The sequence below is a fragment of the Nerophis ophidion genome, linkage group LG18, assembly GCF_033978795.1.
Source record: "Nerophis ophidion isolate RoL-2023_Sa linkage group LG18, RoL_Noph_v1.0, whole genome shotgun sequence".
Classification (NCBI taxonomy): domain Eukaryota; kingdom Metazoa; phylum Chordata; class Actinopteri; order Syngnathiformes; family Syngnathidae; genus Nerophis; species Nerophis ophidion.
Genome location: NC_084628.1, coordinates 19,793,574 through 19,865,662, shown reverse-complemented (window position 1 = coordinate 19,865,662; position 72,089 = coordinate 19,793,574). Strand labels below are relative to the sequence as shown.

The following is a 72,089-nucleotide window of genomic DNA, read 5'->3' as shown; positions in this document are numbered from 1 at the left end:
TGTGAAGGCACCATTAATGCTGAAAGGTACACAGGTTTTGGAGCAACCTGTGTTGCCATCCAAACAACTCTAATATGGACGCCCCTGCTTATTTCAGCAAGACAATGCCAAGCCACGTGTTACAACAGCGTGGCCTCATAATAAAAGAGTGCAGATATTAGACTGGCCTGCCTGTAGTCCAGACTTGTCTCCCAGTGAAAATGTGTCGCACAGTAAGACGCCTTAAATATGTCAACTTTAACAATAACTTAAGCTGTACATCAAGCAAGAATGGGAAAGAATTCCACCTGAAAAGCTTAAAAAATTGGTCTCCTCAGTTCTCAAACGTTTACTGAGTGTTGTTAAAAGGAAAGGCCATATAACACAGTGGTAAAAATGCTCCTGTGCCAACTTTTTCGCAGTGTGGCTGCCATTAAATTCTAAGTTAATGATTATTTGCAAAAAAAAATTACGTTTCTCAGTTCAAACATTAAATATCTTGTCTTTGTAGTCTATTCAATTGAATATGGGTTGAAAAGGATTTGCAATTCATTGTATTCTGTTTTTATTTACGATTTACACACTGTGCCAACTTCACTGGTTTTGGGTTTTGTGGATGCCCATATTTGCAGTACTGATTTACTGTACAAAAGAGAAGTATTGGATATTTCTCTTGTTGCCTTATTTGTATTTGACTTTATTAAATGTTTAAGTGGAATTTTTTAAAAACAAAACTAGTTTTCTTTAAAGTAATATAGACATTCATCATAGCTGTTTATTCATTCTATGGAGGAATGCAGTTAATCATAGAACTAGCACCAAAATATTTGTTTTAAAGTATTGATTTTGAATCGAAAAAATCATTTCAAATTGAGAATCAATTCTTAATCGATTCGTTATTCCCAAAAACAAATCCTGTGGTGCTCAAAGATTCACAGCCCTATAATATACACATTTCGTGAAATTTTATTTTGGGCATGTGAAGCCATTTTTAACATATTTTTCATTAACATGAAAAATATATATAAAAATTAAACTGGTACTAGTTTTTGAACATCCGGACACAATTGCAGATTAAAAATATTGCTTTTTACCATTTTTGTGTTTTCAGGCTATTAAAAAAAGCGACGGTTGGCAAACAAACATGCAAAACGACACATTTGTTGTCTGATTTTAGTCGTAAAAAAGGCCTCAAAGTAACCAGTGAGACTTTCTGAAGAGTGATTCATCGAGCAAAGCGAGTCGGTTGACTTCAGTCATGGTTTGAAGGAAACGCTGTGACTAAATTACAATCTGCCACTGTTTGATGTGGCAGTTTTTTGGGTTTCGCCTCGATGTTTCCCATGGGTGTCGCTTGTCATCTGCAGGGCTGCGAAGAATAAGCCATTCATCACACGGTGGCCCTTTAGCGGGCAGCAAAATCCCCTAAAATAATCTGCAGTAATGAAAACACAACGACAAAGATGACACACATCCACTGAGTCATTCATTGAATGAATGTCGTAAAAGAGCATGTTGTTTCAACGCTGTATTCATGTTGTAGAACACTGGTTGAGAAATGACCAAAACTCAATGGTCAAATCAACATCACAACATGACATTGAATGAATGTCGTCAAAGAACATATTTTTTTAACGCTGTATTCGTGTTGTAAAACACTGGTTCAGAAGTGACCAATATTCAATGGTCAAATCAACGTCACAACATGACATTGAATGAATGTCGTAAAAGAGCATGTTGTTTCAACGCTGTATTCGTGTTGTAGAACATTGGTTGGGAAAAGACCAAAATTTGATGGTCAAATCAACGTCACAACATGACATTGAATGAATGTCATCAATAAGCATGTTGTTTCAATGCTGTATTTGTGTTGTAGAACACTGGTTAGGAAATGACCAAAAATCCAGGGTCAAATCAACGTCACAACATGACATTGAATGAATGTCGTAAAAGAGCATGTTGTTTCAACGCTGTATTCATGTTGTAGAACACTGGTTGAGAAATGACCAAAACTCAATGGTCAAATCAACGTCAGAACATGACATTGAATGAATGTCGTCAAAGAACATATTTTTTTAACGCTGTATTCGTGTTGTAAAACACTGGTTCAGAAATGACCAATATTCAATGGTCAAATCAACGTCACAACATGACATTGAATGAATGTCGTCCAAAAGCATGTTGTTTCAACGCTGTATTCGTGTTGTAGAACATTGGTTGGGAAATGACCAAAAATCAAGGGTCAAATCAACGTCACAACATGACATTGAATAAATGTCGTAAAAGAGCATGTTGTTTCAACGCTGTATTCGTGTTGTAGAACATTGGTTGGGAAAAGACCAAAATTTGATGGTCAAATCAACGTCACAACATGACATTGAATGAATGTCATCAATAAGCATGTTGTTTCAATGCTGTATTTGTGTTGTAGAACACTGGTTGAGAAATGACCAAAACTCAATGGTCAAATCAACGTCAGAACATGACATTGAATGAATGTCGTCAAAGAACATATTTTTTTAACGCTGTATTCGTGTTGTAAAACACTGGTTCAGAAGTGACCAATATTCAATGGTCAAATCAACGTCACAACATGACATTGAATGAATGTCGTAAAAGAGCATGTTGTTTCAACGCTGTATTCGTGTTGTAGGACATTGGTTGGGAAAAGACCAAAATTTGATGGTCAAATCAACGTCACAACATGACATTGAATGAATGTCATCAATAAGCATGTTGTTTCAATGCTGTATTTGTGTTGTAGAACACTGGTTAGGAAATGACCAAAAATCCAGGGTCAAATCAACGTCACAACATGACATTGAATGAATGTCGTAAAAGAGCATGTTGTTTCAACGCTGTATTCATGTTGTAGAACACTGGTTGAGAAATGACCAAAACTCAATGGTCAAATCAACGTCAGAACATGACATTGAATGAATGTCGTCAAGGAACATATTTTTTTAACGCTGTATTCGTGTTGTAAAACACTGGTTCAGAAGTGACCAATATTCAATGGTCAAATCAACGTCACAACATGACATTGAATGAATGTCGTAAAAGAGCATGTTGTTTCAACGCTGTATTCGTGTTGTAGGACATTGGTTGGGAAAAGACCAAAATTTGATGGTCAAATCAACGTCACAACATGACATTGAATGAATGTCATCAATAAGCATGTTGTTTCAATGCTGTATTTGTGTTGTAGAACACTGGTTAGGAAATGACCAAAAATCCAGGGTCAAATCAACGTCACAACATGACATTGAATGAATGTCGTAAAAGAGCATGTTGTTTCAACGCTGTATTCATGTTGTAGAACACTGGTTGAGAAATTACCAAAACTCAATGGTCAAATCAACGTCAGAACATGACATTGAATGAATGTCGTCAAAGAACATATTTTTTTAACGCTGTATTCGTGTTGTAAAACACTGGTTCAGAAATGACCAATATTCAATGGTCAAATCAACGTCACAACATGACATTGAATGAATGTCGTCCAAAAGCATGTTGTTTCAACGCTGTATTCGTGTTGTAGAACATTGGTTGGGAAATGACCAAAAATCAAGGGTCAAATCAACGTCACAACATGACATTGAATAAATGTCGTAAAAGAGCATGTTGTTTCAACGCTGTATTCGTGTTGTAGAACATTGGTTGGGAAAAGACCAAAATTTGATGGTCAAATCAACGTCACAACATGACATTGAATGAATGTCATCAATAAGCATGTTGTTTCAATGCTGTATTTGTGTTGTAGAACACTGGTTGAGAAATGACCAAAACTCAATGGTCAAATCAACGTCAGAACATGACATTGAATGAATGTCGTCAAAGAACATATTTTTTTAACGCTGTATTCGTGTTGTAAAACACTGGTTCAGAAGTGACCAATATTCAATGGTCAAATCAACGTCACAACATGACATTGAATGAATGTCGTAAAAGAGCATGTTGTTTCAACGCTGTATTCGTGTTGTAGGACATTGGTTGGGAAAAGACCAAAATTTGATGGTCAAATCAACGTCACAACATGACATTGAATGAATGTCATCAATAAGCATGTTGTTTCAATGCTGTATTTGTGTTGTAGAACACTGGTTAGGAAATGACCAAAAATCCAGGGTCAAATCAACGTCACAACATGACATTGAATGAATGTCGTAAAAGAGCATGTTGTTTCAACGCTGTATTCATGTTGTAGAACACTGGTTGAGAAATGACCAAAACTCAATGGTCAAATCAACGTCAGAACATGACATTGAATGAATGTCGTCAAGGAACATATTTTTTTAACGCTGTATTCGTGTTGTAAAACACTGGTTCAGAAGTGACCAATATTCAATGGTCAAATCAACGTCACAACATGACATTGAATGAATGTCGTAAAAGAGCATGTTGTTTCAACGCTGTATTCGTGTTGTAGAACATTGGTTGGGAAAAGACCAAAATTTGATGGTCAAATCAACGTCACAACATGACATTGAATGAATGTCATCAATAAGCATGTTGTTTCAATGCTGTATTTGTGTTGTAGAACACTGGTTAGGAAATGACCAAAAATCCAGGGTCAAATCAACGTCACAACATGACATTGAATGAATGTCGTAAAAGAGCATGTTGTTTCAACGCTGTATTCATGTTGTAGAACACTGGTTGAGAAATGACCAAAACTCAATGGTCAAATCAACGTCACAACATGACATTGAATGAATGTCGTCAAAGAACATGTTTGTTTCAACGTTGTATTCGTGTTGTAGAACACTGGTTGGGAATTGACCAAAAATCAAGGGTCAAATCAACGTCCCAACCTGACATTGAATGAATGTCATCAAAGAGCATGTTGTTTCAACGCTGCATTCGTGTTGTAGAACACTGGTTGGGAAATGACCAAAAATCAATGGTCAAATTAACGTCACAATATGACCTTGAATGAATGTCATCAAAGAGCATGTTGTTTCAACATTGTAATTGTGTTGTATAACACTGGTTGAGAAATGACTGAAATTCAATGGTCAAATCAAGAATAAAGAAATAAAGAATGTGCAGCCGCAGTATTCATGGATTTAACAAAAGCATTTGACACAATTAATCATGATATTTTAATACAAAAACTAGAACGATATGGCATCAGAGGTTTGGTATTGAACTGGGTAAGAAGCTATTTAACCAACGGTGGCTGGATTGCTTCTGCAGACAACAGGGATTTACGTTTATTGATAATTGGCCCTCTTTCTGGGGCAAACCTGGCTTGCTGAGGAGAGACGGCCTTCACCCTAACCAGGAAGGCGCTATCCTCTTGTCTCGGAACATAGACTTCGCATTGAGCCACATTTGACTAACTGCACTAGAGCAAGCCCGGTCACAGGCAATTACAGAGCCTGCTAGCCTGGGTATGGAGTCAGTTAAGTTAGAACTAGCCAGCGCCAGGCTGGATGATCCCTGTACACATAGCAATTTTCGTAGAATAATACACTACTCACAAAATGTTTTTTCTACTGTGTCTATGACTACGTCAGAGTTAGACATGCGTTCTACTGAGGTGGCAAATTATGATGCGTTCAGTTTATCGCAGCGCCAAGTAGACAATCTGAAAATTCCCGTCATATCGATTCCTAGATATGGTCGTAATTATTTTAAGTACACTGCGCATAATAAACGCAACATTATTAATATTGCTACTACGGATAATTTTATCAACAACTCCTTAAAACAGCCCACTACCTATAATATGGGCTTTTTAAACATCAGATCTTTGTCTCCCAAAACGTTATTAGTCAATGAGGTCATTAGAGACAACAACCTTAACGTCATCGGTCTTAGCGAAAACTGGCTTAAACCAGACGACTTTTTTGCGATAAATGAGGCATCCCCTCCTAACTATACGAATGCGCATATTGCCCGTCACCTCAAAAGGGGAGGGGGTGTCGCACTAATATACAACGAAAACTTTAACTTTAGTCCTAACTTAAATAATAAATATAAATCGTTTGAGGTGCTTTCTATGAAGTCTGCCACACCTCTGCCTCTGTGCCTGGCCGTTATCTACCGCCCCCCAGGGCCCTATTCGGACTTTATTAGTGAATTCTCAGAGTTTGTTGCTGATCTAGTGACGCACGCCGATAATGTAATTATAATGGGGGACTTTAATATCCATATGAATACCCCATTGGACCCACCGTGCGTGGCGCTCCAGACTATAATTGATAGCTGTGGTCTTACACAAATAATAAATGAACCGACGCATCGCAGCGGTAATACGATAGACCTAGTGCTTGTCAGAGGTATCACCGTCTCCAAAGTTATGATACTCCCGTATACTAAAGTAATGTCCGATCATTACCTTATAAAATTCGAAGTTCAGACTCATGTTCGGCAAGCTAATAATAATAATAACTGCTATAGCAGCCGCAATATTAATGCTGCCACAACGACGACTCCTGCGGACCTACTGCCCTCGGTAATGGCACCGTTCCCAAAGTATGTGGGCTCTATTGATAACCTCACTAACAACTTTAACAACGCCCTGCGCGAAACCATTGATAGTATAGCACCGCTGAAGTTAAAAAAGGCTCCAAAAAGGCGTACGCCATGGTTTACTGAAGAAACTAGAGCTCAGAAATTATTATGTAGAAAGCTGGAACGCAAATGGCGCACGACTAAACTTGAGGTGCACCATCAATCATGGAGTGATAGTTTAATAACTTATAAACGCATGCTTACCTTAGCTAAAACTAATTATTACTCAAATCTCATCCGCATTAATAAAAACGATCCAAAATTTTTGTTTAGTACAGTAGCATCGCTAACCCAACAAGGGACTACTTCCAGTAGCTCCACCCATTCGGCAGATGACTTTATGAAGTTCTTTAATAAGAAAATTGAACTTATTAGAAAGGAGATTAAAGACAATGCGTCCCAGCTACAACGGGGTTATAGTAACACAGATACGATTGTATATACGGCGGATACTGCAAATATCCAAAATAGTTTCTCTCGTTTTGATGAAATAACATTAGAAGGATTGTTACAACGTGTAAATGGAATAAAACAAACAACATGTTTACTTGACCCACTTCCTGGGAAACTTATCAAGGAGCTTTTTGTATTATTAGGTCCATCAGTGCTAAATATTATAAACTTATCACTTTCCTCGGGCACTGTTCCCGTTGCATTCAAAAAAGCGGTTATTCATCCTCTCCTTAAAAGACCTAACCTCGATCCTGACCTCATGGTAAACTACCGACCGGTGTCTCACCTTCCCTTTATTTCGAAAATCCTCGAAAAAATTGTTGCAGAGCAGCTAAATGAGCACTTAGCGTTTAACAATCTATGTGAAACCTTTCAATCCGGTTTCAGGGCAAATCACTCGACTGAGGCAGCCCTCGCAAAATTGACTAATGATCTATTGCTAACGATGGACTCTAATGCGTCATCTATGTTGCTGCTCCTCGATCTTAGCGCTGCTTTCGATACCGTCGATCATAATATTTTATTAGAGCGTATCAAAATACGAATTGGTATGTCAGACTCAGCCCTGTCATGGTTTAACTCTTATCTTACTGATAGGATGCAGTGCGTCTCCTATAACAGTGTGACCTCGGACTATGTTAAGGTAACGTGTGGAGTTCCCCAGGGTTCGGTCCTTGGCCCTGTACTCTTCAGCATCTACATGCTGCCGCTGGGTGACGTCATACGCAAATACGGTATTAGCTTTCACTGTTATGCTGATGACACCCAACTTTACATGCCCCTAAAGCTGACCAACACGCCGGACTGTAGTCAGTTGGAAGCGTGTCTTAATGAAATTAAACAATGGATGTCCGCTAACTTTTTGCAACCTAATGCCAAAAAAACGGAAATGCTGATTATCGGTCCTGCTAGACACCGACCTCTATTTAATAATACAACTTTAACATTTGACAACCAAATAATAAAACAAGGTGACTCTGTAAAAAATCTGGGTATTATCTTCGACCAAACTCTCTCCTTTGAGTCACACATTAAAAGCGTTACTAAAACGGCCTTCTTTCATCTCCGTAATATCGCAAAAATTCGCTCCATTTTGTCCACTAAAGACGCCGAGATCATTATCCATGCGTTTGTTACGTCTCGTCTCGATTACTGTAACGTATTATTTTCGGGTCTCCCCATGTCTAGCATTAAAAGATTACAGTTGGTACAAAATGCGGCTGCTAGACTTTTGACAAGAACAAGAAAGTTTGATCATATTACGCCTGTACTGGCTCACCTGCACTGGCTTCCTGTGCACTTAAGATGTGACTTTAAGGTTTTACTACTTACGTATAAAATACTACACGGTCTAGCTCCAGCCTATCTTGCCGATTGTATTGTACCATATGTCCCGGCAAGAAATCTGCGTTCAAAAGACTCCGGCTTATTAGTGATTCCTAGAGCTCAAAAAACGTTTGCGGGCTATAGAGCGTTTTCCATTTGGGCTCCAGTACTCTGGAATGCCCTCCCGGTAACAGTTCGAGATGCTACCTCAGTAGAAGCATTTAAGTCTCATCTTAAAACTCATCTGTATACTCTAGCCTTTAAATAGACCTCCTTTTTAGACCAGTTGATCTGCCGCTTCTTTTCTTTCTCCTATGTCCCCCCCTCCCTTGTGGAGGGGGTCCGGTCCGATGACCATGGATGAAGTACTGACTGTCCAGAGTCGAGACCCAGGATGGACCGCTCGTCGGGACCCAGGATGGACCGCTCGCCTGTATCGGTTGGGGACATCTCTACGCTGCTGATCCGCTTGAGATGGTTTCCTGTGGACGGGACTCTCGCTGCTGTCTTGGAGCCACTATGGATTGAACTTTCACAGTATCATGTTAGACCCGCTCGACATCCATTGCTTTCGGTCCCCTAGAGGGGGGGGGGTTGCCCACATCTGAGGTCCTCTCCAAGGTTTCTCATAGTCAGCATTGTCACTGGCGTCCCACTGGATGTGAATTCTCCCTGCCCACTGGGTGTGAGTTTTCCTTGCCCTTTTGTGGGTTCTTCCGAGGATGTTGTAGTCGTAATGATTTGTGCAGTCCTTTGAGACATTTGTGATTTGGGGCTATATAAATAAACATTGATTGATTGATTGATTGATATATCATGTGGTGTACCCCAGGGATCAATACTGGGACCAAGATTGTTTAATCTTTATATAAACGACATTTGTAAAGCTACAAAGGACTCGAAGTTAGTTTTATTTGCAGACGACACAACTGCTTTCTGTTCAGGAGAGAAAACACAAAAGATAATACAAATAATAACGGAAGAAATTAACAGACTAGGGCTTCACGATGGCAGAGGGGTTAGTGCGTCTGCCTCACAATACGAAGGTCCTGCAGTCCTGGGTTCAATCCCAGACTCGGGATCTTTCTGTGTGGAGTTTGCATGTTCTCCCCGTGAACGCGTGGGTTCCCTCCGGGTACTCCGGCTTCCTCCCACTTCCAAAGACATGCACCTGGGGATAGGTTGATTGGCAACACTAAATTGGCCCTGGTGTGTGAATGTGAGTGTGAATGTTGTCTGTCTAATTGTGTTGGCCCTGCGATGAGGTGGCTACTTGTCCAGGGTGTACCCCGCCTTCCGCCCGATTGTAGCTGAGATAGGCGCCAACGCCCCCCGCGATCCCAAAAGGGAATAAGCGGTAAAAAATGGATGGATGGATGAACAAACTAAAAAAATGGTTCGATAAAAACAGACTATCTTTGAATCTCAGTAAAACTAAAATAATGCTATTTGGTAACAGTAGAAAAGAGCATCAGACACGAATACAAATAGACAGAGTAGATATTGAAAGGGTAAAAGAAACCAGATTTTTGTGAATATTAATAGATGATAAAATGAACTGGAAATCTCATATACAAAACATACAACATAAGGTGGAAAAACATTTCAATAATGAATAAAGTAAAATACGTCCTGGGCCAAAAATTACTTTATATTCTCTACTGCTCCCTAGTGTTACTATATCTGAGTTATTGTGCAGAAATATGGGGAAACAACTACAAATGTGCGCTGCATTCGTTAACTGTGTTACAAAAAAGATCAATTAGAATAATACATAATGTTGGATATAGAGAACATACGAACCCTTTATTTATTGAGTCAAACATATTAAAGTTTGGTGATTTGGTAAAATTGCAAACAGTTAAATTGATGTACAAAGCAAATTATAACCTGCTACCAAAGACTGTACAACAATTCTTCTCAACTAAAAAGGAGAAATATAAACTTAGAGGAAAATCTAATTTAAAACATTTGTATGCACGTACAACACTTAAAACCTTTAACATATCAGTATGTGGAATTAAATTATGGAATGGATTAAGTAAAGAAGTTAAACATTGTACTGATATGATCCAGTTTAAGAGGCTGTTCAAATAAATAGTGCTTACAAAGTACAAAGAAGAAGAATTATGAGAAACACTTTCAACCTTATTGAAAATAAGATATTCTTCATCTCAGTATGTTAATAATGACTGAATTAATTAATTACATATTACAAAACTGTTGTATTACTCATTCACAGATGTTATTTTATTATAAAGGAGGTCAGTGGATGAGTGTATATAATTGTAGACGCTCTGATGTGGGAAAGGGTTAGGATTCAATAAGCTTTGCTTCTTCCGACTCTTTTTCGGACATGATGTGATGTGAAATGATGTTGAATTGTTTGATGTATTATGTTGTAAGTGTGTTCATGTTCATGTTCGAAATAAATTAAAGAAAGAAAGAAAGAAGGAGAATATTGGTTGGGAAATTACCAAAAATCAAGGATCAAATCAACGTCACAACATGACATTGAATGAATGTCGTCAAAGAGTATGTTGTTTCAACGCTGTATTCGTTTTGTAGAACATTGGTTGGGAAATGACCAAAAATCAAAGGTCAAATTAACGTCACAACATGACATTGAATGAATGTCGTCAAAGAGCATGTTGTTTCAACATTGTATTTGTGTTGTAGAATATTAGTTGGGAAATGACCAAAAATCAATGGTCAAATCAACGTCACAACATGACATTGAATGAATGTCGACAAAGAGCATGTTGTTCCAACGTTGTATTCGTGTTGTAGAACATTGGTTGGGAAATGAGCCAAAATCAAGGGTCAAATCAACGTCAGAACCCAACGTTGATTAAACGTTGTCAAAAAGCACGCTATGTTTGAGATGCTCAACGTCAGGACTTAATCCAACAAGTTCTCGACGTTGTTTTATTGTCGTGTGCCTTGTATCTTGTGTTCGGATCCTTGCAGTACAATGTTAATATGTTAATATATAATTATATTATTACACCATTGCTATTCTGTCCATAAACCCAATTGTTGAAATAATTTTGTTTCTCCAGGAGAAATGTATGTATCCTGGTTGAAAAATAGTAGATACATACTCCCCAATGAGACTCTTAAGAATGGTGATGCTGTTGAGCACCAATAAAACGGTCATAATATTTTTACAAAAATAATGGCGCTGCTTGATTGTCTCTCGTTTTCACAACAATGACTTTATTAGGAACACGTATCCATTAATTATTTGGCAAAACAAAATAAAAGGTTAGGTAAAAGACATCAAGCGTCAAACTAGTGTTCTGTTTAAAATAAAGGTTAGTACTTCTCTCTAGTGGACAAACATCAGACGACACCTAATAGTGCGCATGTGCAGGTTTTAGTCCACGCTGGAAAAAGCATAATGTAAGAAATATAACGTAAAAAAGTGCATTTGAAAACGTATTAATATTAGCATAAATTACCCAATAAGTCGAATGTCATTTTGATGTAGTCCCTCTCTCCCATTAAATGATGCCTGTAGTCCCGGCGAACGTGTCACTCATTGGTGAACAAAAGTGCGTAAATAGCGTCGTGAATTGCAGCCTTGCGCCATCGTAGGTGTTCTTGCGTTGTCACCAGGATGCAGCCTAAACGTCCTCCTGGCCGAGGCGCCATTTGTTTGTCACTTTGTCGATGTTGACGCCGACGTTTCACCACCGAAGACCATCTTAAAAGTGGCGTTGTTTTTTTTTTGCGCATTGTGTTGTGACCGCGGTGTGCTTCCCGGGTGAGGACGAAAAAGACCCCCTTGGACGTCCTGCCTAACTCGGGAGGAGTTTTGAAGACTTCTGACTGCTGATTTGTCAATGAAGCACCTGCCAGGTTGGGGACAGCTGAGTGCACCTGACATTTAGTTTCTTTGTCTTTAGAATTTTCATAAATAGTTGTCCAATTATTATCTTATTATGCAGTCTACCATGAGATATTTTTATAAGACCTCAACTTTGGAACATATTACTATATAACCGTGCTTGTTTTGGCACCCGAACATATTTGAGCGATATGCTTTGTTTTCAATTGAATTATCCATCCATCCATCCATTTCCTACCGCTTATTCCCTTTGGGGTCACGGGGGGCGCTGGTGCCTATCTCAGCTACAATCGGGCGGAAGGCGGTGTACACCCTGGACAAGTCGCCACCTCATCGCAGGGCCAACACAGATAGACAGACAACATGCACACTCACATTCACACACTAGGGCCAATTTAGTGTTGCCAATCAACCTATCCCCAGGTGCATGTCTTTGGAAGTGGGAGGAAAACGGAGTACCCGGAGGGAACCCACGCAGTCACGGGAAGAACATGCAAACTCCACACAGAAAGACTACTCAGGACCTTTGTATTGTGAGGCAGACGCACTAACCCCTCTGCCACTGTGAAGTCCTCAATTGAATTAATTCATGATTATTTTGTTGATTTGATTGTGCCTTCTTATCTCTAAAGCAGCTGAAGTCTCAATTGATTTAAAGTATTCCACCACAAACATGTTAAATTTTTTGTACAACTTCCAACATGTACTAAAAAGTGTTATTAATTCCACATTTCTTAACCAATTCAAATTGTTCCTAAGTCCAAATGCATTTGTTTTATCTTCGCTTATTTTATAGGTATGCAGCTCAGAGTTAAATATTTTTTATTTCTGCATGCTAAATGCTATCTCTTTAAAGTTAGCATTCTATTTCACAGATGTTAACTCGACCGATTGAAATCGTTCTAAAGTCCAAGTACTCCTTGCTAATATTTCGTTTATATTTTAGCTTTTTTCACAGGTACGTAACCTAAAGTTAAATATTTTAATTTACGCATGCTAACCGTTATCATGTTAATGCAACTTTTACTGGTATACGCCTCAGAGTCAAATATTTTGTTATTTTACACAGGGTAACTTGACCGATTCAAATCATTCCGAAGTCAAAATGCTCCTTGTTAAAATGTTATATATTTTTTTTATAGTTTAACCTATTTTAAAAGTATGCACCCTAGTGTCAAATATTTTTGTTTACGCATGCCAACTGTTAGCATACAAAAATTATCACGGTAAAGTTAGCATTTAGCTAATTTTGCTTAATATACAGGTATAGACCTCATAGTTTAATATTCTATTAATCCACGCATTCAAATTGTTCCAAAGTCAAAATGCCCCTTGCTAATGTTTTTTTTATTTTAGCTTATTTTCCAGGTATGCACCTCCAAGTCAAATATTTTAATTTACGCATGTTAAATGCTGTCATGTTAAAGTTAGCATGCTCGCTAATTTAGCTTAATATACAGGTATCGACCTCAGAATCAAATATTATATTATACAGTATATGCCTCCAGAGTCAAATATTTTATTTGACAGATGCTAACTCGACCGATACACTTTGTTTTCAGTTTAATGAATTCATGATTATTTTGTTGATTTGATTAAATGATAAATGGGTAGTACTTGTATAGTGCTTTTCTACCTTTAAGGTACTCAAAGCGCTTTGACACTACTTCCACATTTACCCATTCACACACACATTCACACACTGATGGAGGGAGCTGCCATGCAAGGCGCCAACCAGCACCCATCTTGCCCAGGACACAACGGACGTGACGAGGGTGGTACTAGGTGGGATTTGAACCAGGGACCCTCGGGTCGCGCACGGCCACTCTCCCACTGCGCCACGCCGTCCCTTCTTATCTCTAAAGCAGTTGAATTCTCAATTGATTTAAAGTATTCCACCACAAACATGTTCAAAAATGTTTACAACTGCCAAAATTCACTTTTTTTTTTTCCAGAGTTCCCCACTTTTTTCAGAATATTTATTCTTTACTAAAAGGTGTTACTCCGTCCACATTTCTTAACCGATTCAAATTGTTCCAAAGTCCAAATGCATTTGTTTAATTTTAGCTTATTTTATAGGCATACACCTTAGAGTCAAATACTTTAATTTATGCATGCTAAATGGTATCACTTTAAAGTTAGCATGCTAGCTAATTTAGCCTAATATACAGGTATACACCTCAGAGTCAAATATTTTGTTATTTCACAGATGTTAACTCGACCAATTCAAATCGTTCCAAAGTCCAAATACTCCTTGCTAATATTTTATATTTTATTTATATTTTAGCTTTTTTCCCAAGTACGCAACCTAAAGTTAAATATTTTAATTTACGCATGCTAACCGTTATCATGTTAATGCAACTTTTACTGGTATATATCTCAGAGTCAAATATTTTGTTATTTTACACACGCTACCTCGACCGATTCAAATCATTCCGAAGTCAAAATACTCCTTGCTAGAATTGTATATATATATTTTTTTTATAGTTTAACCTATTTTAAAAGTATGCACCCTAATGTCAAATATTTTAGTTTATGCATGCCAACTGTTAGCATGCAAAAAATTATCGCGTTAAAGTTAGCATCTTAGCTAATTTAGCTTAATATACAGGTATGGACCTCAGAGTTTAATACTCAATTACTTCCCGCATTCAAATTGTTCCAAAGTCCAAATGCATTTGTTTTATTTTAGCTTATTTTGTAGGTATGCACCTCAGAGGCAAATATTTTCAATTTATGCATGCTAAAAGCTATCACTTTAAAGTTAGCATGCTAGCTAATTTAGTCTAATATACAGGTATACACCTCAGAATGAAATATTTTATTTTACACACGCTAAATTGACCGATTCAAATCATTCCAAAGTCAAAATACTCCTATGAATTGTATATATTTTTTTTATAGTTTAACCTATTTTAAAAGTATGCACCCTAGTGTCAAATATTTTAGTTTATGCATCCCAACTGTTAGCATGCAAAAAATTATCGCGTTAAAGTTAGCATCTTAGCTAATTAAGCTTAATATATAGGTATAGACCTCAGAGTTTAATACTCTATTACTTCCCGCATTCAAATTGTTCCAAAGTCCAAATGCATTTGTTTTATTTTAGCTTATTTTGTAGGTATGCACCTCAGTCAAATATTTTTAATTTATGCATGCTAAATGCTATCACTTTAAAGTTAGCATGCTAGCTAATTTAGCCTAATATACAGGTATACACCTCAGAGTCAAATATTTTATTTTACACACGCTAACTCGACCGATTCAAATCATTCCAAAGTCAAAATACTCCTTGCTAGAATTGTATATATATATTTTTTTTATAGTTTAACCTATTTTAAAAGTATTCACCCTAGTGTCAAATATTTTAGTTTATGCATGCAAACTGTTAGCATGCAAATAATTAACGCATTAAAGTTAGCATGTTAGCTAATTTAGCCTAATTTACAGGTATAGACCTCAGAATTTTATACTCTATTAGTTCCCGCATTCAAATTTTTCCAAAGTCCAAATGCCCCTTGCTAATGTTTTTTATTTTAGCTTATTTTGCAGGTATGCACCTCCGAGTCAAATATTTAAATTTACGCATTTTAAATGCTATCACGTTAAATTTAGTATGCTAGCTAATTTAGCTTAATATACAGGTATAGACCTCAGAATCAAATATTCTATTATATAGGTATACGCCTCGCAGTCAAATATTTTGTTATTTCGCTGATGCTAACTCGACCGATTCAAATCGTTCCAAAGTCCAAATGCTCTTTGCTAATGTTTTATATTTTATTTATATTTTAGCTTGTTTTACAGGTACACACACTAAAGTGAAATATTTTAGTTTACGCATGCTAACTTGTTATTTTAATGCAAATTTTACTGGCTATCATGTTAAAGTTAGCATGCTAGCTAAAATAGCTTAATATACAGGTATAGACCTCAGAATCAAATATTCTATTATATAGGTATACGCCTCAGAGTCAAATATTTTGTTATTTCACACACTTTAAGTTGACCGATTCAGAGCGTTCCGAATTCAAAATGCTCCTCGCTAATATTTTATATATTTTTTTTTTATAGTTTAGCCTATTATAAAGGTATGCACCCCAGTGTCAAATATTTTAGTTTACGCATGCCAACTGTTCGCATGCGGAATGTATCGCGTTAAAGTTAGTATTTTAGCTAATTTAGCTTAATGTACAGCAGGGGTCACCAACGTGGTGCCCGCGGTCGCCAGGTTGCCCGTAAGGACCAGTTGAGTAGCCAGCTGACCTGTTCTAAAAATAGCTCAAATAGCAGCACTTACCAGTGAGCATCCTCTATTTTTTAAATTTTATTTATTTTCTAGCAAGCTGGTCTCGCTGTGGTCGACGTTTTTAATTCTATTTGAGTTTGTACTCAAATAGAATTTGAAAATCCAAGAAAATATTTTAAAGACTTGGTCTTCACTTGTTTAAATAAATACATTTATTTTTTTACTTTGCTTCTTATAACTTTCACAAAGACAATTTTAGAGAAAAAATGATTTTAGGATTTTTAAACACATATACCTTTTTACCTTTCAAATTCCTTCCTCTTCTTTCCTGACAATTTAAATCAGTAAATTATTTTTTTTTATTGTAAAGAATAATAAATACATTTAAATTTAATTCTTCATTTTAGCTTTTGTTTTTTTTGACAAAAAATATTTGTGAAATATTTCTTCAAACTTATGATTTAAAATTCAAAAAAATATTCTGGCAAATCTAGAAAATCTGTAGAATCAAATTTAAATCTTATTTCAAAGTGGATTTTAACCCATTCAAAACATGTAATTACATTTTTTTAAATTAATCTTAATCAGGAAAAATTACTAAGGATGTTCCATAAATTATTTTTTTTATTTAAAAAAAAAAAAGATTCGAATTAGCTAGTTTTTGTCTTCATTTTTTTCGGTTGAATTTTGAATTTTAAAGAGTCCAAATTGAAAATAAACTGTTTCAAAATTTTATTTTAATATTTTTCGTGTTTTCTCCCCTTTTAAATCGTTCAATTAAGTGTTTTGTCATCATTTATTCTCTACAAAAAACCTTCCGTAAAAGGAAAAAAAATGTACGACGGAATGACAGACAGAAATACCCATTATATATATATATATATATATATATATATATATATATATATATATATATATATATAGATTGGATATTTCTGGCAATTTATTTAAGTGTGTATCAAACTGGTAGCCCTTCGCATTAATCAGTACCCAAGAAGTAGCTCATGGTTTCAAAAAGGTTGGTGACCCCTGATGTACAGGTTACACCTCAGAGTTGAATATTCTATTACTTCACGCATCCTAACTGTGATCATGGTAATACTAATTTTACATATTTTGGCGTCCGAGTCAAGTTTTTTGTTATTTCACACAGGCTAACTCGACCGATTCAAATTGTTCCAAAGTCAAAATGCTCCTTGCTAATGTTTTATATTTAATGTATATTTGAGCTTATTTTACAGTTATACACCTTGGATTCAAATATTTATCCTTACACGTGCTAATTTTTAGCATGCTAATTTTTATCAAGTTAAAATTAGCATGCTTGCTGATTTAGCTTCATATACAGATATTGACTTCAGAGTCAAATATTCTATTACTTCTCGCATGCTAACTGTTATCATATTAATGCTAATTTTACGGGTACACCTAGAGTCAAATATCTTGTTAATTCACACACGCTAATCCGACCGATTCAAATCATCCCAAAGTCAAAATGCTCTTTGTTAGAATTTAATATTTTTTTATGGTTTAATCTGTTTTAAAAGTATACACCCTAGTGTCAAATATTTTAGTTTACGCATGCCAACTTTTAGCATACAAAAATTATCGCGTTAAAGTTAGCATCTTAGCTAATTTAGCTTAATATACAGGTATAGACCTCAGAGTTTAATATTCTATTAATTCAAGCATTCAAATTGTTCCAAAGTCCAAATGCCCTTTGCTAATGTTTTTTATTTTAGCTTATTTTGCAGGTATTCACCTCCGGGTCAAATATTTTAATTTATGCATGTTAAAGGCTATCATGTTAAAGTTAGCATGCTAGCTAAAATAGCTTAATATACAGGTATAGACCTCAGAATCAAATATTCTATTATATAGGTATACGCCTCAGAGTCAAATATTTTGTTATTTCACAGATGCTAACTCGACTGATTCAAATAGTTCCAAAGTCCAAATACTCTTTGCTAATGTTTTATATTTTATTTATATTTTGGCTTGTTTTACAGGTACACAAACTAGAGTGAAATATGTTAGTTTACACATGCTAACTCTTATCATATTAATGCAAATGTTTCTTGTATACGCCTCACAGTCAAATATTTTGTTATTTCACACAAGTTAACTGCGCCGATTCTGATTTTTCGGAATTCAAAATGCTGCTCTCTAATATTGTATATTTGTTATATAGTTCATATTTTTAAAGGTATGGACCCCAGTGTCAAATATTTTAGTTTACGCATGCCAAGTGTTGGCATGCAAAATTTATCGCGTTAAAGTTAGGATTTTAGCTAATTTTGCTTTATGTACAGGTTTAGACCTCAGAGTTGAATATTTTCTTACTTCACGCATGCTAACTGTTAGCATGTAAATTGTAATTTTACTGGTTTTCGCCTCCGAATTACATTTTTTGTTATTTCACAGACACTAACTTGACAGATTCAAATTGTTCCAAAGTCAAAATGCTCCTTGCCAATGTTTTATATTTCATTTATATTTTGCTTATTTCACAGTTATACACCTTGGAGTCAAATATTTATCCTTACACATGCTAATTGTTAGCATGCTAAATTTTATCAAGTTAAAGTTAGCATGCTAGCTAATTTAGCTTCATATACAGATATTGACTTCAGAGTCAAATATTCTATTACTTCACACACTAACTGTTCTCATGTTAATGCTCATTTTACGGGTATGCACCGCAGAGTCAAATATTTTAGTTTACATATGCTAAATGTTATCACGTTAAAGTTAGCATGCTAGCTAATTTAGCTTTATATCTAGGTAGAGACCTCAGAGTTAAATATTCTACTATTGCATGCATGCGAACTGTTAGCCTTTTAATGCTAATTTTACAGGTATACACCTCAGAGTCAAATATTTAGCTATTTCACACACGCTAAATTGACTGATTAGAATCGTTCCAAAGTCTAACCGCTCATTGCTATTTTTAGTCAATTGCGAGCATGCTAGTAATTGGGGGAGACCTGGGACATTTGTGTGTCTTTTCACTGCCTTTCAAGATGACACAATGCAACAGAAACTTCATTTTAAAGGTTAGCGAGATGAACTATGGCTGCACGAGTTGTAAAGGAATTCATGTCAAAATTTGCATTGTCTCTTCTTTGCTAAGTTTTTTTAGCACAAGTTATCGAGTGATTTTACATTGGCGTTCCCTGGGACCCTTTTTATTCCCCATTGGCTACCTTTTATAATGGCCATTTTTGGACATCAATCAAAGTTTACTTATATAGACCTTAATCACAGATGTCTCAAAGGGCTGCGCAAGCCACAACAACATCCCACATCAGGGCAAGAAAAAACTCAACTCAATGGGAACGATGAGAAACCTTTCAAATTACTGAAATAATTAGGATTTAGTAAGACATAAAAGTACCGAAAATTGGTACAGTTGAGTACCTGTATCGATTCTGATGTACGGGTAATTATTAGCCATCCCTGTTCATTTCACTGTAATGCAATATTCTTTGTTTCTTCGAAGGTGTCAGCGAGCCACTTCCCGATGGAGAAATATGAGAAACTGGCCAAAATCGGAGAAGGTTCTTACGGCGTGGTGTTCAAATGCAGGAACAGAGACACGGACCAGATAGTTGCCATCAAGAAGTTTGTGGAATCTGAAGACGATCCAGTCATTAAGAAAATTGCACTGAGGGAAATACGAATGCTGAAGGTGACCATTGGCAAATGGCTAAAATGGCATTTCCAAACTATAGTAGAACCTATTGCTTTAATAGATACCGCATTTTCCGGACCATAGGACGCACCGGATTATAAGACGCACTGCCGATGAATGGTCTATTTTTGATCTTTTTTCATATATTAGGCGCATTAAAGGAGTCATATTATTATTAGTTTTTTCTAAAATGTAAAACACTTCCTTGTGGTCTACATAACATGTAATGGTGGTTCTTTGGTCAAAGTGTTGCATAGATGATGTTTTACAGATCATCTTCAAGCCGCTTTCTGACAGTCACTTCCGGATGCGCCGTTTTGTGGGTGGTCTTAGTTACGTGGCCCACCTTCGGCAGCGTCTTCTCCCCGTCATCTTTGTTGTAATGATGTAGCGTGCAAGGGCGGGAGGGGAAGAAGTGTCAAAATATGGAGCTAACTGTTTTAATGACATTCAGACTTTACTTAAATCCATAACGGAGGTACCAGAAGGTAAAAAAGGTTGCCTTTGCATAATATTACGAAACAAAACGGCAAAAATTATGTCTTACCTTATACACACACCATAATAATACTCGTATGTACTATGTACCGACAATCCATCAAGCGGTGCGGCTTCATAACTCACCAAAGTTGTACTAAAACATTTTGATAGATTTTTGAGCGCTGTGTGTAATGTTGTATATTTTCGATGGAACATTTAAAATGTTGGTGCTGTTTACTTGAGACCCATCATAGTGCAGCCTACACTTATCTATTATGTTGGACTGCCACCTACTGGTCACTCTTATCATTACACCATTTACCAAATAAAATAGCTTCGAGGTGGGTAAGCTCAACCAAACTTTTTCCTTGCATTAGGCGCACCGGGTTATAAGGCGCGCTGTCGAGTTTTGAGGGAAAAAAAATGATTTTAAGTGGGCCTTGTAGTCCGGAAAATACGGTACTTGGAAATATAAATATAGTTTCCACCTCAATGATGTCAATCATCACCGACATTGTGTCCTCTTGTCCTCCTGCAGCAGCTGAAACACATCAATCTGGTCAACCTGCTGGAGGTCTTTCGCAGGAAACGCCGCCTCCACCTGGTCTTTGAGTTCTGCGAGCAGACGGTCCTCAACGAGCTGGAAAAACACCCACGGGGGTGAGTGCCATGTCACCTGCTGCACTCTCTCTCACCTGTTCCCTGGAGAGACCATTTGGTTGTTTCAGCTCCAATTTAGGAATTTGGTCAAGCATATGACAAAATTATCCAAATTGCCAACAAAGATGAGTTTGTAATATCGTTAAACAGATCTGTATATTCCAGGGGATTCTCTTTATTCCAGGTGTTTTTTCCTCTTATAGATCCATAATGAAAATTCATATTTTGGGGATGTTCTTTCATATTTGAACAGACCAATGAACAGTAGATATGTTAACAAGTTATATAAACATGTAAAGAAAAACAGCCGGCATGTCTGCTTCGTGCTATATGTGACAAATAGTATTAATATTAGTGCTATTAGTATTAACCTTTCAATTTTTCTCATGTTTTTACTCTTATTTCACTTTTTCTGTTGTTTATTAGTCCTATTTTTTAGTTACATTTTTAGAATGTCCCGCAAATGTCAGGGATGGATACCGAATTCTATACATTTACAGGCACAATTCCGTCGGTAGTGCGGGTTATAGATTCACGTAAAATCAATAGGTTCCATATTTCAATACCTTTGTTGCTCATGAAAACGTCCGGTTGCAGACTAAACAGTGGCTCAGACATTTGGCGAGGGGAAAAAAAACCTCAAACAGCACTCAGCGCGGATTCATCAAACTGCCTTTAGTTACTGTTGAAATGGTCAATGCCATCAAAGAAAATATGCATGATAGAAAACCCTCAAATGCTTTTACAAAATGCGCTAGCTTGATGCTAATTTTCATTGGTTTGACTATATACATGCTACTATGCATTTGTGATTTTACATGGCCATTTCCACACCTCCGAAATAGGCAATCACAACCTACAACTAAGGTTTCGTTCAAACTGCAGGTCAAGTTTGATATTTGTATCTGACATTGTTATCCTTGGGCAAAACACTTCACCAACATGGCTGCCAGTGCCACTCACACAGGTGCATGAATGGGAATTCATTTTTGGTAGTGGTCAACGGGCCATAGGCGCAAACTGCAAATGTATCTTGCCACCATAAACGTGGGAATGTAGAGTGTCTAGAAAAGCGGTATACAAAATTAATGTATTATTGTTGTTATTATTCCAATTTTTTTCAATGTCTTTGTGAACAGTGCAATATCGATTTTCTTCAAATCTGACCCAGACCTTTTTTGAATGTGGATATACAGTGAATCAGATATTTATCCAATAGGGGTGTAAAAAAAATCGATTGTTTTATGAATTGCGATTCATATATGTAACGATTGTTAGACGAGTCAAAGAAATTAAAAATAAATAAAATAAAATGTGTGTATATGTATATGTATATGCATATATATATATATATATATATATATATATATATATATAATGTAGTTATATATATATATATATATATATATATATATATATATATATATATACCCCATTTCCATATGAGTTGGGAAATTGTGTTGGATGTAAATATGAACGGAATACAAAGATTTGCAAATCCTTTTCAACCCATATTCAATTGAATGCACTACAAAGACAACACATTTGATGTTCGAACTCATAAATTAATTTTTTTTTTTTTAAATAATAATTAACTTAGAATTTCATGGCTGCAACACATCCCAAAGAAGTTGGGAAAGGGCATGTTCACCACTGTGTTACATCACCTTTTGTTTTAACAACACTCAATAAACTTTTGGGAAATGAGGAAACACATCTTTAAAGCTTTTCAGGTGGAGTTCTTTTCCATTCTTGCTTGTTGTACTGCTTAAGTTGTTCAACAGTCCGGGGTCTTTGTTGTCATATTTTAGGTTTCAAAATTTTCAATGGGAGACAGGTCTGGACTACAGGCAGGCCAGTCTAGTACCCGCACACTTTTACTACGAAGCCACAGTGTTGTAACTTGGGTGTGGCATTGTTTTGCTGTAATAAGCAGGGGCGTCCATGATAACGTTGCTTGAATGGCAGTATATGTTGCTCCAAAACCTGTATGTACTTTTCAGCATTAATGGTGCCTTTGCAGATGTGTAAGTTATCAATGCCTTAGGCACTAATGCACCCTCATACCATCACAGATGCTGGCTTTTGAACTTTGCGCCTATAACAATCCGGATGGTTCTTTTCCTCTTAGTTCCCGAGGACACAAATGTCCACAGTTTCCCAAAAAATTTTGAAATGTGGACTCGCCGGACCACAGAACTTTTTTCCACTTTGCATCAGTCCATCTTAGATGATCTCGGGCCCAGAGAAGCCGGCGGCGTTTCTGAATGTTATTAATAAATGGCTTTCGCTTTGCATAGTAGAGCTTTAACTTGCACTTACAGATGTAGCGACCAACTGTATTTAGTGACAGTGGTTTTCTGAAGTGTTCCTGAGCCCATGTGGTGATATCCTTTAGAGATTAACGTCGGTTTTTGATACATGGGCATCCGAGTGATCGAATGTCACGGTCATTCAATGTTGGTTTCTAGCCATGCCGCTTACGTGGAGTGATTTCTCCAGATTCTCTGAAAATTTTGATGATATTATGGACCGTAGATGTTGAAATCCCTAAATTTCTTGCATATGCACTTTGAGAAACATTGTTCTTAAACTGTTTGATAATTTGCCCATGCAGTTGTGGACAAAGAAGTGTACCTCGCCCCATCCTTTCTGGTGAAAGATTGAGCTTTTTTTGGGAAGCTGTTTTTATACACAATCATGGCACCCACTTGTTCCCAGTTAGTCTGCACACCTGTGGGATGTTCCAAATAAGTGTTTGATGAGAATTCTTCAACTTTATCAGTATTTATTGCCACCTTTCCCAACTTCTTTGTCACGTGTTGCTGGCATCAAATTCTAAAGTTAATGATTATTTGCAAAAAAAACAAAAAATATATTTATCAGTTTGAACATCAAAGATGTTGTCTTTGTAGCATATTCAACTGAATATGGGTTCAAAAGGATTTGCAAATCATTGTATTCCGTTTATATTTACATCTAACACGATTTCCCAACTCATATGGAAACAGGGTTTGTATGTGTGTATATATATATATATATGTGTGTGTGTGTGTATGTATATATGTGTATATATATATATATGTATATATGTGTATATATATATATATGTATATATGTGTATATATATATATATGTATATATGTGTATATATATATATGTATATATGTGTATATATATGTATATATGTGTATATATATATGTATATATGTGTATATATATATATATATATATGTATGTGTATATATCTATATATATATATATATATATGTATGTGTATATATCTGTATGTGTATATATATATGTATGTATGTATATATATATATATATATATATATATATATATATATATATATATATATATATATATATATATATATATATATATATATATATATATGTATGTATATATATATGTGTATGTGTGTATGATGTACAGAATTACTTAACAAAAGAAAAGTGTTGGATACTTCTCTTGGTGCATTATTTGTATTTGAGTTTATTGAATGTTGAAATGTTTCGGTAGAATTTAATTAAACAAAACCAATTTTCTTTTAAGTAATATACAAATGTATTGAGCTGTTTGTATATTTTATGGAGTAATGTAGTTAATCATAGAACTACCTCCCAGTGTTATTTAAAATCGTTTTTAATTGAGAGTCAATTCTGAATCAAATCGTGTGGTGCCTAAAGATTCACAGCCCTATTATCCAATGTGACTGCAGTCTGAATGCTATGGCCGCTTTCATCCCACCAATACCATTTTTACTTCTGTAAACACTGCAGCACATGTGATGTCATGAATTCTTGAGATTGCGTTCACATTAGACGTCGCATTTTTTTAAAAATGTTCATAAAAATGTTGAATTTGATGAAAAAAATCTTATTTGGACATCCTACATTGTAGTGTGAACATAGCACTAGATGTGCATTACAACAAAGCAGCTGTATATTGTACTTATTACACACAATAAGTACAATATTTATAGTATAAATACTTTGTCGGGCGCAGCGTAAGACTAGTTTGGCACATTCAACTTAATGGCACAGACGACTTCCTAGCTAGGCAACACTGCTTATACACCACTGCCAGCTCATGTCTTGGAATAGCAACTGCATGCAAAGTCTACAATATAATACTTGCAAATGATACTCAGAAATGTAATAAGAAAACAGGATACAACAATTAGATAGCACAGGTATCAAAAACGGCTCATTTTTAAATGTTCCATTAAAGATAGTTAGGATGTATTTGCACACACCGAAGTCCCACACATTGGTACTGTATTGGCTCAAATGTGAAAAGTACCCATCCCTACACTTGACCGTACAAGCTCCAAGTGGGATGTTTCGAACTTTTCATCAGTCTTGAATGCAGCATGATACTTTCTAAAGTAGACACTACACACCCTGCTGAGTCATCCTCCTGACTGAAGGTCATGTAGCGTCAGGGAAACTAATGAAAGTGGCACCGTAAGTTGATCATGTTTGCAATCTGCACACCTGTTCTTTTTTTGGCGCTCCGCTCTTGTAAACCAACGTCACAAAAGAGACGGATCAGCTGTTTGAGGCCATGCGACCTTTTTTTCCCCACAAGGCTGTGCAACAGAAACTGTAGCCTCCCCTGGAAACAAAGCCGCTGTTTCCCTGAGAGACAGGACCGAGGGTTACCGGGGCAACATAGTGTGGCACTGCACGTCTTGTTTTTTTTTTTTTTGAAATGCCAACACAAATGGAAAGCCGTGTTTCTCATGAAGTCATAAATGATGTTCCTTGTTTCCTCCGCAGGGTTCCTGAGGCTCAACTTAAGAGCATTGTGTGGCAGACGCTGCAGGCGGTCAACTTTTGCCACAAACACAATGTCAGTACAACTTTGTTTGCGAATACTATACACTCAAATACTTGGTTTATATTTACCACTGTTTTTGTTTTTGTTTTTTTGCACATGCACATAAATATTTAAAGACGGCAAACTGTATTGTCGGTATTTGATTTATTACCTTCACAGTGTTCATTGGGGTTTGCCTGTTTGTTTGTTAGTTATTAATCCCTGAACTCTGGCTGACAGGATCCTGAAGCTTTTCCCCTTACATTAGGAACGTAACTCAGAAAGTTATGGGCGGATTTTAATTAAACTTTCAGGAAATGTCTCAAATGGGAACAAGTGATTACTTTCGGGATTTTGGATTCAGGATTTTCTTTTAAAGGTCTGTGCTCTCCAAGTGCTTTTATGATTATTTATGTGTTTGTTTTTATTAGCCTGCTTACAAAAAAAGCAAAGAAAATAAAAAACATCATTGCTATATATAACCCAATCCCACACACTAGAATAGCTAAATACATGATAATGTACAAGGTGAAAAATCAAGATGGCCCCAAGTTCAAAATGGTTGCTAACCTGTGTATAGTGGCCACCTTTGCTGTTTTCTTTGAGTGGTTGCTATAAGCAGGTTTGACTGTATTTGATTACTTAACAGTTAGAAACTTCTCTTAGAATAAATAATAACGGTTTAATTTATTTAAGTACAGCACATATTTACACAATTTATCCATCCATCCATCCATCTTCTTCCGCTTATCCAAAGTCGAGCTGCGGGGGGTTGCAGCCTAGGTAGAGCAGCCCAGCATTTCTAAAAAGTGGTATACCCACAACCCAATAATCGTAGTTTAATAACGTCCAGTGCTCAACAAATACCAATACTTTTAATTGTTAAAGAAAATAGTGAGGATGGGAAGAAGGTAAGGGAGAGAAATATATTAATCATAAATAAATAAATTAAAAGAAAAAAAATAAAGAAATAAGAAAAAAAAGGAACCCCAGACAGATGTCATCATAAAACCACAGAAGAACTGCATTCCTGAATGGCCTTAGAGATTTATAACAACCAACAAGCACACAAAAGGCTCGTCAACCACCCACATCCCAGTTGTTTCAATCAGGGTTAGTTTGGAGATCAGTCTCTCCTACATATCTCTAAAAGATACCTCAGTACTTTGCAGAAAAATCCGCCCAATCTTGTCAGAATACAGAACATCCTTAATCCAGCGGGTGTGGCAAAGAGGCTCTGTCGCCTTCCAATTTAACACAATGAGCCATCTAGTCTACAAAGTAGTGAATGCTAAAATATTATTTTTGGATTTGCCAAAAGTAGATGACTGGGATGATATTTGAAGTTGGGTTTTTTTTTTAGTAACGCAATAATTATTCCCCCCTATTAAGTCATTAAAGCACAATTCCGTTTGTCATTCCACTACTTTTTTGGCAAAATAACAACTATAATTACTTACTTTTTAGAAGCAATTTTCCAAACAGAGATTTTGCGTAACATGTTTTGTGTGTTGCAGTGCATCCACCGTGACGTCAAGCCTGAGAACATCCTCCTCACAAAAAGCGGCGTCATCAAGTTGTGCGACTTTGGCTTTGCTCGCATACTAAGTAAGTCCTCTATGCATGTGTGTGTGAGAGAGTATTAAGGGGACACCTTTAGTCAAAAATGATTTATGGGGGTCAAAAGTCAATGATTTATGAGGGGTCAAGGTCAAAGTCAAGGGTCAAGTTCAAGGTCAAAGGTCAAGTTCAAGGTCAAGTGGGTGTGGCTTACCCCGGAAGAGGGTGGAGTTAAGACCTGAAGTGGGAGTGGTTTAACCAGGAAGAGGGTGGAGTTTTAACCAGGAAGAGGGTGGAGTTTTAACCAAGAAGCGGGTGGAGTTAACACCTGAAGTGGGAGTGGTTAAACCAGGAAGAGGGTGGAGTTAAGACTTTGAGGGGTGGAGTTTTAACCAGGAAGAGGGTGGAGTTTTAACCAGGAATATGGTGTAGTTTTAACCAGGAAGAGGGTGGGTTTAAGACCCAAAGAGGGAGTGATTTAACCAGGAAGAGGGTGGGTTTAAGACCTGAAGAGGGATTGGTTAAGAGGGAACAAAGGAGGCTTCAGGTTGAGGTCAGTTTTTAAGGAATGTTGTATTGACGGATGGGAGACTTATGTGCGGTCAAATGTGGACAGTTTAAATGTTTACGATCGTTTGAAACAACATCCAGACTTCACGAAAACATATTTAAACGATTGGGAGGAACTAATTAGGTTAAGGTTAACCATTTGTTTGACCCTGCTTCAATGTATTGATGGCTGGGAATGTTACGTGGGAAGATGTGGACACACACGCACACACGCGCACACCGAAGCTTGAGAATGCCATCTGGTCAGGATCTAACCATCCATTTGACAGTTTAAATGTTTACGATCGTTTGAAACAACATCCAGACATCACGAAAACATATTTAAATGGTTGGAGGAACTATCTCAGAGCACAGTGTAACCAAGATTTGCCGAATGAAAGGTAATTTCTTTTTTTTTTCATTCCTTGTAACACGTTTGTTTAATGTTACTATAATAAGTATTTATTCGAACTAAAAACAGTCGAACATCGAGTTGAAATTCACCCACCACCAAGGGATCTCCTAACAGAGTCTCCAATCCTTTTGTGTAAGTACCGATTTTTTTTTTTTACTGTATTCATTTCATTACCTCCGTTTTTACCACGTTATTAGACAATGGTTTAACTCCATTTAAGCATTTAAACGTTAAAAGCATTGCACGTGTACGACGTTGTAATACTTTTTTTTTTACCAGCCGATTACGACGAAGTGAAAGATGAAGAACTTTGTTTGATCGATCTTACAAAGTTGGAAGATGATTATCGAGGTGTGTTTAAACCTTTGAATTATTTAATATTATGTGTATTCATTATTTTGTTTCATAGAGGAATTGCCGTAAGATCCTAAAGCGATCGTTTTAACACAATCGCAGTCTGGTGAGTCAAATGATTCTCATTTTACAAGAAAAAAACATGCGGTATACAATACATATATACATATATTTACTTACAGATTTTCCGTTTACATCTCCGGCTCGTTGGACCCCCTTAACCGAGCAAGCGCCGTCAATGGCCGTCGGAGACAGTCAGCAATTTCAGGCAGAGGAGAAGGCTTGATTCCGCCAAAGAACCCAGACATCGAAACCTTGGTCCGGGACAATATCATCGAAAACAACGGCGAATGTCCGACATGCCCCCGCCGTAAGTTTTTCTTGCTTTCTGTAAGCCTTTTAAGATTCTCCGCGGTTTTAAAGAACTCCTCTCACTCCTCTGTCTTCCGCTCAAATGAATTTCGCGCCTAAGGGGAATGAGCGGGGACTGATTCCGGAGGTGGGCGGTTGTTTCCGGCAAGCAACCTTCTGGTGTGCATTAGCGCCACCTACTGAAATGGAGTGTGGACCAAGATGGATCCCTACTCTATATTCTTTTATTTAACCCAATGTTTTTTAAATACGTGTATTATGCTTTATATCCTATGTGTTGTGAATTCCATCCTACTATATCTTCCAAGGAACCCAAAGAAATGTTACCAAACCTCCCGCTTTATTTATTCTGTAGATTGCCTGAAGTATTTCATAAACTAAATCTTGTCTTGTTTCTGATGCTATGTTTTTTTATGCTCATCAATGCACTGCTGGAGTGCGAGCACACAACTACTTTCCTTGCTTTGTTTTCCTCTATCCAGTTAACTGCTGCATAAATTGCTACCAATTCCCCCGTAAACACAGATAGTTTATCACTGATTATTTTATTTAATACTATGTTTCCTTGTGGGATAACTGCTGCAGCTCCTACCTTACTTTTTATAGTTTTTATTGCATCCGTATATATCATATCTCAACCCATTTTTCTATCTGGTAACTATTTAAATTTCTATTCTTTAGTAATTGCATGTTTACCTTTGGGTTATCATACATCCACGGTGGTATTGCAGGAATTGGTACTGTAGGACTAACTTTAATATTGTCAATTTCAACTTTATTAAATATGTCTCCTATAATCCACCCAAAACTATTTTTTTTTTCTCTTTTTCTTGGCAGTTTGGTAGCACTTGACAAGTCGGATATCCTTGCTTGGATCCTTTTAAAGTTGCCCAATAAACTGCTGAGAGTTGATCTCTCCTCTTGTCCAAAGGTTTTTCATTCATTTTTACTTGTACTACTACCACTAGGGTTGATGTAGTAGCTCCACAACATAACCTTAAAGCCTGTGACTGGATCCAGTCTATTTTCCCCAAGTCATGTTTTTGAAGCAGATTGGTAAATAATGCATCCGTAATCAATAACAGATGGAATTAAAGTGATATATATACATATATTGTTTTCAACCTCAACCTATCAGCCCCCCAATCATTACCCCTCAAAGCCCTCATTATATTTAACACCTTTTTACTTTTTCCACTATTTTTAATTTTCCTGAAGGAACACTCCTGAAGGAATAAATAAAGTACTATCTAATCTAATCCATCCATCCCATCCATTTTCTACCGCTTATTCCCTTTCGGGGTCGCGGGGGGCGCTGGCGCCCATCTCAGCTACAATCGGGCGGAAGGCAGGGTACACCCTGGACAAGTCGCCACCTCATCGCAGGGCCAACACAGATAGACAGACAACATTCACACTCACATTCACACACTAGGGCCAATTTAGTGTTGCCAATTAACCTATCCCCAGGTGCATGTCTTTGGAAGTGGGAGGAAGCCGGAGTACCCGGAGGGAACCCACGCATTCACGGGGAGAACATGCAAACTCCACACAGAAAGATCCCCAGCCCGGATTTGAACCCAGGACTGCAGGAACTTCGTATTCTATTTTGCTGATGTGGGTTGACTAGTTCATATTTTTATCAAACCATATTCCTAAATATTTAAATACTTGTACCTCTTCTATATTTTCACCTTGGACTTTTTATTTGGAGCTTGTTTTGTACTTTTCTCTTTGTAAAATGTATGACTTTTGTCTTTCCAACAAAGAATATTAAACCCCAAGCCGTTCCTAAGTCTTGAACATTATTTACCACTTTGTTAGTTTTTTTTATTATTTCTTTTGACTCTAAATGATATACTAGTCTTTCATTAATAATTTTTTCCATTACTTTCCCCAAATTTGAGGTCAATGCTATCGGCCTATAATTTCCTGCCTCTTCCGAGTCTTTCCCTGACTTGCATATTGGAATTATTACCGCTAATTTTCCCCTCTGATGGTCATTCTCCTTCTTCATATATCCTATTACATCATTTCAAGACCACTTCTTTGTCGATGCTACCTAAGTTTTTGATCATTTAATAACTCACCAGGTCTTTCCCCGGCGACGTATTTTTAACCTTTTTCAAAATTCGAACCATTTCATTCAAAGAAAATGTCATATCCATAGTGTTGGTAAAGCTATTATCGTTGTCTTCCATCATTTCCCCAATATTTAAACTCATTGTTTCTTCTCTCTTTTGTTTTTCTACATTTCTCAAATTATCATTACTGTGCACTTTAACGAATGTTTTTGGTAAAGGTTCTGCTGTTTCTTTACCCGTGACTACATCTTCTTTAATAAATGTGGCACATCATCCTCTTTACCCATCATTCCTATCTTTACGAATCGTTATATATCCTTTTATTATAAAGTTTAATTTTGACTTCAGCCATGTTTCTTGAATACAAATTATATGTGGTTTAGTTTTCATATTTTTAATATATCCCTTTAATTCATGTTCGGTTGCTATCAAACTTCTGGCATTCCACTGAACAATTAACAGGGTGTTGGAATGTGGTAACATGACTCCGTCACGTCTACTCTCTGTAGTACAGCTTGCACCCGGTCCCAAGATAGTTCTTTCAACAACTTTGCTGCTGCTTTGACAATTATTTTGATCTTCTCAGTCTTATTTCTAGTCCGTTCTGTACAGTTTATTACGTAAGCCAGGAATACAACTAGTTTGTCCGTGGAAATTCCTGTATTTGCTGCCTCTTGTTTTTTTTTTTTATTTCTTGAACTATTCACACTTCTGTTCTTTTCTACACTTTCTTGATTTCTCACTTTAAATGCCTCTGCGTATGTAATATTTCTTTCAACTTTGATTTGTTGTACTTCTGTTGCCTGTTTCATGATGTATGGCTTTTGATTATTTCTTTTTCAATCTACAATTCCAATAAATAACACGTATTTCCAGATTACAGATAACTTTTTCAAAATAAAATGTAATTCCTGAATAAGATAATTGTATCGAATCCAATGGATTGTCTGGTCCTAAAATCTCTTTGTAATGTTTGTTTGATTCCCCAAAAATACGACACAGTCTAATTTGAAAAACATATGTGCCTCGTTGGCTGTAGTAAAAAAAAAAACCCCATGCCTCCTCGGTCTAACCTCTCACAGCCCTTTTTCTTCCGTGTCAAAGATGGATCAGAGACTACCTTTGACCCTAACCCCCACTTCTTCTCCACTACCAAGAGAACAGTAATTAATCCGAGCTGAGTTTTTAAAAATATTCCAACATGACTTTTTACTTTCATTTTGTATCAAAGCTGAGTTGTGCTCTCTGGTTTATTTTGCAAATGAACCGACAGAACATGATCATGTACAAGACTCGCCTACCCACAATGCACTGCAGGCCAACGCTCCTGGTCGGATGTTTTTATCGGGGTTCATGGAGAGATGCGGTAAAGAGTGGTAGCCAAGACACACGGTCACACACGGTCACACTCGGCAATTATTTTGACCTGGGGAGCAGATTTAGAGGAAAAAATGTGTCTGGGGGGCCGGGATATCTGATTTTCAGGTACAAAAAACTTCACAATGACACAAAATAATCACAACATTTAAACCTCACACTAAAAACAAGACGTTTACTTGTACGTTCAAAAGACAGAATAGAACAAGACAAAAAATGCAATGTCATCTACAAAATGTTATGTAAATGTTAGTCATTACACATGTGGCTATGGTTTTGATGTATTTGTTACAGACATGTTTACGTCAAGTAACATCACATGGTTCCATTTGCACCTTTCAACAAATCTGAAAAGGAATATTAAGAAGTAAAACTTATATTTAATCCTACCTCTTCTCCGAGCACACGGTGACTGTACATACGGGTCGAAAAATGTTGACCTAATTCAGCATTTCTCAAAGTGTGGGGAATAGAGACATGACAGGTGGGGCGCGAGGAACGGGAGGAAATTTCACTTAAATTTTTATTTTTTATTTTTTTTACTATGCTTTCATTTTCTATACACACTGTAAATCACTTTGTGATTCTGTCTGGGAAATCCGCCGTATAAATAAATGTAAATTACTTATTTTTCCTGTAGGCTTTAAATTTCTTGGTAGGAGCGAAAGTTTGACAGACATAGCCCCGCTTGCAAAAGTTACTGTTGCTAAGAGGAACAAACTTTTGCGCGGATGGGTAGCAGGCTAATGTGCGGACCACAATTACACAAAATGGGTAAATTTGCGACTCGCACCTCAAAGGTCTGCAGAGAAACAAAAATATGACGGGTCTAATCAACCAAAAAGTCAACCTAAAAGAAAATATGGCGAAGGGTATCTTGCTCTAGGATTCACGGCAGCGGTGGTGGGGGGCCGAGGAGAGACCCCTGTGTGTTCTGTGTCTAAAACCGCTAGCAGCAGACAGCATGAGACCCAGCAAATTAAAGAGACACCTCGAGACCACACATGATGTTCAATAAATTTGAAAATGTTGAGCTTGGCATTAGCGTTTTGTTGGGGCGATGGGGGTAGGTGGGCCTTGAAAACTAACTCCTTAGTCTAAAGTGGGGATGACCAAAAAAAAGAAGTTTGAGAAGCCCTGACCTAATTGTACGCATCACACTTTAAATGGCAAACTGATCATTTAAATGTTTTCACTTTGAATATGAAACGAGGAGTAAAATGTACAATGTACAATATTATCAATTATTTCACAATGACATGTTTTAAGGATATTGTACAGTATAATTAAATCTAAAATGAATGTGATTTTTTTTTTCAGGATAATTTTATTTTTAGCTAGTAAGCAACTGTTATGTATCTTTTGAATCGCTTTTCCCCTTTAAATAAAAAAAATTATAGAATTTTACAATATTCATTATTATTAAATATTAAATGTGCCGACTATCTTTACAGCATACATCATCCCCCCTTTACCCATTTGTTAAAAAGACAAAAGTTGATGCGAACGCCTACGTGCTGCCAGAAAACTAAAATAAGAAGAATGCCTTTGTACAATTACTGCTATCCTGGCACAAGTTATAAAACAAACAAAGGTACCAAATTGTTTTCTGAGGAGACAAAAAAAGAAAAAGGGAGGGACAATCAAGGATCAACAATGGCACGACTTTCACTAGCTTGCGTGAGGTCAAAGACGAGAGATTTCAGACCAATGCTGCCTTGGATCTGTTCCTACTAAACTAGTAAGTGACTTTCAATGCTCAAATTAGAATAATAATGCTAATTTTAGCTACTGGGAATTTGTATCTTAGAAATAAATACCCACCAGCGTGATAGTTCGCAGTTCCACACTGACCAACCACGCAACAAACTCAAAAGAACTGTATAAGGAAAAAAAAGAATGCAATGACTTCAAACTGCAAATATAAGGTTTGAGTAAAATATGTAGGTTGGTGTGAATGTTGTCTGTCTATCCATGTCGACCCTGCAATGAGGTGGCGACTTGTCCAGGGTGTACACCTCCTTCCGCCCGATTGTAGCTGAGATAGGCGCCAGCGACCCCAAAAGGGAATAAACGGTAGAAAATGGATGTAGGTTCCTACTGTGGAAAGTTCAGTAATACTGAATCATTGTGGCATTATCGTGTCAGTTTGACGCTATATGCGCTAGTCCTCATGGTAAATGTGGTTTTCCTTTTGGGAAAACGCCACCGCTTTGGTTCACTGGCGCGGCCAATATAAACCAAAACTGAAAGTTCTTAAGTGGGGCTTTAAGTAGAGTTTATAAATCTTGTATCTGTGCCACATATAGCCTTATTTCAGTGTCAACAGTCTCCAGCTTACTTGCTACACATGTTTTGGCTCTGCCCATCCCTGTGCAGTTATTGGACCGACATTTTTAATACTTTGTCCGTTGTAATCAACCACTAGGCCTTCTTTGCTTTTATTTGTTGTTGTATCTTTACGTCAGCAATTGGGACTTTTTGAATGAAATTGTCTGTGGCTCCATGTTAACGAAGTTGCCTGTACTATTTGACTGATGCATTTTATTGATTGATTTATTATTTTTCTTTCTTTTTCGTTTTGTGTGTCTTGTTTTTTAGGGGGAAAGGAACCTTTAATATTGATTGTAAATACGTTTGTACTTTAAGAAGTTGTATTTGGCTTAAAACTCCACAAACATTTTTCGACCCGTATGTACAGTCACCGTGTGCTCGGAGAAGAGGTAGGATTAAATATAAGTTTTACTTCTTAATATTCCTTTTCAGATTTGTTGAAAGGTGCAAATGGAACCATGTGATGTTACTTGACGTAAACATGTCTGTAACAAATACATCAAAACCATAGCCACATGTGTAATGACTAACATTTACATAACATTTTGTAGATGACATTGCATTTTTTGTCTTGTTCTATTCTGTCTTTTGAACGTACAAGTAAATGTCTTGTTTTTAGTGTGATGTTTAACTGTTGTGTTTATTTTGTGTCATTGTGAAGTTTTTTGTACCTGAAAATCAGATATCCCGGCCCCCCGGACACATTTTTTCCTCTAAATCTGCTCCCCAGGTCAAAGTAATTGCCGAGTGTGACCGTGTGTGACCGTGTGTCTTGGCTACCACTCTTTACCGCATCTCTCCATGAACCCCGATAAAAACATCCGACCAGGAGTGTTGGGCTGCAGTGCATTGTGGGTAGGCGAGTCTTGTACATGATCATGTTCTGTCGGTTCATTTGCAAAATAAACCAGAGAGCACAACTCAGCTTTGATACAAAATGAAAGTAAAAAGTCATGTTGGAATATTTTAAAAAACTCAGCTCGGATTAATTACTGTTCTCTTGGTAGTGGAGAAGAAGTGGGGGTTAGGGGCAAAGGTGGTCTCTGATCCATCTTTGACACGGAAGAAAAAGGGCTGTGAGAGGTTAGACCGAGGAGGCATGGGTTTGTTTTTTTTTACTACAGCCGACGAGGCACATATGTTTTTCAAATTAGACTGTGTCGTATTTTTGGGGAATCAAACAAACATTACAAAGAGATTTTAGGACCAGACAATCCATTGGATTCGATACAATTATCTTATTCAGGAATTACATTTTATTTTGAAAAAGTTATCTGTAATCTGGAAATACGTGTTATTTATTGGAATTGTAGATTGAAAAAGAAATAATCAAAAGCCATACATCATGAAACAGGCAACAGAAGTACAACAAATCAAAGTTGAAAAAAATATTACATACGCAGAGGCATTTAAAGTGACAAATCAAGAAAGTGTAGAAAAGAACAGATATGTGAATAGTTCAAGAAATAAAAAAAAAAACAAGAGGCAGCAAATACAGGAATTTCCACGGACAAACTAGTTGTATTCCTGGCTTACGTAATAAACTGTACAGAACAGGCTAGAAATAAGACTGAGAAGATCAAAATAATTGTCAAAGCAGCAGCAAAGTGGTTGAAAGAACTATCTTGGGACCGGGTGCAAGCTGTACTACAGAGAGTAGACGTGACGGAGTCATGTTACCACATTTCAACACCCTGTTAATTGTTCAGTGGAATGCCAGAAGTTTGATAGCAACAGAACATGAATTAAAGGGATATATTAAAAATATGAAAACTAAACCACATATAATTTGTATTCAAGAAACATGGCTGAAGCCAAAATTAAACTTTATAATAAACGGATATATAACGATTCGTAAAGATAGGAATGATGGGTAAAGAGGATGATGTACCATATTTATTAAAGAAGATGTAGTCACGTGTAAAGAAACAGCAGAACCTTTAGCAAAAACATTTGTTAAAGTGCACAGTAATGATAATTTGAGAAATGTAGGAAAACAAAAGAGAGAAGAAACAATGAGTTTAAATATTGGGGAAATGATGGAAGACAACGATAATAGCTTTACCAACACTATGGATATGACATTTTCTTTGAATGAAATGGTTCGAATTTTGAAAAAGGTTAAAAATACGTCACCGGGGAAAGACCTGGTGAGTTATCAAATGATCAAAAACTTAGGTAGCATCATCAAAGAAGTGGTCTTGAAATTATATGACAGGATATATGAAGAAGGAGAATGACCAGCAGAGGGGAAAATTAGCGGTGATAATTCCAATATCCAAGTCAGGGTAAGACCCGTAAGAGGCAGGAAATTATAGGCCGATAGCATTGACCTCAAATTTGGGGAAAGTAATGGAAAAAATGATTAATGAAAGACTAGTATATTATTTAGAGTCAAAAGAAATAATAAAAAAAACTAACAAAGTGGTAAATAATGTTCAAGACTGGGGAACGGCTTGGGGTTTAATATTCTCTGTTGGAAAGACAAAAGTCATACATTTTACAAAGAGAAAAGTACAAAACAAGCTCCAAATAAAAAGTCCAAGGTGAAAATATAGAAGAGGTACAAGTATTTAAATATTTAGGAATATGGTTTGATAAAAATATGAACTAGTCAACCCACATCAGCAAAATAGATTTGATTAGATTAGATAGTACTTTATTTATTCCTTCAGGAGGGTTCCTTCAGGAAAATTAAAAATAGTGGAAAAAGTAAAAAGCTGTTAAATATAATGAGGGCTTTGAGGGGTAATGATTGGGGGGCTGATTGGTTGACGTTGAAAACGATATATGTATATATATCACTTTAATTCCATCTGTTATTGATTACGGATGCATTATTTACCAATCTGCTTCAAAAAAATGACTTGGGAAAATAGACTGGATCCAGTCACAGGCTTTAAGGTTATGTTGTGGAGCTACTACATCAACCCTAGTGGCAGTATTACAAGTAAAAATGAACGAAAAACCTTTGGACAAGAGGAGAGATCAACTCTCAGCAGTTTGTTGGGCGCCTTGCATGGCAGCTCCCTCCATCAGTGTAAGAATGTGTGTGAATGGGTAAATGTGGAAGTAATGTCAAAGCGCTTTGAGTACCTTGAAGGTAGAAAAGCGCTATACAAGTACAACCCATTTATTTATTTATTTAACTTTAAAAGGATCCAAGCAAGGATATCCGACTTGTCAAGTGCTACCAAACTGCCAAGAAAAAGAGGAAAAAAAAAAATAATAGTTTTGGGTGGATTATAGGAGACATATTTAATAAAGTTAAAATTGACAATATTAAAGTTAGTCCTACAGTACCAATTCCTGCAATACCACCGTGGATGTATGATAACCCAAAGGTAAACATGCAATTACTAAAGAATAGAAATTTAAATAGTTACCAGATAGAAAAATGGGTTGAGATATGATATATACGGATGCAATAAAAACTATAAAAAGTAAGGTAGGAGCTGCAGCAGTTATCCCACAAGGAAACATAGTATTAAATAAAATAATCAGTGATAAACTATCTGTGTTTACGGGGGAATTGGTAGCAATTTATGCAGCAGTTAACTGGATAGAGGAAAACAAAGCAAGGAAAGTAGTTGTGTGCTCGCACTCCAGCAGTGCATTGATGAGCATAAAAAAACATAGCATCAGAAACAAGACAAGATTTAGTTCATGAAATAGTTCAGGCAATCTACAGAATAGATAAAGCGGGAGGTGTGGTAACATTTCTTTGGGTTCCTTGGAAGATATAGTAGGATGGAATTCACAACACATAGGATATAAAGCATAATACACGTATTTAAAAAACATTGAGTTAAATAAAAGAATATAGAGTAGGGATCCATCTTGGTCCACACTCCATTTCAGTAGGTGGCGCTAATGCACACCAGAAGGTTGCTTGCCGGAAACAACCGCCCACCTCTGGAATCAGTCCCCGCCCATTCCCCTTAGGCGCGAAATTCATTTGAGCGGAAGACAGAGGAGTGAGAAGAGTTCTTTAAAACCGTGGAGAATCTTAAAAAGCTTACAGAAAGCAAGAAAAACTTACGGCGGGGGCATGTCGGACATTCGCCGTTGTTTTCGATGATATTGTCCCGGACCAAGGTTTCGATGTCTGGGTTTTTTGGCGGAATCAAGCCTTCTCCTCTGCCTGGAATGGCTGACTGTCTCCGACGGCCATTGACGGTGCTTGCTCAGTTAAGGGGGTCCAACGAGCCGGAGATGTAAACGGAAAATCTATAAGTAAATATATGTATATATGTATTGTATACCGCATGTTTTTTTCTCATAAAATGAGAATCATTTGACTCACCAGACTGCGATTGTGTGAAAACGATCGCGTTACGATCTTACGGCAATTCCTCTATGAAACAAAATAATGAATACACATAATATTAAATAATTCGAAGGTTTAAACACACCTCGATAATCATCTTCCAACTTTGTAAGATCGATCAAACAAAGTTCTTCGTCTTTCACTTCGTCGTCATCGGCTGGTAAAAAAAAAAGTATTACAACGTCGTACACGTGCAATGCTTTTAACGTTTAAATGCTTAAATGGAGTTAAACCATTGTCTAATAACGTGGTAACGCAGAGGTAATGGTGTGTGTGTGTGTGTGTGTGCGCATGCGTTTTTCAAAGGGTATATTCATATTCATCAATGTTCATATCTCTTCCTTTTAGCCAAAATAAGCAGATATCCCCCATTCCGTATCTGAATACAAATCCTAAAGATCCGTCCATCCCGTACGCTTCAAAGACTCATTTCTCACGCAAAGACTCGGTCGGCGGCATCTGAATACGATTTAGAAACACTCGACTTTTCTGTGGAACGTCAAAGTAAGTTTTATTATTTTTCTAAATCAAAACAGGCGTTTCACTAATCATGGCCGAATCGAACAAAGTCTTTACGCTAACGTATAAAGCTCCAAATAACGACTAAGCCTTACACCACCCTTTTGTATCCCCCCTCTCTGTGTGTGTGTGTGTGTGTGTGTGTGTGTGTGTGTGTGTGTGTGTGTGTGTGTGTGTGTGTGTGTGTGTGTGTGTGTGTGTGTGTGTGTGTGTGTGTGTGTGTGTGTGTGTGTGTGTGTGCGTGCGCGCGCGCGCGTCCACATCTTCCCACGTAACATTCCCAGCCATCAATACATCGAAGCAGGGTCGAACAAATGGTTAACGTTAACCTAATTAGTTCCTCCCAATCATTTAAATATGTTTTTGTGAAGTCTGGATGTTGTTTCAAACGATCGTAAACATTTAAACTGTCCACATTTGACCACACATAACTCTCCCATCCGTCAATACAACATTCCTTAAAACTGACCTCAACCTGAACCCTCCTTTGTTCCCTCTTAACCAATCCCTCTTCAGGTCTTAAACCCACCCTCTTCCTGGTTAAATAACTCCCTATTCAGGTCTTAAAACCACCCTCTTCCTGGTTAAAACTCCACCCGCTTCCTGGTTAAAACTCCACCCTCTTCCTGGTTTAACCACTCCCTTTCAAAGTCTTAACTCCACCCTCTTCCTGGTTAAAACTCCACCCTCTTCCTGGTTAAAACCCCACCCTCTTCCTGGTTAAACCACTCCCACTTCAGGTCTTAACTCCACCCTCTTCCGGGGTAAGCCAGACCCACTTGACTTTGAACTTGACGTTTGACTTTGACCTTTGACTTTGATCTTTATCTTGACCTTTGACCTTGACCCCTCATAAATCATTGGCCTCTGACCCCCATAAATCATTTTTGACTAAAGGTGTCCCCTTAATACTCTCTTGTGTGTCCTTTTATTGTGCATTAATCACCACTAATGACTTAACTCAGCGCAGCCTCCTTACTTTCAGTACTTCACATCAAGCCAATTAGCGCGTCTCTTCCTGCACTGTTGACCCCTCCTGTTTTGGGTTTCGGTTTTGGGTTGCCATACATGTAGTCTCTACTCTATAATGTTGTAATTTAGTGCATGCAGCACACGTGTCTGTCTCCTGTGCTCAGCTGGACCAGAGGACGACTACACGGACTACGTAGCGACCCGCTGGTACCGGGCTCCAGAGCTCCTGGTCGGGGACACTCACTACGGGCCCCCAGTGGACGTTTGGGCGCTGGGATGCGTCTTCGCCGAGCTGCTGAACGGAAGTCCGCTATGGCCAGGGAAGTCTGACGTGGACCAGCTCTACCTCATACGCAAAACCCTCGGTACGACACTACCCATTCCCAGAAGTGCTTCCACAAATGTACCTGCTGCTACATGCAATTCCTCTTACTTCCAGGGGACCTCATTCCTCGTCACCAGCAGGTGTTCCGGTCAAATGTGTTCTTTAGTGGAGTCAGTATTCCTGACCCTGACACCACGGTATGATACCCCATCCTCACTGAAGCTTTGTTTCACCAAAAAGATGTCAGTGTTGATGCTCGGTCGTATTTTTGCTTGTATAGGAAACTTTGGAAAAACGATTCTCCGGTGTGTCACCACAGGCTCTCCAAGTTATGAAGGTGTGCTGAAGCTATTATTATTCAACATTTTACTCCTTGGTGTTTATCTCCGAGGGATACGTTTAAGCGTGACCCACTCTTACATATTAGAATGTATGTGAAAATCCATAAGATGTCTTGCAAGATCTCATTAGATCAGTGGTTCTCAAACTTTTTTTCACCAAGTAGCACCATAATGATCAACATTAAAATACAGAGTGTAATAGGCCTAAGCATTCATTAAAACAAGTATATTTAATATTTTGGCCACTGTAACACTACAAACAGTTTGAACAGTAAGACTTTGTTTAAATATAGGAAAATAAAACATCATACTTTAATTTAGGGATTCTTTGCCGTACCACTAGTGGTACACGTACCACAGTTTGAGAGTCGCTGCATTAGATGTTGCCAGTATACTGTGTTTATAAATGTCCCTCCACGCCTGCACAGTTGTGCCTGGTGATGGACCCGTCCCTCAGGCTCTCCTGCGAAGAGCTGCTGGAGATGCCCTACATTCACAACGACGGGGGGTCCGGCTGGGCCCGAGAGGGGGAACGTCCCGCGAGGCGCCACGATAAAGGACCCCGCCGCAGACAGACCGGGGTAAGTCTGAGGCCGTACACTTCTATCTACTCTCAATTATTATTCCCTATGAGCATAACTGCTTAAGTTGGGGCCCTAAATAGAATTTTATTCGAAGCACCCCCCACCCTATAAGCATTTTTCACACTTTATTTATGTGAAATTATTTTTATACTTTTTCCATCAAACTTGAATTAAATTTGATGCATGTTTTGTACTGACACAAAATAATGGGAAAATAATTGTTCAATGATTTATTTTTTCTGTGCAAAATAACAAATTTACACAATCAAAGCTAATGCTGTCAAGCAAATATTTTTTCAAATTAAATTCAATTAATCCCGGCTAATCACAGTTGCTACAGATGCGTCATTTAACTTATCTTTGGTACTATCCGCGGTTAAGTATAAGGTGCATGAGTTGTCAAAATAAACTGCTTGATTAGTCTATGTTTATACAGTGGAACCATGATTTACAAACTTAATTGGGTGGTAAATCGAAAAGTTTGTATAATGAAGCAAATTTCTCCAAAAGAAACAACGTAAATATGACTAATGGGTTCCGGCCTTGATAAAAGTCCATATTTTAGTTAAAGTTTGTACATTTTGACAACAACATAAAGTGATTTACAGTAATGTATATCAAGCAAACATAACAAGGATGTGATGAATTAACTATCACTTTATTAACAAGCTAAAGCGACGACAAGCTGCTGTCCTCTGTATAGGCTCCTCTGCCAAGACCCGCACACACAGAGAAGTCCCTTTGCTGCTCTCACAAACGATCAGAAATCAAAAAAATCCAGAACTTTAACAACCATATTGCTACAATGACAAACATTTAAAAAAAGTAAAAACAACTTATATGACCATATTTTCGAAACTATGGAGGACACCAGTATATAAATCTCACCCTTTAAAACATTTTAAAAACAAAAACATATATCAGCTGCACCGGACCCAAAGCCGCAGATATATTCAATAATTCAAGGAGCTATATTTGTCACACATGTACGATAAAAAATTTGGACTGTGAAATTAGTTAATTGCACTGAAAGGTTTTATAAATGTTTATTTGCATACCTTTTAATTGTTTCCAAACGGTGCCTGTCACACGGCAGTAAAATACCTGATCAAACAAAACAGAGGTCATCGTCATGGACCCACTAGCTGCGGAATAACGCCACAGTGACGTTTTGGGGATTTTACTGAGGAATTTGTGAAACTGAAACTATACAATAAACATGCCGTTTTAAGTAAATAGAACTAACACTCGTAAATGTGTTAACATATTAGCTCATGCTAACAACGCTAGCTTCATTACATTACGATAGCACGTACAAATATGCATGACAACACAGACGTCACACTTGGGACGGTTTAGTAAGTAGGAATGTTTTATTTATATTGTGAAATTTACAAATGTTGTTTGGAGTGATGAATGAAGAATCCATATGAGTAAAAACGCTATGGACGACTGGAAGACCAAACGGCACTTCTACTTCTGGTACTAAGTTTTAAAAAGCAGGAAACACTTGTAGGCATTCACCTAGTAGCACCTGAGCAAACTCGTCCAAAAGATGATGCCACACACCATTCAAGTATATTTGCATGAGTTTAATGAAATCTATTTGCTTCACTGCCGTCAGCGAAGAAAAATCCATAAATTAGCAGCACCGTTTTTTAAGCCGCAGGGTCTGAAGCATAGGAAAAAAGTAGTTGCTTATAGTCCAAAGACCACTCATGAGCTGCACCTCATGAGGAAAGAAAGAAGCAAACAGAGGGGTGGGTGTTGGCGTGTGTGTGTGTGTGCTCTTGGCAGAGGTGCAGCTGAGTGAGAGTTAGTGTCTTCTCCTGCACTGTGAAATAAGTCCGCTTTGGCATCTTTTTATAGAAAAGTCCATTCTCATCCGAATGAAAAACTTGTTGTGGTACGAAGCCAGCTTCCTCAATCGCTTCAATATGAGCAAGCACAAAATGGCTGCCAGCGGTACACAAAATGAATGAATGAAGCGTTCGGAGCCACACTAAAAGTGCCTGAACCCAAAAGTTCCAAATAGAAGGGTTCGAAAATCAAGGTTCCACTGTACATGACTAATGCAATATTTTTTGTGATTAATCACAAGTTAACTTATTAAATTTGACAATCTAATGAAAACATCCATTGGCATATCTTGCTGACACATCCCTGTTTATAATGTCTAGCACTAATGACACGTGCCAATGAAATCATGGGGACATTTGCCATTATATTTTTATATGTGACATAGCAGGAATGTGCTAGGAATTCGTTTGTGGAGAAATTTCATGTAAGGCACCCTGTCATTCATTAATTGTCATTTTACATGCGCGTATTTACGCAAAACGGGCCCACCACCCTACGGATCACATAAAGCAGGATGTCAAACTGACTTTAGGTCAGGGGCCGCATGGTTTGAAATCTATTCCCAAGTGGGCCTTAATGGTAAAATAATGGCATGATTACTTAAACATAAAGACAACTCCAGGTGGTTTTATTTTTTTTTATTTTGGCCAAAAATAGAATAAGCTCATTCTGAAAACGTACATATCACAATTAATCCTCTGGACAAAACACTTCAAGTTTGTTGAAAATTCTGAGGAAATTGGTGCAGCTTTAAAAACACAAAGAGTTTAGATTTTGTCTGTGTATCTACAAAGCCAGGATTAAACTTTAAATCATACTCTTTCTGGGATTGAACAAAAAACACAAGTAAACTCTTCGAGGTAACAAATACCTCTTTTGTAATGTCCACGGATCTATCCATTGCTAACTCAACAAACCGTAAGAAACATTGGTAAAAACTATTCAAAAGGTTTAAGTTCACTTTTCTCATGTTTCCAGAGACATTTTAGGGCAGCAAGGGTGCCAAATGACCACGTGTTTAAAGCAGAAGACATAAAACGGCAGGTTTTAAATTTGATGTAGGTTGAGAAGGAGGAGTCACAGTCACCCTTTAATGTGTACCTCTTGTTTGGCCTCGGCATAAACCGTTTGCTTGCCTAACAAAATTGCTATTGTTACATCTAGTGGACACATTTAGAGTAGGAGTTTCTATAAAAAAAAAAAAAAGTAGCTAATTTTTATACTTGGCAAACTCATCACGCGGGCCGGATAAAACCTGTTTGCAGGCCTGAGCCGTACGTTTGACACCCCTGGTATATAGGGAGGGGCAGGCCCTGCTTGTTCATCAACATCATCCAACATTTAAGAACTGTATCTGTGTCCTACAGGCCCAGTACTTGCCACAGTTAACAAACAGCAACATGTCACCTGCACCAGACGTCAAGAAGCCGGCGAAGCACAGATATCACCTGCCCAACATTTAGCCAATGACGAGCCAGCTGGCCTCCATAAACCTTGTGACCGAAGACGCACCTTCTTCTCGCTGGTATCACTGAACACTAGAGATGGAACGGTTTGTGAAAAAATCTAAAGCGTTCGTTTGAGCTGACACCGTTTCGAAGTACGTATGTTGCTCGGATACCAGTTTTTTTCTTTGTGTTACTCATTTAGTTTGGAGCGTGTACGTGTAGACCTGATCATACGGAATCACGGAACTGGCCAATAAAAACCGAATCTACTGTTAAACAAGAAAAGTCATGGAAATTAGCATGAATGCGATTGAAATGCTGTCATCTCGAGGACAGGGAACATTCGTTTGGGGAAATTGCGTGTCCGGGGCCTGCTCATCCCTGAAACACTTGCTGAGTCTGCGAACACTCTAATGCTAGCCAGGACAACCCATACACCCGCAATACTTCTTATCTGCTTGTGTTGTTGTGGACGAGACCACCGATGCAAGTTCATTGTAAAGACAGGATGGCTTTTTTATTTTATTTCAAAACAGCCACATGTAATCAAAAATATAGCAGCCAACAAGCACCCTTAAAGAGGAACTGCACTTTTTTGTGGAATTTTGCCAATCGTTCACAATCATTATGAGAGACGAGAAGACTTTTTTTTCTGGAGACATTGGCGCAGACGGAAGACGAGAGAGTGAGGGGAAAGTGACTTGAAGCTGCAAAATGTATATTTTGAAGCCATGCTATTTCGCCATAAATGGAGTGCTTAACCAAATAACCCAGAAACATTGTCCCCAGCCAACTGAACCAAGCACACAACTGTCCATCAAGTGAGTCACACTTGATATTGATCGTGATACACGTAGCACAACATGTGCGTTATTTCAACTACAATACATATGCTGTCAAGCTAGCTGTGTACAAACAAAACATGGAATGTGGGCTAACACTCTACAGATATTGTAATATGATTGTTAATGTTTTTTCAGTCGGTACATATTGGAGTCTGAAAACTTTGTGTTGTGCAATACAAACTCGAACTTATTTTGTGCTGACGTAGAAGCTGGTTAATCTCTTTCCGAATCCATAGTTCGCTTTTACGACTAATACCGAAGCACGCCGATGTGTTACTACTCTACAAAAAGAGTTCCTCAGTGTTCACTGTTACAATAACAATGTCGGTACCGCTTGGTTATTATACAGGTTAGGGAACGTAAATTGAATGCATTTTAAAGAGATTTAAACATAGAACTGATTGTTCCTATTAGCGATATTATAACCAGATGATTTTTACATGATAGAATGCAAAGATAAAACACTTGTCTCTCATAATGGTTGTGAACGAAAGAAAAAAAAAAGTGCAGTTCCTCTTTAAGAACAGCAGCATGCTTAGAGCACTGTGTGCAACATTCTGTCTGACTACGCTAACAAAATAAAGGTTTCAAAAAAGTATCGTACTTTAAAGTACTCATTGGCACATTTATGTTACAAAATTATTATGCTTTTATTTAAAATACTTGTCCAAATTGTCCAATGATGTATCAATAAATTTAATGATTTTTGCATTGAAATTTATATTTTTGTTTTGATATAAACAAAAGTGCCAATAAAGCTAGTGCTTCATGTTATGTTAATGGTATATAATGTGCTTATTAAGATTGTACTCTTAGCTCTTTGTTCACATTAATTTAAAAGTCAGAGCTTTAGGAGCCATTTTCTAAGTTTTATTTCATAAGATATGTTTGTAAGAACCACAACTGATAAAGGAGTAATGCTTGATTACCGGGAAATATGGTATTCTGGGGTGTCAAAAAAGAACGACAAGGTACATCGAAAACAGTGTCACGTAGCCGTATTAAGATCTAAACCGTGGATTTGGGAACTTTTCCACCCCTACTGAACACACCTCACCTGGCACTGGAGTTGTGATGCTCGCAGCATTGTTTTAGAACTGGGGTGTCCAAACTATTTTTACTGAGGGCCAAACACTGAAAAATTAAAGCAGGTAGGGGCCATTTTAATATTTTTCAAAACAGGGCGCTGCTTAATTTTGGTGAAGCAGCCATATGTGGAGATGGTGTGAGAGGTCTGAGACGCTGTTCTTATTGGCCCTTGTTGGAGGCGTGCGTGTCAGCGAGGCGTAGCGATGAGCTGGTGTTGCCGCGGCACGTTGGCGAAGCTGCTGTACTCCGGCGTAAGGTTGACGCTGTCTGGACCTCCGACGCAGGAGAAGCTGAAATGTTGCAGCAGTGACGTGATGAAGATGAACAGTTCCATGCGGGCCAGAGACTCTCCGACACAAGCTCTTTTCCCTGTGAGAGGACGGGAGACACACAAGACAACAATAGTCCTCAGTTCTCGCTGAATCTCCATTCTTGGCAAGACATCGGAAGCTTCTATTTTAATCCCTGCATAGAAAAGTAAATACACGCTTGCAGGAGTTTGCTGCACCAGTGACCTCTGACCTCTCATATGGTCAGAACATTTGAACAGACAACACATACGTACCTGCCGCAAAAGGCATAAACGCCGGGTTCTTCTTAAAGTTGCCGTTGTGGTCCAGGAAGTGCTGAGGATTAAAGGACCAAGGCTCCACCCACTGTTTCTCGTCTTTCAGCACAGAGTGCAGCAAGGGAATGATGATGGTGTCCTGTTGTGACAACGTGCAGAATAGGAGTCTTTATTATTTAAAAAAATCTAGTGATGGGAATTCCGGGTTTTTTTTGTCTCTGCTCAGTAAAAAGAGCAGGCTTTTTCGGCTCCAAGGGACTCAGTTTTTTATTACTTAAATCAATATACTACCAAATTATATGAATTAAATTAAATAATTATGTAAAAACACATTTAAATCTAACCTATGTATATTATTTATATGGCTTTATTGATAAATTTAACATAGCATATACAAAACCCAAAACCAGTGAAGTTGGCACGTTGTGTAAATGGTAAACAAAAACAGAATACAATGATTTGAAAATCTTTTTCAACCTATACTTATTTGAATAGACTGCAAAGAAAAGATACTTAACGTTCGAGCTGGAAAACTTTATTTGTTGCAAATATTAGCTCATTTGGAATTTGAGCCTGCATGCGTTTCAAAAAAGCTGACACAAGTGGCAAAAAAGACTGAAAAAGTTTGGGAATGCTCATCAAACACTTATTTGAAAACTGCTTATTAATGGAGGATATTCATTGTAAGTGACTGGATAGCTTATTGTGTGATAAATCTTATTCTTTGGACAAGGGAACAAGGATTCAAATCCCAAGTCCTAATGATAAAGGAGCTGACCGTGTCTGCTGGCCCTTGAACAAATGTAATCGAGGACTTTTGTGTAAGACCAGGGGTCTCAGACATGCCAATTACGGCCCGCGAGATGTTATTTTGCAGCCCCCACCTTAATATGAAAGTTTATGTTAGTGCAGCCCGCGAGTTTTATTAGAATGCCGCTTGACAGCGTTGTGTTATTTGGGTCCAAAATGGCTCTTTCAACGTTCTGGGGTGCCTACCCCTGCGTTAGTGGAAAAGCAGCAAATGAGTGAAAGCGACAGAGACGTTGGCATGGAAACGAGGGTTTTCTTACGTTCCTGGCTGCAGTCACAGCGCGACACCTGTCCGTCGGTAATAACAGTCCCCGATAACCTGGACCAATTCTAACCGTTATTTGTTTTTTTTACTGTTTAATTTGCATTGCCTCACACGATGAACATTACATATTAGGGGTGTGGGAAAAAATCGATTCGAACTCGAATCATGATTCTCATGTTGTGCGATTTCAGAATCGATTCTCATTTTTAATAAATACCATAACAATGCAATCCAATTCCAAAACCAAACCTGACCCAGCAACACTCAGAACTGCAATAAACAGAGCAATTGAGAGGAGACACATACACGACACAGAACAAACCAAAAGTAGTGAAACAAAAATTAATATTATCAACACCAGTATCAATATTAGTTATAATTTCAACATAGCAGTGATTAAAACTCCCTCATTGACATTCTCATTAGACGTTTATAAAAAAAACAATAGCGGCTTACACTTGCATCGCATCTCATAAGCTTGACAACACACTGTGTCCAATATTTTCACAAAAATAAAATAAGTCTCCCACCTCCAAAGACATGCACCTGGGGATAGGTTGATTGGCAACACTAAATTGCCCCTAGTGTGTGAATGTTGTCTGTCTATCTGTGTTGGCCCTGCGATGAGGTGGCGACTTGTCCAGGGTGTACCCTGCCTTCCGCCCGATTGTAGCTGAGATAGGCGCCAGCGCCCCCCGCAACCCCGAAAGGGAATAAGCGGTAGAAAATGGATGGATGGATGGAAATGTTTGGTTCATTTAATAGTTAAAACACATTTACATTATTGTAATCAGTTGATAAAACATTGTCCTTTACAATTATAAAAGCTTTTTACAAAAATCTACTACTCTGCTTGCATGTCAGCAGACTGGGGTAGAACCTGCTGAAATCATATGTATTGAATGAATACAGAATCATTTTTAATTGGGAAAAAATCGTTTTTGAATCAAGAATCGTGTTGAATTGAAAAAAAAAATCGAATCGTGACCCCAAGAATCGATATATCGAATTGTGGGACACCCAAAGATCCACAGCCCTTTTACATATATTTCTATATGACGCCGGATAACATTCCGGGAGCCATCACTTTTTTGCGCTCACTATCCTGTTACTTTCCCGGCTATTATCCGCCGACCGCCGTATTGCTGTAGAGAGGAAAAGCGGAACGACACACACCCACCCATTTTCTACCGCTTATTCCCTTTTGGGGTTGCGGGGGGCGCTGGCGCCTATCTCAGCTACAATCGGGCGGAAGGCGGGGTACTCCCTGGACAAGTCGCCACCTCATCGCAGGGCCAACACAGATAGACAGACAACAGTCACACTCACATTCACACACAAGGGCCAATTTTAGTGTTGCCAATCAACCTATCCCCAGGTGCATGTCTTTGGAGGTGGGAGGAAGCCGGAGTACCCGGAGGGAACCCACGCATTCACGGGGAGAACATGCAAACTCCACACAGAAAGATCCCGAGCCTGGATTTGAACCCAGGACTGCAGGACCTTCGTATTGTGAGGCAGACGCACTAACCCCTCTTCCACCGTGAAGCCCGGAACGACACACATTATAAAATTATTCTCCGTGCGTCGGCTAAATACAAATATATTCCACAACCCCAAACATGTCTTTTTCAAAATCTGCAGTGAAGAGAAAAGTTAGTGATGAGTGAGCAAAGACAATTCCAGGAATAGTGGGAGATGCAATATTTCTTATGTCTTTTTTGCACAGAGAAAGTTTGGTGCACAAGGAATACAATTTGAAACGTCATTATACAACTAGACATGCTGAGGAGTATGCACCATTTTTTTTTAAGAAATCTCTTCTTGCGCCCCAGCCTCACCCAGACTTTGCATCCAGTGGCCCCCAGGTAAATTGAGTTTGAGACCCCTGTGTTAGACTATGACAAACTCCAGAAACAGGAAAAAAAACATCAGTAGAGGTAGAGGACTGTCCAGTGGGAATACCTTGGGAATGGTGTAGCCTCTAAAGGAGACGTCATGCAGCGTGTAGTGTGGCAGGCTGAAGGGCACAATGTCTAGAAAGCGCTGCACCTCATGGATGACTGCATCTGTAAAGGGCATGGACTTTCTGTCCTCCATGTTGGGACAACGTTCTCGTCCAATCACAGCGTCGATCTCCTGCTGCATTTTCTCTGCACAAAACATTTAATTGCATTTTTTTGATCCAAACGTTTCGTTGTTTGTCCTGTTGAGACCAACCTTGTATATCAGGGTGTTTAATGAACACGCTGAGAGCGTATCGGATAGTAGAGCTGCTGGTTTCTGTTCCAGCCATGAAGAGATTCATGACTGTGCCTACCAGGTTGTCATAGAAGAACTCACTGGAAGCGTTGTCCTTCTCCTGAGGGGACAAAGAATCCATTGTGTTGTTTGCTTTCAGAGCTTTTCGCAGGTCAAAGCATAAGGTTGTAGGACTGGTGAAACAGTTATAGGTCTTTCCAACCTGTTGGATGCGGTTAAGGAAGCAGTCAATGTAGTCTCTGGGAGAGCTAGAGTCCAAAGTGTCTTCATGCTGCTGGATCTTCTTTTTGATGAAAGATCTCACCGTCTCTATGTGAGCAAAGACTTTTTGCTGGTGGCCTGGCAGGCGCTCAGTCAGTCCAGGAAAGATGTTGTACATCTGAAGAAGACATGCTGAGTCCTAAGTGTACACTCTGTGCACAATGATTAGTAAATTGTATTATGTGAATGTGTTTCCCGAACACATTTGGTACATACTATAGGGTTTTTAGCTTGTAACAGGGTTTCATATTAGGGTTTACAGTTAGGGCTAGAGTTTCAAGCTCAGGTTAGGATTTTCTGAATACAGTAAGGGGTTTCATGCCAATGCTTAGGTTTCAAACTTGGGTTAGTGTTTTACGCGAGTTTGTTAGGTTTTCAAGTTAGAGTTGGAATTTCAAGTTAGGATTCGGATAATCAAAACTATTTCAGACCATGCTTTTTTACAGGAAGAACATAACATTTAGAGATCATGAGCATCAGTTCCAATAACTTGTGAATGCCAAACGATCACTGGACTATTTGAGCTAATTCTCCCGGTAAGACTTTGGGACACAATGTTTTGTGACGTAGACCTCACTTACAATAGGTGTTATTTTGAGCCTCGTCTGCCATTTGAGCGTTAAAGCGATATACTGCTAATACATTGAAGAAAAGGTTTTCAATTAGGGTTGGCTTGTTGCTTAGAGGTGGCGTTAGTGTTTTGGTGATGGCTGGGGTTAGGGCTAGGATTACAAAGAGATACGTTGGGGATGGGGTTTGGGATTTGGTTTGTAAATTTATGGCAATGTTACCTGCCCCAGAGGACTAGCCATAAACATAACAAGTTCCTTTGTAATGGCCAATAGCTGCTGGAAGTCTGCGTCCTCGTAGTTGAAGCGTTGTCCAAACACCAGGCAGCACACCACGTTGGACACTGAGCAGGTCAGCAGGAAGGTGGGGTCAAAGGGCGCTTCTGAAGGGAGATAGAACTGCTGTTATATAATGTCGATGCAACACTGACTAAATCTTTACACCATGGCGTTCGACAGGACTGGTAGGAAACTGGACTCGAAACAGAAACCTAATACTGAATTGCCAGACTGCAGGTGATGTCCCACCTTGTACTAATTGTGGATATTCACAAATACATTTCGATCATTTTTCAGATGATTTTGGCCAGATTGGGCAACAACATTGAGTTCCAGAATTTGTATTTTTGTCGAGACCTACTGAACCTTTGCTAGACGTTTACAGAGATGGTGATTTAAAAACTGTCCACATTTAAAGATCTTTTCAATGTTTGCAATCAAAAATAAAATATTTTTGGTGCAAACTCTGTCATTTAAAGAATCCAGTAGAGTGGAAAAACAAGTTGCCTCTATATTGAAGCTATTACATGTATCTGATTTATGACACCAAAATTCTTCCAAAGTTTGCAAAGAGATATGATCAAAATAGGATCAATCTCACAGGGATTCCCGAGTCATTTTGAGAGATAATGATGAAGCCAGTCATGTGATCGCGTGACGTCCCACTAGGAACCAAAAATCCTTTTCCCATCAACAACAATGCTAATCAAGCAGACTTTGTGAAAGCTATGATTACTATGGGGAAAAGTATGATCCAGGACCATATATTTTTGAGTCCGAACATAAAGAGGATGATCAATAAGTTGTAGAAATCTGATTGCTTCCCTGGTGCAACTTTATTTTGACACTAATATCAGCAGCATTGCTAAAAAAAACACTTACTGTCATATTTCCACTCGCAGGGATGCCAACCGACGGGAAACTTACTTAATTCCATTTAGATGAAGATTCATTTACAATCCTCATGAAGAGTTAAAAAAAAATGTTGCTGCAAAAAGCATCTTTTTTTGTCTTTTTTTGCCACTTTGGGGATGTGATAGTCGACCAACCTGTCGGTGAGAGATGCATGAATTATAATATAGAATTTACTTTTAGCAAGTTTGAGACAAAGCAGAAGCAACCACCGGCTCAGTGTGTCAACAATAGCAGCGTACACTAGGATTAACTCACTGCTGTCAACGCGCCGCTAAAATAGTCTGTCTGCGTTGGCGCTTTTAATAACTATATCACTCATATTTGGTTCATTTTCAGGTCACAACATGTAAATGGAGTATTGTTGGCGCTTTTCTTGATGTTTTTAGAGGTACAATGAGCTCAAAAGAGGACCTATCAGCTATTTATCTACAATTTGAGTGCATAAATAAAGCCAAGCATATGTGTTTTTGTCTTACATAAGGATTGTGAATGGTAGACGGCACATCTCTTTCCAATTTTTGCGTATTTTCAGTATGACTGATCTGATGACATGGTCGGAGTGCAGAAATGTTACTACACTGAATCTATTGAAATTGCATTAGGTTTTTGGAGTGTAGTATTTAAAATGCATTTTATCACATTTTAGACGGTATTTTCACATATTTTGCAGATTGTAGATACAATTGGATATGGTTTAATGGATACAATAAAAACAAATAACTTGTTTTTCCACTCTACTGGTACTTTAAAGAGCATATCAACAATATGTATTTACAAATTAAGTTTGTCTGTGAATCCCAAACAATGTTAGCAAAGCAACCATGCATTTGGAGAAGGAAGCTTCTACAAGTAAAGCTCCAAAATGTTTAATGTTGTGCAAAAGTCCTTTATCCGTCCATCCATCCATCCATTTCCTACCGCTTATTCCCTTTCGGGGTCGCGGTGGGCGCTGGCGCCTATCTCAGCTACAATCGGGCGGAAGGCGGGGTACACCCTGGACAAGTCGCCACCTCATCGCAGGGCCCAAAAGTCCTTTAATGTCAGCAATTCAACTTCAAGTGTGAAACTAATACATGACAGACTCATTACATACAAAGTGAGTTATGTCAAGCCTTTGTTAATGAACATGGTTTAACGTTTTTAAAAGACAGATTTTCAATTTAATGTTATAAACTGGACGCCATAATCATCAAAATGATATCAAAAGAAGGCTTGGAATATCTTGAGCTGCATGTTATGAGCCGATGTCACATTTTAGTTTCACCTTGAAAATCGAATTGCTGGAATAAACAAACTTTGCACCATATTCAATTCAGTGAATGTTTTCCTTCCTATTTTATCTTATTCAAATAAAAGATGATGTCACATTAACGAGTGTTTGCTGACTTTTGTCAGCTAAAATCATCACAACACAATAACTTTGAGTACCATAGCAAAGTGTCAAATCTTCCAGCCGGATGAGTCAGCACTTGTTTGTTTGTGCCCTCTTGAAAACCACGAGGACGAGATAAGACATAACCGGCGGACACGATAACATTTGCACGCTGGCTAACGCTCCGTAAAACAAACATGAGGTGTGTCAAAACTTTCAAAGTCATCCTTCTGGATTCTAATGCACTTTCCCAGCCTTTTCTGTCAAGCCTTCATGCTATCCTGGAAACAATCTTCCAGAATCTTGCGACCATCCTGTGGTCCTTCAGGTCTTTCAAACAGACCCCCTTAATGAGCCCTTTGATTGCAGACCACAAAACCAGGTCAGATTAGTCGCGAGGTTGCTTCAGGAAAAGTCCTGCCACAACTCTCGCCTCTTCTCATGCATTAAACGAAGCTAACACCGCAGCATCTCTTTGTCAACATGCTGCTTGATTGTCTCGGGTAACGTAGCAAAAACCGGGACAACCCTGGAACATTTCTGACACACCCCGGAATGTTTTGACCGCCAAAACCACACAAGCCCGATCAGAATAATCGTTGGTGAATGTCTTACTTTTGTAAGAGTCCAGGTGGGCCCTCATGTGTTGGCTCTCCTCCTGGATCCACTCCTCCATGCCTTTGCGTCCCATCCCGAAATCTCGTAGGGTGGTCAGGGTGAAACGCCGCAGCTGTCGCCAGCGCTCGCCGTTACTGAGGCCCAAACCTGACAAGAACAAGACAGTTTTTTTGTTATGGAGTGTCTAAGAATAGTCGACTATAAGACAATTACATTCAGAAGTCTTATCAACTTCGCAGTCGAATCGTGAACATTGACACCCCCCACCCCCCTCCTCAATCAATGAGAAAGAGGAATGAGTTGTGTACCATAGATCCCCCCGTGTACTGCAGTTGAGTGGGGAGGATTTCCAGAGATGGGGCACACGTATCATGTTGTGCCTTCGGCCCAAAAAAAACCCGCGATTGACCCTTGTGGGGCTTGCTGTCGAGGAGTTACTTGGACCGGTTTTGCTTGGCCAGGAAGTTTTCCTCATTTCTCCACTCTGGTAACAGTAACGATCCTTGCACGGGTTGAAGGACAAAAACCTTGTAATGACGTTTACCTTATCTCGATTAGGGCTGTTCAATTAAATGTATCCAAGGGCCAGAACATTTCTCAGCAGACAACTTAAATTGGACTTCTTGATAAATGTGATAGTCCCCTGGCCTATCAAGCACATGGGTCTTTGTTTAAATTGAAATGATTCAGTCCAATTTTCTCGGAATTGACGGTTTTCACTTTTACTGGTGAACTTGGAACACGCCATTTTTGTACTAAGTCCGCTCTGGTGAAGTGTCAATATGCGAGCGGCTGCAAAAACAAAAGTGAAATTTGAACGTGCACACAGCAGTGAACTCTTGAGTGATGGTTTGCGGACAATCTGCGGTAACACACGTGCTAGCCCAAACATGGCAGAATAATCTTCCGGGGGTCACCAATAAGCGTCTCACAGGACTTAATACGGCTGCCTAATCAGAAGGCTTGCGCTCGATAGTCAAGTTTCCTTTTGGCACTCCGCTAGAGCAAAAGTCAATCCCTTATCCTCAGACCTCACTAAACTATCCAATCACTGCCATATTTATTTGTTGTTTATTTGTTGCCTTTAGCGGCCTCTATACCTGTCGCCATGTCCGCTTTTCCTCCATACAAACAGCGTGCCGGTCAATGTTTTGATTGATTGATTGATACGTTTATTAATAGATTGCACAGTTCAGTACATATTCCGTACAATTGACCACTAAATGGTAACACCCGAATACGTTTTTCAACTTGTTTAAGTCGGGGTCCATGTTAATCAATTCATGGTATCAATTCATGTCACATAATATATGCAGCTTTTACACACACATAAGAGAATGCTTGATCAACAGCCATACAGGTCACACTGAGGGTGGCCGTATAAACAACTTTAACACTGTTAGAAATATGTGCCACTCTGTGAACCCACACCAAACAAGAATGACAAACACATTTTGGGAGAACATCAGCACTGTAACACAACAGAACAAATACAAAGAATCCTTTGCAGCACTAACTCTTCCAGGACACTACAATATACACCACCCCACTACCACTAAACCCGCCCACCTCAACCCCGCCCTCCCACCACCACAACCCCGCCGCCCCACCCCGCATCTCCCAAATTCGGAAGTCTCAAAGTTGGCAAGTATGACCATAGGGCCGAGGCCCATTGTTGGTTGCCGAAAATGATCTGTTTCTCAGCTGTGGTCTGTTCGGTTAGCAGCAGTACTCCGTTGTAATGCACTTTTCCACTACTTGTGGCAGTAACTATAATATCAAACAAAGAGAGGAAGTGTGAAGCTAGTCATAAAGTTGTTTCTTAAGTGCAAAAAAGGACTAAAGTGGTGAAGCTGTATTTTCATTTTCACTTAAATTTTATTGACACTTGACTTAATATTAATTATTAATGTTTATTGTAGTATACCATAATTGTATGTACATTTATTTTGTGTCGGTTAATTATGAGTCCCCTTTGATTAGTACTTATTCTTCTTATCAGCCTGACCTAATCCTAAAACTTACGTGTTAAAGGCCTACTGAAATGAGATTTTCTTATTTAAACGAGGATAGCAGGTCCATTCTATGTGTCATACTTGATCATTTCGCGATATTGCCATATTTTTGCTTAAAGGATTTAGTAGAAAACATTGACGATAAAGTTTGCAACTTTTGGTCGCTAATAAAAAAGCCTTGCCTGTACCGGGAGTAGCAGACGATGTGCGTGTGACGTCACTGGTTGTAGGGCTCCTCACATCCTCACATTGTTTATAATCATAGCCACCAGCAGCAAGAGCGATTCGGACCGAGAAAGCGACGATTTCCCCATTAATTTGAGCGAGGTTGAAAGATTTGTGGATGGGGAAAGTTAGAGTGAAGCAATAGAAAAAAAAAAAGTCAAGGGCAGTGAGAGCGATTCAGATGTTATTAGACACATTTACTAGGATAATTCTGGAAAATCCCTTATCTGATTATTGTGTTACTAGTGTTTTAGTGAGATTATAAAGTCATACTTGAAAGTCGGAGGGGTGTGTTGACCGCCAGTGTCTCTGATGGAATCCATGGAGAAGCCAAGAAAGTGGGTTTCAGTAGGCCCTTGAAGGCCTACTGAAACCCACTACTACCGACCACGCAGTCTGGTAGTTTATATACTGTATTAATGATGAAATATTAACATTGCAACACATGCCAATACGGCCTTCTAGTTTACTAAATTGTGATTTTAAATTTTTCCGCGAAGTGTCCTGTTGAAAACGTCGCGGAATGCTGACGTGTACGCGTGACGTCACGGACTGTTAGGAAATATTAGCGCTGCGCACACACACGGCTAAAAGCCGTCTGCTTTAACCGCATAATTACACAGTATTTTGGAGATCTGTGTTGCTAAATCTTTTGCATTTTGTTCAATTAATAATGGAGAAGTCAAGGTAGAAAGATGGAGGTGGGAAGCTTTAGCCTTTAGCCACACAAACACACGGTAATTCCTTTTTTAAAATTCCCGAAGGTGAAACTTTACTATGGATCAGAGCGGTCAAGCGAACATGGATCCCGACCACTTGTCAACCAGCAGTTTCCGGTGAAAAAATTGTGGTAAAAAGTTGCCACTTACCGGAGATCAGCTGAGCTTGTGCTGTCCGTACAGCTGGCATCGACTTCCATCAGACACCGGCGTCAAGACACCCGTGGATACACCCTTCCGACTATCAGGTACTATTAAACTCACTAAAACACTAGCCACACAATAGAAAGATAAGGGATTTCCCAGAATTATCCTAGTAAATGTGTCTAAAAACATCTGAATCCGTCCCAATGCAATCGCGTTTTTTTTTCTTAACTTGATTTTTTTTTTTTTCTTTTCCGTCGCTAATAATATCCTCCAACACGAATCTTTCATCCTCGCTCAAATTAATGGGGAAATTGTCATTTTCTCGGTCTGAATAGCTCTTTTTGTTGGAGGCTCCCATTAAAATTATGTGAGGAGCCATCAACGGATGACATCATCGTCTGCGACTTCCGGTAAAGGCAGGGCTTTTCTGTTAGCGACCAAAAGTTGCAAACTTTATCGTGGATGTTCTCTACTAAATCCTTTCAGCAAAAATATGGCAATATCACGAAATGATGAAGTATGACACATAGAATGGACCTGCTATCCCCGTTTAAATAAGAACATCTCATTTCAGTAGGCCTTTCACTAATAATCTTTGTGATTAACACATGCGTTCATATCATTTGACAAGGTTGTAAGCTGTAAGCAGGTCATATACAATTATTGAATATACTTAAAATGGAGAGTAAGATGACTGATTCGGTGTTAATACTTGAGTGGGCCCCAGGGCTCCCGATGTATGAAAGGTTGAGAAAACCTGATTAAGTCGACTTCTACTGTAGGCATGATCTAACTAATCATAATCATTAATAGAAGACGGCCCCAATTTAGTTTTTACTATACATAGTAGGGTCAGAGGTGGTCTCACCATAGCCCCTAGTGGCTTTGTAAAGGAACGGCATCTGCATTCTTCCTGCAAAGTCATCAGCTTGGTCGACCAGAGCCTCTTTGACGGCCTCGTAGCCCACCAGGACCACCGTACGTTGCCAGCCCAGGTGCACCGTCATCACCGCTCCATACGTTTGGCTCATCTTGGAAAGTGACACGTTATATCATCATCGCCATGGCGACACTATTGTCACAAGTGCCTCACAAGAGCTCACCTTGACGAAGCTTTTAAAAGGTGCGTGTTTGTCCAGCTGAGGCAGGTTTCCGAGCAGAGGAAGCGCCGGCGGTCCTGGAGGGAGACGGCTTGTCGTGGTCTTGCTCTTTTTGTCATAAAGCAACCACAGCAGAGCCAACAGGAGCCCCAACAACAAGACCGCTGCGGTGCACTCCATAGCGCCGCTGTTTGTCTGACGGGAGCCTGGGTGTGGACTTTATGGTCCCACAGGTCAACCATGTGACTCCGGTGGGTGCACCTTCACCTGCTTGTCATTGGCTGACAGCCCGCGGCAGAACAAACAAAGGTTTGACCGAGGTTGCACCAACAGCAGTGGGCCAAATGTGAACAGAATTCCTGAAAAATACAACTTAGGCCTGGACCGATAGCAGATTCTGCTCAAAGATATGTTGACCTAAAAATTGTCAATAAGCAATAATAATGTCATTATTCTTTTGAGACCAAATTAACGATATAATAAGACAGGACAATAATGCAATTAAACCCTTTTCAAATGCAATACAATTTTAGTTCTAGTATATTTTAACATTGTAATTGAAATGAAAACTATTAAATATCAAAGTTAAGTAAAAACTAAAAAAAATTAAATATACTATGTATGCATCATTTTGCACTTGAATAACCAAAAGCAATAAAATATGTCTCTGTTAAAGGGGAACGTTATCACAATTTCAGAAGAGTTAAAACCCCCAAAAAACAGTTCCCAGTGGCTCATTTTATTTTTCAGAGTTTTTTTCAAAATTTCACCCATCATGGAATATCCCGAAAAAAGGCTTTAAAGTGCCTGATTTTCGCTATCTGTAAATCTACCTGTCCATTTTCCTGTGACGTCACATAGTGATGCCAATACAAACAACATGGCGGATAGCACTGCAAGATATAGCGACATTAGCTCGGATTCAGACTTGGATTTCAGCGGCTTAACCGATTCAACAGATTACGCATGTATTGAAATGGATGGTTGGAGTGTGGAGGCAGATAACGAAAACGAAATTGAAGAAGAAACCGAAGCTATTTGGCGATCGCCTTCTAACCAACGATTGCATCTTTTGACCACTGGAGCAACTTAAATCCGTCGATTGGTAAGTGTTTGTTTGGCAATAAATGTGGGTGGAGGGAAAGGCTGGATGCAAATATAGCTACAAATGTACATACAGCTAGCCTAAATAGCATTTTAGTATCGATTAGCTGGCAGTCATGCCGTGACCAAATATGTCTGATTAGCACATAAGTCAATAACATCAACAAAACTTACCTTTATGATTTCGTTGACTTTATCGTTGGAAACGCATCTGCTTTGAGTGTCGCAGGATATACACACATTCTTGCCATTTCTGCCATGTTATCATCGATTAGCATGCCGCGCTAATCGACGCACATACACGCCACGTAATACAACTTGAATCCGTCCCTGATCGTGTTGTTACACCCTCCGACAACACACCGACAAGGCAAGATGTCTCCAAGGTACGGAAAACAGTCGAAAAAACGGAAAATAACAGAACTGATTTGACTTGTGTGTGTAATGTGTTTGAGAAAATGGTGGATTGCTTCCCATTGTAACGTCACGGGTGAAAGGTCGTCGCTCCGACAGCGAACAATTGAAAGGCGTTGAAATCGCCAAATTCACCCTTTTAGAGTTCGGAAATCGGTTAAAGAAACATATGGTCTTTTTTCTGCAACATCAAGGTATATATTGACGCTTACATAGGTCTGGTGATAATGTTCCCCTTTAAGGAGGGGCACCCTTCAAATATACACAACCAAAATAATAAATATAATGACTAAACACTTTAGTATGGGGAACATGCTCTAAGTAACAAATACTTAATTTAGAGTTATTTGGACACTAGGGGAACATATAAGGGTTAGGTTTACTAACAAGCAATAATTCTGAGATTATTGAGGGAAGACTCTTAGTTAATGGCTTACAGGTTATGTAGTAAGGCCATGCAGGATAAGGCATTAATAAGTACTCAATAATATTGACCTAGTGGTTAGAGTGTCCGCCCTGAGATGGGTAGGTTGTGCGTTCAAATCAAAGACTGTAAAAATGTGAGCCATTACCCCGCTGCTTGGCACTCAGCATCAAGGGTTGGAATTGGAGGTTAAATCACCAAAAATGATTCCCGGGCGCCGCCATCGCTGCTGCTCACTGCTCCCCTCACTTTCCAGGGGGGGATCAAGGGTGATGGGTCAAATGCAGAGAATAATGTCGCCACACCTAGCCTGTGCGTGTGACAATTATTGGTACTTTAACTTTAACTTAACTGATAAATAACCAATATGTTACTAATTTGCATGTTAATAAGCAACTAATTAATGGTGAATATGTTCCCCATAATAAACTGTTACTCTATAAATAGCCAGCGGAACCAATGCAATATGGCTTCATAAAAGCCATATTACTTTATTTGTGTGTTTAAATATGCTAGTCTTCCTCAGTTAACATTTTAGAATGTTTTTGAATAAATGTTTCAGTTAATGTGATGTTCACTTCCTGTTTAACGCAGTCTGTGTCGATAAACAGGGCAGCCATTATGTTTAATGTGAATACTGTATCGTAGTTGTTCAGGGAGTAACGCATTGATGCAAGTTTGGGTTGGGGTATTGCATTTCTTAATTGGGAATGACGTTAATGTCTCTTGTTTTCATGTTAGCATTTAAACTAGCCAGCAAGTTAACACTACTTGGTCTCTATGGTTTTGTCAACATGTGCTTTTTTATTCCATTTAATTTCAGGGTTTCCCCTAAATGTAATTGAATGTGGCGTGCCCTTACTGCATTTTTTTTTTATTACCGCCACACAGGGGTTAATGTGTGTGCCTCACAATAAGAAGGTCCTGGGTTCGATCCCCGGCTTCCTTCCACTTCCACAAACATGCACCTGGAGATAGGTTGATTGGTAACAATAAATTTTCCCTAGTGTGTGAATGTGAGTGTGAATGTTGTCTGTCTATCTGAGTTGGCCCCGTGATGAGGTGGCAACTTGTCCAGAGTTTACGCCCGAATGCAGCTAGGATAGGCTCCAGCAACCCCAAGAGGGACAAGCGATAGAAAACGGATGCATGATGTTGTAGCCCCCAAAAGAAATCTGACAAAGTCTGACGCTATTTTTAACTTTTATTACCAATCTTATGATAACAAACTGCACAATTCCGACAGGTTTTACCTCCCGTTCGAGTCTGTGCTTTCTCGGTTACACAACAACACTTTCCTCATGCTCCATCAATCACCTCTCAGGCACAAACGGTGTGTTTGCTAACATGGGAAAAACTGACATTAAATCCAAACCACTCAAACTTAAAATATTATTATTAGGTGGTCGTTACAATATGAATTGATATACAGTACAGGCCAAAGGTTTGGACACACTTTCTCATTCAATGCGTTTTCTTTATTTTCCAGACTATTTACATTGTAGATTGTCACAGAAGGCATCAGAACTATGAAGGAACACTTGTGGAGTTATGTACTTAACAAAACAAGGTGAAATAACTATTTTGTATTCTTGTTTCTTCAAAATAATCACCCTTTGCTTTGATTACTGCTTTGCACACTCTCGGCATTCTTTCGATGAGCTTCAAGCGCGCCTGTGAAGTGAAAACCGTTTCAGGTGACTATTTTTGAAGCTCAAGAGTGTGCAAAGCAGTAATCATAGCAAAGTGTAACCCATATTTAAAATACACACATGCATACAGTGCAAAGACTCTTATTGTGGAGGGTTACTTCCTGCCCCAAAATGCCGCTCGCTTCCTGTTGAAGTGCTGCGGACTTTACCACCAGTACCTCCAGTCTGCTGTGAGACGCGCTGGCGAAGAAACTCGCAAAATCTTCTCATTCTCACACTTTGCAAACTTCATAATTAGGTGAGTCTGTTGCCATGGCATAACAAACGGAATTCCAAAATCACAATCATGTGCCATATCGCCAATATTATGTTTGCATCTGTTTTAGCATAGGCGCTAGCCGCTGCTATTTTTCCATAGAGCCACCATGTTCAATTAACTATGGAGCCTTGCAGGTGTGTTGTTTTGCCCTCGATTACTCAGGTAATTACGTTTGACTTTCTTGTGATCATCCAGCCGATTTATAGGCCACATTTTAGTCGTGCAAAGGGCTTTGCGCTGCTAATATGCTTTAGCCACTTTTTGGATGGTTTTTCGAGTTTTTACATGGTTTTTCGAGTTTTTACATTTCCCCTATGGCAGGAGTCACCAACGTGATGCCCGCGGGCACCAGGTAGCCCGTAAGGACTAGATGAGTAGCCCGCTAGCCTGTTCTAAAAAATAGCTCATTAAGCAGCACTTACCAGTGAGCTGCCTCTATTTTTTTAATTTTATTTTTTTCTAGCAAGCTGGTCTCGCTGTGGTCGACATTTTTAATTCTATTTGAGTTTTGTACTCAAATAGAATTTGAAAATATTTTAAAGACTTGGTCTTCACTTATTTAAATAAATTCATTTATTTTTTTACTTTGCTTCTTATAACTTTCACAAAGACAATTTTAGAGAAAAAATACAACCTAAAAATGATTTTAAGATTTTTAAACACATATACCTTTTTACCTATTAAATTCCTTCCTCTTCTTTCCTGACAATTTAAATCAATGTGTTCAAGTATTCATTTTTTTTATTGTAAAGAATAATAAATATTTTAATTTAATTCTTCATTTTAGCTTCTGTTTTTTCGACGAAGAATATTTGTGAAATATTTCTTCAAACTTATTATGATTAAAATTCAAAAATAATATTCTGGCAAATCTAGAAAATCTGTAGAAACAAATTTAAATCTTATTTCAAAGTCTTTTGAATTTCCTTTAAAATTTTTGTTCTGGAAAATCTAGAAGAAATAATGATTTGTCTTTGTTAGAAATAGAGCTTGGTCCAATTACTTTTATATTATAACAAAATGCAGATTGGATTTTAACCTATTTAAAACATGTCATCAAAATTCTAAAATTAATCTTAATCAGGAAAAATTACTAGCAAGCTGGTCTCGCTTCGGTCGATGTTTTTAATTCTGAGTTTTGTACTCAAATAGAATTTGAAAATCCAAGAAAATATTTTAAAAACTTGGTCTTCACTTGTCGATTTGTCCAGGGTGTACACCGCCTTCCGCCCGATTGTAGCTGAGATAGGCGCCAGCGCCCCCCGTGACCCCGAAAGGGAATAAGCGGTAGAAAATGGATGGATGGATGGGTCTTCACTTGTCGATTTGTCCAGGGTGTACGCCGCCTTCCGCCCGATAGTAGCTGAGATAGGCGCCAGCGCCCCCCGCGACCCCAAAAAGGAATAAGCCGTAGAAATGGATGGATGGAGGGTCTTCACTTGTTTAAATAAATGCATTTATATTTTTACTTTGGTTCTTATAACTTTCACAAAGACAATTTTAGAGAAAAGATACAACCTTAAAAATTATTTTAGGATTTTTAAACGCATATACCTTTTTACCTTTTAAATTCCTTCCTCTTCTTTCTTGACAATTTAAATCAGTAATTTTTTTATTGTAGAGTATAATAAATACATTTTAATTGAATTCTTCATTTTAGCTTCTGTTTTTTTTTTTACGAAGAATATTTGTGAAATATTTCTTCAAACTTATGATTTAAATTCAAAAAAATATTTCTTCAAATCTAGAAAATATGTTAGAATGAAATTTAAATATTATTTCAAGGTGGGTTTTAACCTATTTAAAACATGTCATCAAAATTTTAAAATTAATCTTAATCAGTAAAAATTATTAAGGATGTTCCATAAATTCTTTTTTTAATTTTTTTCAAAAAGATTCGAATTAGCTAGTTTTTCTCCATTTTTTTCGGTTGAATTTTGAATTTTGAAGAGTCGAAATTGAAGATAAGCTATGTTTCAAAAGTTAATTTGAATTTTTTTCATGTTTTCTACTCTTTTAAGTCGTTCAAGTGTTTTTTCATCACTTATTCTCTACAAAAACCTTCCGTAAAAGCAAAAAAAATGTACGACGGAATGACAGACACAAATACCCATTTATATATATATATATATATATATATATATATATATATATATATTTATCTATTTAAGGTAAATTGAGCAAATTGGATATTTCTGGCAATTTATTTAAGTGTGTATCAAACTGGTAGCCCTTGGCATTAATCAGTACCCAACAAGTAGCTCTTGGTTTCAAAAAGGTTGGTGACCCCTGCCCTATGGGGTCTTCTTTACTACGCGCTCTAGATAGAACGCAGCTGTGTGTATTTGGTTTGTTGCGCAACACTTTAATTTATTAACTCTGCTTGATTGTTAATCAACTTTGAATGTTTGGACAAGTACTTGAAATTGAATTATGATACATTGAGTTTCTTATAATGAGTATTATTATGAAAGTTTTTTATATAAGTGCACTTGTAATTTAATTTGTAATTGATCCATGATTGAGTTTTATCACTTTAGATAAGGAATAATGACCTGTATTAGAAATGTATTATGAATGTTCATTTTAATTGGACTCATGATTGTATATTTATCAACATGGTTAATTATGTCATATCAATTGGTTTATTAGTACAAAAAATTATTCATTCCGGACAATCGAACGCTTACATTAGGCTTTCAAGTACCTATATAATGTACTTTGCTAGTGAAGAGGTAACTAGGTTACTCACTTTGTTTTTTTTTTGGACTTTTAGGTCAGGTTTTTTTTTTTTTTCGGAAAGGAATACCCAGTCACCCAAACAACCTGAGCTCTCTATCCACCTTCAAACTCAACTCACCAACTGGCGAGCTAAACAACTATGCGGTAGGACAAGCATTTTTTCTCTCCTCCGCTGCGAACCTTGTGGATTACTTTTGTTTAGTTTTTTTTACTGAACTTTTGGACTGACGCGAAAGTCGTTGCATTTTTAAAAAAAATGTTTATTGTGTCATCTGTGGCATTTATATTCTCGTGTCAATACATTTAAAGGCCTACCGAAATTAGATTTTCTTATTCAAACGGGGATAGCAGGTCCATTCTATGTGTCATACTTGATCATTTTGCTATATTGCCATATTTTTGCTGAAAGGATTTAGTAGAGAACATCCACGATAAAGTTCGCAACTTTTGGTCGCTAACAGAAAAGCCCTGCCTCTACCGGAAGTCGCAGACAATGACGTCACATGTTGATGGCTCCTCACATATTCACATTGTTTTTAATGGGAGCCTCCAACAAAAACAGCTATTCGGACCAAGAAAACGACGATTTCCCCATTAATTTGAGCGAGGATGAAAGATTTGTGTTTGAGGATATTGATAGCGACGGACTAGAAAAAAAAAACAAGTTAAAGAAAAAACGCGATTGCATTGGGATGGATTCAGATGTTTTTAGACACATTTACTAGGATAATTCTGGGAAATCCCTTATCTTTCTATTGTGTTGCTAGTGTTTTAGTGAGTTTAACAGTACCTGATAGTCGGAGGTGTGTGTCCACGGCCGGGTGTTGACGCGCAGTGTCTCAGGGAAGTCGACGGCAGCTTTATGGGTGGCACAAGCTCAGCTGATCTCCGGTAAGAAGCGACTTTTTACAACAATTTTCTCACCAAAACCTGCTGGTTGACATCCGGTTGGGATCCATGTTCGCTGTGATCCATAGTAAAGTTTCACCGCCGTGAATTTTAAACAAGGAATCACCGTGTGTTTGTGTGGTTAAAGGCTAAAGCTTCCCAACTCCATCTTTCTACTTTGACTTCTCCAATATTAATTGAACAAATTGCAAAGGATTCAGCAACACAGATGTCCAAAATACTGTATAATTATGCCGTTAAAGCAGACGACTTTTAGCTGTGTGTGTACGCAGCGCTCATATTTCCTAACAGCCCGTGACGTCAAGCGTACATGTCATAATTACGCAACGTTTTCAAGAAAAAACACCAGGGAAATTTAAAATTGCAATTTAGTAAACTAAAAAGGCCGTATTGGCATGTGTTGCAATGTTAATATTTCATCATTGATATATAAACTATCAGACTGCGTGGTGGGTAGTAGTGGGTTTCAGTAGGCCTTTAAAGCAGTCGAAACCAAGGTAACTAGTTGTCGTCATCTTTCATACCTCAGGCTCCTAGATGAACGATCTTCTGTCACACGGTTTACACTCTTAACCCGCCTAGCCCATGCTAGCGTTACAAAAGGGTGGCTATTTTGAAGAAACTAGAATATAAAACACGTTTTTGAGTTAATTCACCTTTTTTTGTTAAAACATAACTGCACATGTGTTCATTCGTAGTTTTGATGCCTTCAGTGACAATCTACAATGCAAATAGTCTTGAAAAAAAAAGAAAATGCATTGAATGAGAAGGTGTGTCTAAAGTTTTAGCCTGTACTGTATATAACCTGTTATTTGTGCACTATTGACATGTCATGTACCGAAAAAAGACTTTGATCACCGAAAACCGCGCTCTCAAAACTGGATATAAACAAAACCCATGGCATTGTCTGGAGCGTTGTCAGCATGTCTGTGATGTAGATGTGTTTTTTTATATGTATTACAGATATACCGGTGGATAGCCATCTACAAAATGTGCAAATATTAAAAGGACAGTGGCGGTTTTTAGAAAGCGAAATCTAGAGCAACAGCGCCAAGCAAGTGTGATGTCATGCTCCCTGCATCTAGCTTCTTTTGTCAGACATCAAGGGACAGAAGTTAAGTCTCTAAATGCGAGATGTGTTGCTAGTTGGTTTTAATAAAAAAAAGAGTCATAAAAAGTCTCAAAGAACATTGTACAACAGCAACAATTGAAAATATGGCAAGAATATAAAAATAAGTTAATACTAATTAATAAACACATATTAGTTTTAAAAGTATGCATACTTTTTTTTTTTAGCCTTTTTAAAGAAAATTATATAATATTAGGGGTGTAACGGTACACAAAAATTTCGGTTCGGTACGTACCTCGGTTTAGAGGTCACGGTTTGGTTCATTTTCGGTACAGTAATAAAACAACAAAATATACATTTTTTGGTTATTTATTTACCAAATTTGTAAACAATGGCTTGATCCTTTTAACATTGGGAACACTATAATAATTCTGCCCAAGTTAATCCACATTAAACTGCCTCAAGTTGTTGGTTAGATGAAATAAAATGACACAACTTTTCTTCTACATATAAAAAGTGCAACATTAAACAGTTTCAAGTCAACTCATCATGCTTAATTTATTACTGCATTGGGGAAGCCTGTAGTTGATTTTTTATTATGTAAATGTTATATTTTTATCAACATGTGATAGCAGGGACCCTGCCTTTCAAAACTAGGCTGCTATATTAATAGATAGATAGATAGATAGATAGTACTTTATTGATTCCTTCAGGAGAGTTCCTTCAGGAAAATTAAAATTCCAGCAGCAGTGTACAGAGTTGAGATCAATTAAAAGAAAAAAAAAGTAAATAATGGGGGTTTAAAAGGAAACAAAATAGAGAAATATTACAAAAAGAATAAAAACAATGGGAATAAGAATATAACAGTAAAATAAGAATATAACAAGACAAAGTAGGCAGTAGTGACCATGTTATGAAAACGTATTGCACTGTTAATGTTTTGCATCCCCTGTCATCCTAATACCCCCCGTCCCTCGTCCCAGAGAGGAGTTGTACAGTCTAATAGCGTATGGGACAAAGGAGTTCTTGAGTCTATTAGTCCTGCACTTGGGATGAAGCAGTCTAGCACTGAACAGGCTCCTCTGGCTACTGATAACACCATGCAGAGGGTGACTGGCATCATCCAGGATGCTCAGTAGTTTGTCAACAGTCCTCTTCTCTGCCACCGTCACCAGTGAGTCCAGTTTCATTCCGATTGTAGAACCGACCCGCCTGATCAGTTTCTCAAGTCTGTAGCTGTCCTTCTTAGATGTACTGCCCCTCCAGCACACTACCATGTAGAACAGAACACTGGCAACCACAGACTGGTAGTACATCCACAGGAGTTTTCTACAAATGTTGAAGGAGTGCAGTCTCCTGAGGAAGTACAGCCTGCTCTGTCCTTTCTTGTACTGGTGGTCCGTGTTAACAGTCCAGTCCAGCTTATTGTCCACCCAAACCCCGAGGTACTTGAATGAGTCCACGGTCTGTACCTCAACTCCCTCGATCACAATAGGTTGTGACCGTGGACTCGACCTCCCAAAGTCAATGACCAGCTCCTTGGTCTTTGACGGATTGAGCTGCAAGACGTTCGTGTGGCACCAGACAACAAAGTCCCTCACTAGGTTCCGAAACTCCTCCTCTCTGCCGTCCCTGATGCACCCGACGATGGCTGTGTCATTCGCGTACTTCTGGATGTGACACAGCTCTGAGTTGTAGCAGAAGTCAGCGGTGTACAGGGTGAAGAGAAGAGGGGCCAGCACCATTCCCTGCGGTGCTCCAGTGCTGCTGATCACAGTGTCAGACGTGATGTCCTTCAGTCTGACGTACTGTGGCCTGTCGGTGAGGTAGTTCGAAATCCAGGCAACCAGGTAGGGGTCCACTTGCATTTTGTAGAGCTTGTCCTGAAGGAGGCGGGGCTGGATGGTATTAAAGGCATTCGAGAAGTCCAGGAACAGGACCCTCACAGTGCCATTTCCCTTATCCAGATGTGAGTGGGCTCGATGCAGCAGGTAAAGGATAGCATCCTCCACACCAACGCCTTCCTGTTACGCAAACTGCAGGCTGTCCTGGGCATGTTGCACCTGTGGTCTGAGGAGGCTGAGAAATAGCCGCTCCAATGTCTTCATTAGATGAGAGGTGAGCGCCACTGGTCTGTAGTCGTTCAGCTCACTGGGGCAGTTCTTTTTGGGAACTGGAACGATGCATGACGTCTTCCAGAGGGTGGGCACTCTTCCCAGCTGCAGGCTGAGGTTGAAGATCCTTTGAAGTGGTTCACCCAGTTCTGCAGCACAGGTCTTCAGGAGTCGGGGGCACAGCTTGTCTGGGCCTGCTGATTTCCTTGGCTGTAGCTTCCTCAGTTGACCTCTGACCTGGTCCGCAGAGATGACTAATGTCTGCGTAGAGGTGGTGGAGGGGGGAGCTGCCATGGCTGGGGGGGAGGTGCGTTGAGGGGAGCAGAAGAGGGGTTGGCTGTGATGGGAAGTGGGGGACGGAGAGGACACGGGCTGGTTAAACTGGTTAAAGAAGTTATTCATCTCATTGGCCCTCTCTATTGTCCCCACAACAGCTCTGGTCTTTGTCTTGTGGCCTGTGATGGTTTTCACACCTTCCCAGACCTCCCTCATGTTGTTCTGCTGCAGCTTCTGCTCCAGCTTCTTCCTGTAGCTGTCCTTAGCCTCCCTCACGCGTCGTTTCACCTCACGCTGTGCTGCTCTCATTGCCTCCCTGTCTCCACTCCTGAAGGCAGTATTCTTCTTGTTGAGGACAGCTTTAACTTCTTGTGTTACCCAGGGTTTGTTATTAGGGTAGCACCGAACAGTCTTAGCAGGGCAGATCACGTCCACGCAGAAGTTGAGGTAATCTGTGAGACAGTGAGTCAGCCCATCAATGTCCTCACCCTGTGGAAGCAGCACGTCCCAGTCTGTGCTGTTGTAGCAGTCTCTGAGGGCATCTTCCAATTCAGGGGATCACTTCCTCACATAGCAAGTGTTAACAGGCTGTCTTTGGACCATGGGGGTGTATTTTGGCCGCAAATGAACAAGATTGTGGTCAGACTTCCCTAGTGGGGGTAGGGGTGTGACCTTGTATGCATTCCTGACATTAGAATACAGTAGGTCAATTGTCCTGTTGTTTCTCGTGGGACAATCCACAGCCTGGTAAAAAGCAGCTAATGTTGAGTCCAAAGTAGCATGATTGAAGTCCCCAGAAATGATGAAAAAAGCCTCAGGATGTTTTGTCTGTAGCCTTGATGTGATGGCGTGGATCATCTCACATGCATTGGCAGCATCTGCCCTCGGGGGAATGTAAACACAGAGGGAGATCACGTGACTGAACTCCCTCGGCAGATAGTATGGCCGAAGGCTAACAGCTAGTAGCTCCAGGTCCGGGCAACACAAGACTTTCTTCACAGAGATGTGTCCTGGGTTACACCAGCGGTTGTTAACATATATGATGAGTCCCCCACCTTTTCTTTTCCCGCATGCTTTCGTGTCTCTGTCAGCTCTCACTGCGGTGAATCCCTGCAGGTCCACGTTAGCATCCGGTACCAGGTGGTTTAGCCATGTTTCCGTGAAGATGAGTAGGCTGCTCTCTCGATACGCACGCTGGTTTTTTAGTCCATGAAGCTCATCGATCTTGTTCGGCAGCGAGTTCACATTCCCCATGATGACTGAAGGAATGGATGGTTTGTAGCGCCGTCGATTTTCCTCACGCTTAGCCTTTAGCTTAGCTCCCGCTTTGCAGCCCCGAGGATTCTTCCTTAGCTCCGCTGGAATGGAGTGTCGAACACCATTTCGCCCCATCATTTTCAGACTGAGCAGTTCCTCTCTCGAATAAGAAAGAAAGCTGCTTCCTGGTCTTTTAAAACTGCCAAAAGTATCCATTGGATATATACAGGGATTCACTGTCTTCAAGGAAAACATAAAAAAGATAAAAGCTAAAAGATAAAA

General features: G+C 38.6%; 2 protein-coding genes across 3 annotated transcripts; one reads left to right on the top strand and one right to left on the bottom strand.

The window, feature by feature from the left end:
* Window positions 1–11,849: 11,849 nt before the first annotated feature.
* On the top strand, window positions 11,850–45,753 carry LOC133536850 (cyclin-dependent kinase-like 1). Of its 2 annotated transcripts, none has more exons than XM_061877489.1 (10): window positions 11,850–12,144; window positions 19,885–20,073; window positions 21,098–21,216; window positions 26,005–26,077; window positions 27,562–27,652; window positions 41,075–41,275; window positions 41,350–41,432; window positions 41,516–41,572; window positions 42,005–42,157; window positions 45,388–45,753. In XM_061877489.1, the coding sequence occupies exons 2-10, from the start codon at window positions 19,906–19,908 to the stop codon at window positions 45,481–45,483; spliced, it is 1,041 nt and encodes a 346-aa protein (XP_061733473.1). In that variant the 5' UTR covers window positions 11,850–12,144; window positions 19,885–19,905; the 3' UTR covers window positions 45,484–45,753. The 2 variants fall into 2 exon arrangements, with proteins under 2 accessions (XP_061733473.1, XP_061733472.1); XM_061877488.1 differs by having other exon boundaries at window positions 11,851–12,144; window positions 21,095–21,216.
* LOC133536849 (cytochrome P450 2F3-like) lies at window positions 45,213–59,739 on the bottom strand. The gene is made up of 9 exons (XM_061877487.1): window positions 59,531–59,739; window positions 59,296–59,458; window positions 55,319–55,468; window positions 52,360–52,520; window positions 51,510–51,686; window positions 51,266–51,407; window positions 51,011–51,198; window positions 47,968–48,109; window positions 45,213–47,771 (listed from the first exon to the last, which is right to left on the bottom strand). Exons 1-9 carry the CDS (start codon window positions 59,705–59,707, stop codon window positions 47,590–47,592), a joined length of 1,482 nt encoding a protein of 493 aa, XP_061733471.1. The 5' UTR covers window positions 59,708–59,739; the 3' UTR covers window positions 45,213–47,589.
* Window positions 59,740–72,089: the final 12,350 nt, after the last annotated feature.

What these genes read in the sequence shown, in the direction of transcription:
- LOC133536849 (XM_061877487.1), bottom strand. Translation starts at nt 59,707, where the DNA reads ATGGAGTGCACCGCAGCGGTCTTGTTGTTGGGGCTCCTGTTGGCTCTG. An exon ending in TGGCTAGTCCTCTGGGGCAG is followed by an intron (nt 51,687 to 52,359) that starts GTAACATTGCCA and finishes TGTCTTCTTCAG; the next exon opens with ATGTACAACATCTTTCCTGG. An exon ending in GTTTATGCCTTTTGCGGCAG is followed by an intron (nt 47,772 to 47,967) that starts GTACGTATGTGT and finishes GTCCTCTCACAG; the next exon opens with GGAAAAGAGCTTGTGTCGGA.
- LOC133536850 (XM_061877488.1), top strand. Translation starts at nt 19,906, where the DNA reads ATGGAGAAATATGAGAAACTGGCCAAAATCGGAGAAGGTTCTTACGGC. An exon ending in ACTTTTGCCACAAACACAAT is followed by an intron (nt 26,078 to 27,561) that starts GTCAGTACAACT and finishes TGTGTGTTGCAG; the next exon opens with TGCATCCACCGTGACGTCAA. An exon ending in TGGCTTTGCTCGCATACTAA is followed by an intron (nt 27,653 to 41,074) that starts GTAAGTCCTCTA and finishes TCCTGTGCTCAG; the next exon opens with CTGGACCAGAGGACGACTAC.